General features: G+C 43.2%; 4 protein-coding genes and 1 pseudogene across 5 annotated transcripts; 2 read left to right on the top strand and 3 right to left on the bottom strand.

The window, feature by feature from the left end:
* Positions 1-2,046: 2,046 nt before the first annotated feature.
* LOC110514699 (uncharacterized) lies at positions 2,047-9,331 on the bottom strand. The gene is made up of 7 exons (XM_090236756.1): positions 9,011-9,331; positions 8,694-8,812; positions 8,429-8,465; positions 7,897-8,297; positions 2,830-6,430; positions 2,589-2,676; positions 2,047-2,247 (listed from the first exon to the last, which is right to left on the bottom strand). The coding sequence occupies exons 1-7, from the start codon at positions 9,116-9,118 to the stop codon at positions 2,069-2,071; spliced, it is 4,533 nt and encodes a 1,510-aa protein (XP_090092882.1). The 5' UTR covers positions 9,119-9,331; the 3' UTR covers positions 2,047-2,068.
* An 8,247-nt stretch (positions 9,332-17,578) lies between these two features.
* Positions 17,579-21,632, top strand: LOC149985361 (protein ANKUB1-like). Its single transcript, XM_090182573.1, has 5 exons — positions 17,579-17,584; positions 18,391-18,620; positions 18,745-18,858; positions 19,403-20,326; positions 21,147-21,632. The coding sequence occupies exons 1-5, from the start codon at positions 17,579-17,581 to the stop codon at positions 21,226-21,228; spliced, it is 1,356 nt and encodes a 451-aa protein (XP_090038699.1). The 3' UTR covers positions 21,229-21,632.
* Positions 21,633-25,461: 3,829 nt separating this feature from the next.
* Positions 25,462-32,609, bottom strand: LOC118937339 (uncharacterized). Its single transcript, XM_090236837.1, has 7 exons — positions 32,502-32,609; positions 32,134-32,252; positions 31,869-31,905; positions 31,331-31,737; positions 26,237-29,867; positions 25,996-26,083; positions 25,462-25,657 (listed from the first exon to the last, which is right to left on the bottom strand). Exons 1-7 carry the CDS (start codon positions 32,607-32,609, stop codon positions 25,479-25,481), a joined length of 4,569 nt encoding a protein of 1,522 aa, XP_090092963.1. The 3' UTR covers positions 25,462-25,478.
* Positions 32,610-38,494: 5,885 nt separating this feature from the next.
* LOC110510920 (uncharacterized) lies at positions 38,495-49,764 on the bottom strand. Its single transcript, XM_021592072.3, has 6 exons — positions 49,652-49,764; positions 49,387-49,423; positions 48,855-49,255; positions 47,274-47,389; positions 38,823-38,905; positions 38,495-38,704 (listed from the first exon to the last, which is right to left on the bottom strand). Exons 1-6 carry the CDS (start codon positions 49,729-49,731, stop codon positions 38,495-38,497), a joined length of 927 nt encoding a protein of 308 aa, XP_021447747.3. The 5' UTR covers positions 49,732-49,764.
* A 2,121-nt stretch (positions 49,765-51,885) lies between these two features.
* Positions 51,886-59,196, top strand: LOC118937727 (protein ANKUB1-like; annotated as a pseudogene). The gene is made up of 6 exons (XR_016482600.1): positions 51,886-51,903; positions 53,256-53,399; positions 56,331-56,541; positions 56,685-56,799; positions 57,341-58,264; positions 59,085-59,196. The product of XR_016482600.1 is annotated as a protein ANKUB1-like (transcript).
* Positions 59,197-71,412: the final 12,216 nt, after the last annotated feature.

The raw sequence follows: 71,412 nt of genomic DNA on the forward strand, positions 1-71,412 counted from the left end.
GTGGATCGTGGACCCATGCATAAATGATAACTTTACTGTAACTCAGTGGGGCAAGTAGAACATCCGGGTTAGTGTATGTGCATTATCTGGACAGTTGATTGTCTTTGTCTCAAAGCCTTTCCATTTCTGGGGTATTGAAGAAGCTTCTGATCTCAACCTTCTTGACAGGTAAGAAACACTTGGTTAGTGTATGTGTCTTATCCAATGGGATGTCAGGTGAACGTTGAAGATGCTTCTTGGAGGTGATCTAATGATGTCATTGAATCGATGTCATTGAGTTGCTCACTGGACAAGACAATTATTCACTGAAAATTAAATATGTCTTTCATTACACTTATGTTGATACTTGATTGGCTATTTGCTGTCTTTTGAAAATACAAAAATAAATATAACTGTTTTATGAAGCACTTGTAGACATTCATAGTTTTCAAAATCATATTTTCAGCAAAACAGATACATACGTTTACAATATGACATCAAATCAAATAAAAATAAAGCAAGTGGTATGTAAATGATTGGCAAAAGGCTCCAACCACCCAAGTCATAGACTGTTCACTCTGCTACCACACGGCAAGCGATACGAGAGCACCAAGTCTGGGACAAAAGGCTCCTTAACAGCTTCTACCCCCAAGTCATTAGACTGCTGAACAGCTTCTACCCCCAAGTCATTAGACTGCTGAACAGCTTCTACCCCCAAGTCATTAGACTGCTGAACAGCTTCTACCTCCAAGTCATTAGACTGCTGAACAGCTTCCACCCTCAAGTCATTAGACTGCTGAACAGCTTCTACCCCCAAGTCATTAGACTGCTGAACAGCTTCTACCCCCAAGTCATTAGACTGCTGAACAGCTTCTACCCCCAAGTCATTAGACTGCTGAACAGCTTCTACCTCCAAGTCATTAGACTGCTGAACAGCTTCCACCCTCAAGTCATTAGACTGCTGAACAGCTTCTACCCCCAAGTCATTAGACTGCTGAACAGCTTCTACCCCCAAGTCATTAGACTGCTGAACAGCTTCCACCCCAACTCATTAGACTGCTGAACAGCTTCTATCCCCAAGTCATTAGACTGCTGAACAGCTTCTACCCCCAAGTCATTAGACTGCTGAACAGCTTCTACCCTCAAGTCATTAGACTGCTGAACAGCTTCTACCCCCAAGTCATTAGACTGCTGAACAGCTTCCACCCTCAAGTCATTAGACTGCTGAACAGCTTCTACCCCCAAGTCATTAGACTGCTGAACAGCTTCTACCCCCAAGTCATTAGACTGCTGAACAGCTTCCACCCCCAACTCATTAGACTGCTGAACAGCTTCTACCCCCAAGTCATTAGACTGTTGAACAGCTTCTACCCCCAAGTCATTAGACTGCTGAACAGCTTCTACCCTCAAGTCATTAGACTGCTGAACAGCTTCTACCCCCAAGTCATTAGACTGCTGAACAGCTTCTACCCCCAAGTCATTAGACTGCTGAACAGCTTCTACCCCCAAGTCATTAGACTGCTGAACAACTTCTACCCCCAAGCCATAAGACTGCTGAACAGCTTCTACCCCCAAGCCATTAGACTGCTGAACAGCTTCTACCCCCAAGTCATTAGACTGCTGAACGTTAATTAAATGGCCACCTGCACTATTTGCATTGACCCCCTTTGTTATTGATGTATTTTTCTAATTGTTTTCCACTGACTCTCTTGAATTGGCTCGATGCACACTCACTACACTCTACCCACACATTCACTGTGACACTGACCGACTTTCACACTAGCTGCTGCTACTGTGTTTATTATCTATCCTGATTGCCTAGTCACTTTTACCCTTACCTACATGTACATACTGTATTACCTCAACTACCTCGCACCCATGCACATTGACTCGGTACTGGTACTCCTTGTATATAGCCTTGTTATTGTTATTGTGTTACTATTTAGAAAATATTTTCTTACTTTTTAACTCTGCATTGTTGGGAATGGGCTCGTAATAAAGCATCTCACAGTTGTTTTCGGCGTATGTGACCAATACGATTAGATTCTCATCTGAACAAATGAATGCTCTTGTTGTTATAATGAGGAATTTATTTAAATAATTTGGTTTTCCTTGAAGATTTGAATGTGCTGAGAAAGCCTTTCGTGATGGATCTAGACAATCTGGTGAAAAGGGAGGGTTTGCGACTCTTCTCTTCAAGTGGGAAGGACGATGCGATATCATAAATTCCCTCTGGAGAAAAGGAGCCATGAGATGTTGTCATCGTCTCTGCAACGAAAGACCATCCAGCATGCCATCAATTTACATTTTTACTCATTTATCAGACACTCTTATCCAGAGAGACTTACACGGAGCAATTAGGATGAAGTGCCTTGCTCAAGAGCACATTGACAGATTTTGCCTCGTGAACTCAGGGATTCTGAACCAGCAACCTATCGGTTACTGGCCCAACCTCTTAACCCACTAGGCTACCACCCAGCCCACAGTACAGTATGTCATAGGTAACAACTCAGAGGAGTACAATGTCTTTCCAAATGAATTAGTGGAATGGTAAAGGGATAATGTCTCAGTCTTGACTGAGCAGCAGCCTAAACAGCAGCAGGGCTTACCTGTAAAGTACACAGTAGGGGAAATGTTCTGAGGCTGGTACTCCAGAGACTCTTGAGGACAGAGGTTCTTACTAACATTCTTGGAACCCTGGTTGGTGGGAAAAGGCACATTAAAACAAACTGAAATGTTTTCGATATCTTAAAGTACAGCATATCAACTGCAAAGAACCAGTGCAATGCCATGACACAAAGAATCATATAAAAGGTCAACAGCAGTGTTATTCATGAAAGTGTACTATACCTTTGTATTGAAGGTGAGGACCTGCTCTCCAGTACTGCTGATGGTATCCCTTTCCAAATCAAACACGCCTTCTACAATGTCACTGGTGGCCACGCTGGTAGCGGACTCAAAATAACATTTAGCAGTGGCTTTGGTGATCATTTGAAGAATGACCATGCAAGTAGAAGTCTTTGGATCGTTCTGGACTGAAACATCAAAGTTTATGTTTTCATACTCATCTGACCACTGTCTCAGGAAGCACTTCACTGTCTCTTCAGCAAATATCTGGAGAAGCTGAGAGGAGAGCTCCTTGGATATGGCACATTGTTCCTTTCCCCATTTCAGCCTTGAAAGAATGGAGTCTGAAGCACTTTTGGCTGCTTCCAATGTTAAGACCTGTGGAGTGCTGTGGCTGTCCTGAAGGGCTATCACTTTATCCACCAATTCATGGCTGAAAATGTGGATGGTCCAAGTGGAAATGATTTTTCTCAATTTCCTAACAGCAGATCGGAGGTTGTCAGGATGAGAAGCACCCTGTCCATTTTCCTGTGTGTTCTCAACACTTTCCACCATAATGTCCACTACCACCCCAGCAGCTTGCCTGACTTTGTCCACAAAGGTTACAGGAAGTAAGTCCTCTGTGTGAAAGAAGTCCTCAATGATTGTGTTTCTAACAATGGGAAAGTCAATCTGAGCAGGAAACTCAGTGGGGATGGGAGTCCCGGGTAAAGCAAAGTGCCATTTCGACTGCCTTAATTTTGAAGTAGGTGTTAGAGAGATGGAGGAGCGTGAAGAAGAGGTATTTCTTGTATTTTGGCTGTCAGCACTCCTACAACGGATCGTGTCAATATCCTCCAGCATGGATCCTGAGAGCTCAGTGGTTTTAGGTAGTAATTTGTGCGGAATGTCCACACAGGCATCGTTTCCACCAGGTGTAACACTGCTCTGGTCGACCTCAAGATGGCAGAGACTTGCTCTTTGTGATGCAGGACTGCTTTGATATGTAAAGATTTGGATTGAACCAAGTGTTGTGTCTGATCTTTGAAGATCTTTTCTGAGAAACTCCGTAATCTTACTTTGCAGACTATAGTAGATGTTACGAGCAACAGACCAGATTCTTTTCTCAGAAACCTGTCCAGTGGTGAGCAGGGAGGTTCCAAATACCATGTCAGATGATTGGGTGGTCTGGGTGAGCTCCTGCTGGTCTTTCACCATGGTTTGTATAATATCAGTAGATGTGGTGGATGTAGATACAGGCTGGAGGTACTTATCTGTTGTACCTTCCTCCACAATGTTAAATGATCTAGAGAGGACCTCACTCACTCCTTTCTCAGCTTTGGTTTGGAACTCATGACTAGAACGTTTTTGGAGGCTCTTTGTTGAAAGACTGTGGGAAGATGCAATGCCTTTGGAGGCAGCCGTGCTGCAATCTAGACTTACTGGAGAGGTTCGCTCAGGAGAACCTTGGAGACGTTCAAACATGTCTTCACATGGTGTTGGGGACCTTGACAAGGAGATGTCCTTCAGCTGAGACAGAACACCACCTACCAACATGTTGACCTCAAGGGACATATCAGATATTTTCTTTCCTACTGTGGAGAAGCAAGGTGCATTTGATGTCTGATCCTCGCATGAGGTCAAGATTGTTGAAATTACCTCTTTGGTACTATTGGTCAGTAGAGCCTCGTCTGTTTCAGTCCAGAGAAGTTTTGAACTCTCGCTGACACCCCTGTGTAGAGCCACTTCAAGGTTCAAACTGTGCAAGTGAGGCACACTCTTACTAGCTTGCCTCAAGTCCTGGCTTGCCAAACCAAGGTACTCCTTAGTCCCAAGATTTCCAGAGTCCTCTGTGGGTATATGACTAGACATTCTTCTCTGCATGTCTGACCTCCGCTGGTGAATGATGAAGTCCTTTAATGTCTTCTGAATATTGTTATATAAACTAGTGGTAGCAGACCAGATCCTACTCTGTAGCTTTTGTGCATTTTCCTGGACGTCAGGTTCTCTCTCCTCTACTTCTGCAGGTTGCGCCAAGCTCTGCAGGTCTTCCACAAATGTGTCAATGATGCCAAAGGCAGCAGAATCCGCACAAATATCCTTTGACCATGTGTACTGGTTTTGAATGGAACAAGACCTGGAATAAGCAGGCTGTGCACTAGTTAAGCTACTGGAGGACTTTTTAACTAGGAACTCACTCACTGCTTGAGTGGCATTTCTCTTAAATTCCTCACTTGAGAGTTTTCTAATACAATCTAACAGACTGGTCAAAGAAGCTGTGGCCTTACTTCTGCTGTCCTCAATTTGACAGGGGAACTCACATACTATTGGTGATGAGGACCTGGAATGGGAGATATCCCCAAGCTGAGCCAGAACACCCTCTACAATTGTCTCTCTCTCAATAGAGAAGCCTGATCCTTTTTCTCCAACAGTGTTGTACAAGACCAGAAGCTCTGAGATGACTTCTTTGGTGCAAGTTGTCAGAAGGAGCTTGCTTTCTTCTGACTCAGTTTTTGCCCAAAGAAGTTTTGAGCTCTCACTTAGGCCTCTTTGTAAAGTAACTGCACCAGTGGACTCTGGCAACTGAGGCTCACTCTTACTGGGCCTATATTTCATGTTTAAGCAAGGAAGTGGAACTGTCTCCTTAAACTCAGCATTTGTGATGTTGTCATCAGATGTGACAATGCTCTTTAGGGCAAATCTCTGAAGCTTGCCGAAATAATCTTTCAAGTTGTTTTGGATGCTGTGGTAAATGTGAACAGCAGCAGACCAGGCACTCTTCTGTTGGGGACTCTCTTCAGATTCAGCCAAGGACTTCATATCTGACACGAAAGTCTTAACAACTACTGACGCTGCTGAGCCCACTGGGTGAATTGACTCTGTCTTTACAATGCCAGACAATGTTTGACCTGATACAGCACCTGTTAACTCAGACTGAATGACTGAACTAGGAAAGCTCAAACTACTGACTTTTTTGTCAAGAACTCCACTCACTGCTTGTATTGCTGATGTTTGAAACTCCCGGCTGGAGAGTTTTTGGATGCTCTTAGATGTGAGCGTGCAGGAGGAACCAGATTCACCAATATTGTAGCTGGTCTCGTATTTCCTTATCAGGGCATCAAGATCCTCAATGAAGCCAACATGCGATGCCAAAAACGTGATTTTGTCCTTCAGATCTTCCAGCAAATTCTGTTCGTTCTCGTCAACAAAAGCCACCATTGTGTCAGAGATCATGGTCATGACTTGCCCTGTTAGACTTTTGCTCTCTTGGTCAACTTTTTCAAGTTTAGCGGCCAGCTCTCTCACCATGCTCTCAGTCACCTTGGTCTGTGAGTCTCCCCTTACCGGTGTCACTACAGAGGTTTGGCTAGCGGAGGCACTCTTAACGACCACTGATAAGGCCGACTTGACATCTTTAGCCAACTCTGCCATTACAGCAGGGGTTAGCATCATAGAGCCTGCACTTCCAGATGGAGAATTGGACATGCATGCAAGTTTGGAGAGAGAACATTGCAGGCTGTCCTGCACACAGGTGACAAGGGTGTCCTCTGAGACACCTAAGAGGACTTGTAGCGTCTCAGAGTTGGTTGTTTTCTTCTGCACATCAGACAGAGAGGTTAGAGTCCTTGGGAAAAAAAACCCGCAGAAATCATCAAAGTCAAACAAATAATATGTAAGGCTGTGATGCACATTCAGTGTGTCAAATACATCTGCACCATTGAAAACAATGAGGAAAACGCTGCTGTTTCTCTGAGAAAAAACCTTAGTGTGATGTCAGCCTAACTGCTTAATTTCTAAAGCCCAATAAAATGTATTTTGTATAAGTCATTTGTATTGAAACTGGCCTGTGGATATCTATCTATCCTGGCAACATCTATCCTCTACAAAAATCCAAATTGCTATGAACTTCAAATACTGTAACTTCTAATAACTTCAAGGACAATCATAAATACAAGGCAGTTTGAAGAAATGTTAAAGGGAAATTTCTAAATGTTTCAACTTCATATTCATCATCTCCAGCACCACCCCTACATCAGCATATGTGAAAAACGGTCATTTCTATGTTTTGTAGTAAAAAAAGAAAGAGGAAGATAAGTGTTTTCTATGACATCATCAACCAATTAGTAGGAAATGCCTACTCATAATTGGTTAAAATCACACGATGCACACTGATGATGTCATTAGAATCTAGAGCTGAGCATTTAACCAACATTTTTGTTATTTTTAGGTTTTTAAACAATTAATTGACCGACGTCGGCTCAATTATTTGAATTCCATATAGTTAATTTTTTTCTTCTTCTGTGAGCTCGATGCTCAGTTTCTGTAGAGATAAATCAGATCAAGCACGAACTATGCAATGTAGTAGGGAGTTGTAGTTTCCAACAGGCCAATATTCTACATAGTTTAGCACAGAAAATATGGCAATTAATTCCCATAATCCATTGCACGCCCACTTGCTTGTCCACTCTGTGTGGAGCAGATACGGAAACCTCATTGACTGAGACGGAGAGACGAGAGAATGCATGAGAGAGATAAAAAGCAGTTGCGTTGCGAGGATTCTCTACCTGGAAATACATGATCTAAGTGATTGACAGTTGGTGTTCAGCGGTCATAAAAGTAGGTCTTATTTACTTAGAAGAACTACTAAAATAGTGATTTTGTCAGACAGGATAAGCAGCAGCTCCATAGAGATGAGTTGATGACTTGGAATGAAATAATAAAGTCATCAAATAAATATTTTATATGAGAAAGTAAATGATGGTTGATAAGTCATAAACAGTAATGGACAGTCACTACCATCATGGGACTTTTATTCATTGTTTTATTATGTGTTGTTACAGAATTCAACACACATAATCCATAGTGCATTCAATGTCTAAAAAAAGTATTGAAATCCAAAACCGTGATTATTTTTTAAATATTTGAATGGAAACCAAACCAACCTCAAAAAGCACTAATTTCTCAGCACTATTGGAAACAGTTACGACCCTCTATATTTTTTTTACTACAAAGCATGGAAATGTGTAATTTTCACATATGGTGATGCTGGAGATGAATATGAAGTTGTTAAATTTCCCTTTAAGAACATACCTCATGGCCCCCTTGGGCAGGTAGCTTCCACTGCCCAGACTGCCCTTAGTCAGGTAAATCTCCTTGAACTTAAGTTGTGATTCCTGCTCTTCTTCCTCTTCCTGCTCCATACAGTTGGAGGAAGGGTAGGGAGTCGGGATGCGAAAGCTATTGTAAGACTTTCGACTGCCTGGCCTCTTAGGTACACCAGCCTCAGTAAATCTCACGCGGGACTTGGTGTTAGTCTTATCGTCTAACAGACTGGTGAGTGACGCTGTGAGAGATCTCTGTGACAATGGAGAAGAGGCAGCATCTTGGATGCCCAGTAGTTCGTAAAGACCTGGGATGATGATCTGCATCAGCTTGTCCGATAAAAACTGGACAATCCTCAGACACAAGCCGGCAAGCTGTTGTTTTGTCAGCTGTATTCCAGAAACAGAAGAAGTGTTTTAAAATGTTGCATAGTGCGTCTTTCAAAAGCTTATGAACAAGGTTAAACATTAGGCAGAGTTTTCATGGTAATCTGATTAAATTGTCAGTAACATGATCTTACCGGGTCAAACATGCCCTCACGAATCCCCCTCCATTGCCTGAAAACAATATTGTTATAAATGTTGTCATATCAGGATGCGTGGCAGAATAGTTTTTATTTAATTATTTGCCTGATCGTGAAGTTATACTTGCTTTGTGTCAGTTGTTTTGGCAAAATTGCAATGTGACAACTTTTCTAGCACTGAACATTTTTTTCAGATTGATCAGTTTCTAATTTGATCCTATTTCCTTGAAGGTGTGATAGTACCAAAGAAAACAGAACATACTTCTCAGTTAGGTTTTGAAGGAAGTCCATAAGTGTCAGATGTTCCACATTGTTGAGCTTTCCCTCTTCTGTGGTTTCCATCACTGAGGTTGCTCTGCTCCTGGTAGAATTGCTCTGCTCCTGGTAGAAATGTAATTATATTGCAAATAATCAAACTTAATAAACAACAAATATCATACTGAAATAATTATTAACTGTTAAAGAGGGGAGGAGCATTGGCAACGTTGGGCCAATTAAACAACTGCAACACAACAGAGATGGTTGTGGTACGTCAACATTGCCAATGATAGCATCACTGAAATGAAAAGGTCAATTTACCATCTCATTGACAGCTTCAGAGGTCAGGTGGTCATCCATCACACAGACAGGCAGGTCTAGAGACTGGGACAAGGCTCTATGGTCATAACCAGGAGAGAATGGAAACATCAGAGCAGTCCCAATGGCAGAATCTAACCACTGTCTTCATGTCAAAGACTCACTCACTCATTTGCTTTGTCAAACCTACCCCTTAGAATGACTTCGATATTAAAAACCCAGGCTTTCCTAAAATGTTTACCTCAGCCAGTCTAGAACCCAGGTGTGTCTACAAAACACATGTACTCCTCCATAAGGTTCATGGCTTGCCTATTGTTTTATCCCAGTACAAGAGGGGCAACTGGATTCAGGATTAAACACAAGCAGTCTTTAAGGTATATCTTATTACAGTTTAGGCCTACCTTATTATTTTCTTCCATCTGGCAATATCATTTTAAGGAATGAAATCTGTTTTGTTGCTAGTATTATTAGTAACTGTAGGAAAATACAGCTGTAAAGTACAAGAATCAGCTACTTTCTGAAGGGAAGCCAAGCTTCACAAGGCGTCACAAACGCCTTGTGGTCACATGTTATTTTAGGGCGTGGCTCCGCATTCGTGACCGGTTCTCATATTTCTTTTTCCCCGGTATCTGTTAGTGCTGGAATTTGCGATTAATACTTTTCTCATGCCGAAACCGGATTAAATAAATACCGGTAGTTAAATGACAAAAAATATGATATTCGCAATGTCATTAAGCAACAACAACAACATAAATAGCTACTACAATTTCTAAACATAATTTTGTCATCAGTTCAGTACCATTTGTTTGATTTTGTGGACCCACGACTAGACTTTATCCATGTTAGCTAGTTGCTAGCGATGCTAGTCAGCATAGGCTGCTACGTGATAAACAGTTCGCGTTAGCGAATTAGCTACCTAGCTAGCCAGCCTAACAAGCTGTCAAATCCAATGGAAACCGATGCAACCCTGCTGCCAAATAAGGGCTAGCTCGATGACCCGTGGTAACAGTGGGGTCCCCATGAGTTTCAAGGCTTTAATAAGTGCTATCGTGCAGAAAAGGAGAATAAAATACTGGTTGATGAGCTAGCTAAGTTAGCAAGACGGGTATGACCGTTAACAGCGTGCATGCACAAATGCATGACGACACATTGTATCTCAGTGAAGCAGGCATGCAGAACGAGATCGCCCCACCAAGCCAGATAGTAGAGGGGTACAACAACGCCGGGACACAGAGGCATAGCTCATACAATTATATTTTGTTCCAGTCAATGACAATACATGTTGAAAAATAAATACCTGCGTCAAATATATGGCATCGCATGCTAGTGCAAAGATACCTTGCATGATTTTTTTTTTTTAAATCGGTGACCACTAGATGTCCTCGTATATCCACATTTAGATCAACTGTACTTGATTTTTCATCAGTACTGTGAATGACAAGCCCACTGAATCTAGTTTAATAATCTTTATACTCAGCAGGTAGAGGCCTAGGTACTTCAAATCAGTGCTTAATTTGAGCAGGATCATGCCAGAACAGGATCCGGCACCGTTCCGTTCTGGACTGTTTTGTTCCGGAACCTACTTGGCCGAATCCGGTACCTCTCGTGCCATGAAAAATAATGTTCACTTTTTGCTATGTAACAATTATAATAAAAGCGATCAAAGTTCATTCGAGTTGCCTCTTCGTCAATTATCCTGCCCCCTCATCTCTCCAGAGTTGCACTTCATCATTTGTTTCCTTATAGAATCATAGCTGCATGAAGGGTTCTGGTGGAATTTTCTAAAGTTACGGAATTACTGCTGTCTGTTCAGAAATAAATTAAATCATTCAGAATAGCCTAATACGTCATGAGAAACCCTATAATTTAGCTACAAAGGACCAATGGCCCCTTTTTAAATAGCCTAGCTGCGGATTGTAGCCCAATAACAAAGAATAGCCTACAGTCGGGAACGCGAGGCAAATCTGTCAGTGAAAAAACAGCACGCAGACAAAACAGGCCTTTTGCAATATTTCAAATACAGTCAAGGGAAAACACAGATTGAAAAGCAATGACTCTTGCTGAAAAGATAAGACTATGCTGTAGACTACCAAAATATTTGATCAAAACCCAAACATTGTTTTACAAAACAGAGAGAGGGAGAGATAGGCTTTTGACACGAGCGCATCGACAATCTCCAGCGAGTGAGCTGCGCATCATTGGGTGAGTCAGTGAAACTGGAAAGCATTTTTAGGACTAATTTCCTCCTCATATTGTAGCCTACTATATGTTTCTCCACAAACCTAGGCCTATAGGCTATTGATGGATTCAAGACAAGGTCGTTTTTATTGATCTCAGATACTAAGTTTGTCAGTGTCAAAGTAGCCTGCCATTTCGATCATTTGTGCGGATTAAAAAAAGATAATGCCAAAGTCTCCAGTCATGTAAAAGGATGTAGAATTGCACGAAATGCGGTTTTAAAAAGGCCAACACTTTCCCGGACCCTAGGCTACTAAAAATGTTCCCCATGTGTTCACCTACTGTAAATGGCTCTACTCTACTGCTCTACCCAAATGTGATGATATGCGTTCAATGCTCTATTATAATAGGTGATCTTTTTTCTCATGAGTTCTGGTACCACAGAGCCCCCCCTCTGGCACCTCCCAATTTACAAATTAAGCTCTGCTTCAAATTTTTATTTTACAAGGCAAGTCAGTTAAAAACAAATTCTTATTTTCATTAAAGGCCTAAGAACAGTGGGTTAACTGCCTGTTCAGGGGCAGAATGACAGATTTGTACCTTGTCAGTTCAGGGATTTGAACTTGCAACCTTTCGGTTACCAGTCCAACACTCTAACCACTAGGCTACTTGTCTTCATGAAGGGTTTATGTGAGCCTGTTTGCATCCCTCCCAGCTGCCCACTGCATTGAGGCTAGGTAACATAGTCGCCACAGATAAATCCATGATAACCAAAAACTTCAACAAGCATTTCTCAACGGCTGGCCATGCCTTCCTCCTGGCTTCTCCAACCTCAGCCAACAGCTCCATGGGAAAGGAAGATGATTCTAAGAAGCAATTTGTTCATTTGGCTGGTGTCAAGTAAAGTATGTGACTAGTACTTACAATAGGAGACATGGTTATGTGATGGGGTGATAGTACTTACAGTAGGAGACGTGATGGGGCGATCGTACTTACAGTAGGAGACGTGATGGGGCGATGGTACTTACAGTAGGAGACATGTGATGGGGTGATAGTACCTACAGTAGGAGATATGGTTATGTGATGGGGCGATAGTACTTACAGTAGGAGACGTGATGGGGCGATAGTACTTACAGTAGGAGACATGGTTATGTGATGGGGCGATAGTACTTACAGTAGGAGACGTGTGATGGGGCGATAGTACTTACAGTAGGAGACATGTGATGGGGCGATAGTACTTACAGTAGGAGACATGTGATAGGGCGATAGTACTTACAGTAGGAGACAGCCACGCCAGCAGTGCTTTGTCAACATTGTCCCATCACGCACTAGTGACTCCTGTGGCGGGCCAGGCGCAGTGCACGCAGCAGTGCCCGCTGACACGGTCGACACGGCTGGCTTCCAGGTTAAGCGGGCATGGTGTCATGAAGCAGTGTGGCTTGGCTGGGTTGTGTTTTGGAGGACGCACGGCTCTTGGCTCTCGCCTCTCCCAAGTCCAAATGGGAGTTGTAGCAATGGGACAAGACTGTAACTACCAATTGGATACCACTAAATTGGAGAAGAAAAAAAAAGAAGTCACCTTGGGGGTTTGTGGTATATGGCCAATATACCTCCACGTTGCGTTGTGCCTAAGAACAGCCCTTGGCCGTGGTATATTGGCCATATACCACACCTCCTTGGGCCTTATTTCTTAATTGTACACATTTGGACACTTTTACAATTATTGTATGGTAAACATTGACATCTGCCTGGGTGGAACACCCTCCATAATGGGTGTCTGTGTGGGACACCCTCCATTACGGCTCCATCAGTGCTGAGCCCTCTCACTCTGATTGTATGGGACACTCAATTACGGCTCCTTGTGCTTCCAATCTTCTTCCTCTGGCAGGATTACTTCCACGTGCAACTGTCAGACGACAAGCAGGTGAGGTACTTCCTGGAGCTGAGCTATGCTGGTGCCATCCTTCGGGACAGCTGGGTCCTGACAGACGTTGGCATCACCCCTAGCAGTGCCATCTGCTGCCTGCTGAAGGTACCAGCCGAACACCTAGCTGTTTCTACCCGATCTTGAAAATGCATATCAAAGTGAGCTGGCTATTGCTTGAAACAGCTTCATACTATCATTAGCATAAAGTGTTTCAGATATAGTGTGGTAATATATAGTATTGGTTATATAGTATGGTTAAATAGTATGGTTATATAGTATGATTATATATATTATGGTGATATAGAGTGTGGTAATATATAGTATGGTTATATAGTATGATTATATAGTATGATTATATAGTATGATTAGGTATGATTAGGTGATTTAGTTCATTCAAACAGGTGCCATTAATACAGGTAACGAGTGGAGGACAGAGGAGCCTCTTAAAGAAGAAGTTACAGGTCTGTGAGAGCCAGAAATGTTGCTTGTTTGTAGGTGACCAAATACTTATTTTCCACCATAATTTGCAAATAAATTCATTAAAAATCCTACAATGTGATTTTTCTGGATTTTTTTTCTTTCTCATTTTGTCTGTCATAGTTGAAGTGTACCTATGATGAAAATTACAGGCCTCTCTCATCTTTTTAAGTGGGAGAACTTGCACAATTGGTGGCTGACTAAATACTTTTTTGCCCCACTGTATAGTGTGGTGGTATATAGTATGGCGATATATAGTATGTTGAGGTCACCCTGCTTGAGACTTAAAGTAATATTGCCCTTGCTCAACCAAGACCATGGTTATGGTAGAGTATTTGGTTAGTAAGGACACTGCTTTATACCGAGACCATGGTTATGGTAGAGTGATTGATTAGTAAGAACACTGCTTCGTGAGTGTGAAGTGTTGTTGTACAGAGGTCCCTGGGTACATGTCCAGAGCCAGACAGGGACAGAACTCACTCTGTTCCACAAAGTTCTGTGGAAGATTTGCTAACAGAGGAGAGTGGTTATGTATCTAAGTACAAATTTAACCATCAGAATAATGTTTATTTGTGTTCCTTACTCCTTACTTACACATCCCATCATTGACATAGTCAAAGCCAGACCTTCTGTCTGTCTCTCCTTCTTGCTGGTTGACTAGAGTGGAAATCTATAGTATTGTATGGTTGACCTGGGATAGAGCTGAAATGTGGCCCGATGTAGTGTTGCCTTTGTACCAAACACCCTTACAGTCATAAACCTTTTCCCCATGTAATCGCCTCGACCTCAGTCTGGTGTTCGCTAACAGTATCTGAAGAGTCTGTATACCCAGTGGTGTATAGTACAGTAGAGCACAGCAGACTACAGTAAAGTACAGTAGAGCACAGCAGAGTACAGTAGAGTACAGTAGAGCACAGCAGAGTACAGCAGAGTACAGCAGACAGAGTACAGCAGAGTACAGTAGAGCACAGCAGAGTACAGCAGACAGAGTACAGTAGAGTACAGTAGAGCACAGCAGAGTACAGCAGACAGAGTGCAGTAGAGTACAGTAGAGCACAGCAGAGTTCAGCAGACAGAGCACAGCAGAGTACAGTAGAGTACAGCAGAGTACAGCAGAGTACAGTAGAGCACAGCAGGCCGTATAGTAGGAGAAGAAGAGGCCCTTTGGGTTCATTGAAATACATATTCATATATTTATATATTCTTGACCCAGAAAATATAAAAAACTATCGGCCTATATCGAATCTTCCATTCCTCTCAAACATTTTAGAAAAGTCTGTTGCGCATCAACTCACTGCCTTCCTGAAGACAAACAATGTATACGAAATGCTTCAGTCTGGTTTTAGACCCCATCATAGCACTGAGACGGCACTTGTGAAGGTGGTAAATGACATTTTAATGGCATCGGACCGAGGCTCTGCATCTGTCCTCGTGCTCCTAGACCTTAGTGCTGCTTTTGATACCATCGATCACCACATTCTTTTGGAGAGATTGGAAACCCAAATTGGTCTACACGGACAAGTTCTGGCCTGGTTTAGATCTTATCTGTTGGAAAGATATCAGTTTGTCTCTGTGAATGGTTTGTCCTCTGACAAATCAACTGTACATTTCGGTGTTCCTCAAGGTTCCGTTTTAGGACCACTATTGTTTTCACTATATATTTTACCTCTTGGGGATGTTATTCGAAAACATAATGTTAACTTTCACTGCTATGCAGATGACACACAGCTGTACATTTCAATTAAACATGGTGAAGCCCCAAAATTGCCCTTGCTAGAAGAATGTGTTTCAGACATAAGGAAGTGGATGGCTGCAAACTTTCTACTTTTAAACTCGGACAAAACAGAGATGCTTGTTCTAGGTCCCAAGAGACAAAGAGATCTTCTGTTGAATCTGACAATTAATCTTAATGGTTGTACAGTCGTCTCAAATAAAACTGTGAAGGACCTCGGCGTTACTCTGGACCCTGATCTCTCTTTTGAAGAACATATCAAGACCATTTCAAGGACAGCTTTTTTCCATCTACGTAACATTGCAAAAATCAGAAACTTTCTGTCCAAAAATGATGCAGAAAAATTAATCCATGCTTTTGTCACTTCTAGGTTAGACTACTGCAATGCTCTACTTTCCGGCTACCCGGATAAAGCACTAAATAAACTTCAGTTAGTGCTAAATACGGCTGCTAGAATCCTGACTAGAACCAAAAAAAAATAAAAATGTGATCATATTACTCCAGTGCTAGCCTCTCTACACTGGCTTCCTGTCAAAGCAAGGGCTGATTTCAAGGTTTTACTGCTAACCTACAAAGCATTACATGGGCTTGCTCCTACCTATCTCTCTGATTTGGTCCTGCCGTACATACCTACACGTACGCTACGGTCACAAGACGCAGGCCTCCTAATTGTCCCTAGAATTTTTAAGCAAACAGCTGGAGGCAGGGCTTTCTCCTATAGAGCTCCATTTTTATGGAACGGTCTGCCTACCCATGTCAGAGACGCAAACTCGGTCTCAACCTTTAAGTCTCTACTGAAGACTCATCTCTTCAGTGGGTCATATGATTGAGTGTAGTCTGGCCCAGGAGTGGGAGGGTGAACGGAAAGGCTCTGGAGCAACGAACCGCCCTTGCTGTCTCTGCCTGGCCGGTTCCCCTCTTTCCACTGGGATTCTCTGCCTCTAACCCTATTACAGGGGCTGAGTCACTGGCTTAACTGGGGCTCTCTCATGCCGTCCCTGGAGGGGGTGCGTCACCTGAGTGGGTTGAGTCACTGATGTGGTCATCCTGTCTGGGTTGGCGCCCCCCCCCCCCCCCCCCCTTGGGTTGTGCCGTGGCGGAGGTCTTTGTGGGCTATACTCAGCCTTGTCTCAGGATGGTAAGTTGGTGGTTGAAGATATCCCTCTAGTGGTGTGGGGGCTGTGCTTTGGCAAAGTGGGTGGGGTTATATCCTTCCTGTTTGGCCCTGTCCGGGGGTGTCCTCGGAATGGGCCACAGTGTCTCCTGACCCCTCCTGTCTCAGCCTCCAGTATTTATGCTGCAGTAGTTTATGTGTCGGGGGGCTAGGGTCAGTTTGTTATATCTGGAGTACTTCTCCTGTCCTATTCGGTGTCCTGTGTGAATCTAAGTGTGCGTTCTCTAATTCTCTCCTTCTCTCTTTCTCTCTCTCGGAGGACCTGAGCCCTAGGACCATGCCCCAGGACTACCTGACATGATGACTCCTTGCTGTCCCCAGTCCACCTGGCTGTGCTGCTGCTCCAGTTTCAACTGTTCTGCCTTATTATTATTCGACCATGCTGGTCATTTATGAACATTTGAACATCTTGGCCATGTTCTGTTATAATCTCCACCCGGCACAGCCAGAAGAGGACTGGCCATCCCACATATGCTCTCTCTAATTCTCTCTTTCTTTCTCTCTCTCGGAGGACCTGAGCCCTAGGACCATGCCCCAGGAATACCTGACATGATGACTCCTTGCTGTCCCCAGTCCACCTGACTGTGCTGCTGCTCCAGTTTCAACTATTCTGCCTTATTATTATTCGACCATGCTGGTCATTTATGAACATTTGAACATCTTGACCATGTTTTGTTATAATCTCCACCCGGCACAGCCAGAAGAGGACTGGCCACCCCACATAGCCTGGTTCCTCTCTAGGTTTCTTCCTAGGTTTTGGCCTTTCTAGGGAGTTTTTCCTAGCCACCGTGCTTCTACACCTGCATTGCTTGCTGTTTGGGGTTTTAGGCTGGGTTTCTGTACAGCACTTTGAGATATCAGCTGATGTACGAAGGGCTATATAAATACATTTGATTTGATTTGATTTGATATTCATAATATTTCAGTTAACAATTTAATCTGCACCCAGATTAGTCTTCAATTTAATCTGCACCCAGATTAGTCTTCAATTTAATCTGCACCCAGATTAGTGTTCAATGTGATAGAACAAAACTCAGTACAGCACATGAATTAGAAAATGTTGTTACAAATTTGTGCCACGAGATGGTGGTATATTATAAGTTTAAATAGCATGGACCTTTGATTTGTCTCTGGATAGAAATTGCCCTTGGGCACAGATCTAGGATCAGTTTACTCTCACCAAATCCTAACCTTTACCATTAGCAGTAAAAACACAAACCAGACCTAAGATTAGTGCAAAGGAGCCACTTCATCTTACCCCTGTAATTATATGACTCCTAACTTATATATACTGAGTGTACCAAACATTAGAAACACCTTCCTAATATTGAGTTGCACCCCACCTTTTGCCATCAGAACAGCCTCAATTTGTTGGGGCATGGACTCTACAAGGTGTTTGAAAGCGTTCCCCAGGGATGCTGGCCCATGTTGACTCCAATGCTTCCAACAGTTGTGCCAAGTTGGCTGGATGTTCTTTGGGTGGTGGACCATTCATGATACACACAGGAAACTGTTGAGTGTGAAAAACCCCAGCAGCATTGCAGGTCTTGACACAAACCGGTGCACCTGGCAACTACTACCCCGTTCAAAGGCACTTAAATATTTTGTCTTGCCCATTCACCCTCTGAATGGCACACATACACAATCTATGCCTCAATTGTCTCAAGGCTTAAAAATCCTTCTTTAACCTGTCTGCTCCCCTTCATCTACACTGAAGTGGATTTAACAAGTGACATCATTAAGGGATCATAGCTTTCACCTGGATTCACCTGGTCAGTCTTTGTCATGGAAAGAACAGGTGTTCATAATGTTTTGTTTACTCGGTGTATAAACACAACATAGGTATTTATGTAAAACAAGTGAATTTACTGTATGTCCATGGTCTTATACTTCAGCGGGAGCTGGTGGTGCGTGTGTTCAGTGCCGTGACGGGGGAGACCCTCTCAGTCTTGGGCACTGTGTTTCTCCTGAGTACGTCTGTGGCCAGGCTCATGACCCTGGTGTCCCAGCAGTGTGGGCTTCCCGTCAGCTCCTTCAGACTGAGCTCTCCCACCGGCCTGCAACTCTACGACTGCAACCGGCTGCACGACTACGCCATTGACCTGGGTATGGCCTTCCTTGTGCAGTAGATCAATGGTCCTCTGGCTCAACACCTTATGGATGTAACATAGAGACAAATGGACTGTATGGAACACATTCTTGGTTCATGGAAACCAGGAGGACAACCTGCATGTGTCTCTGTCTCCCAGGGGCTACTCTACGGTTGGACACCTGGAATGGGTGGCGGAGTTCCTCAGAGGCTGCTTCCTGGGACACAGACTGACCGTCCAACGACACCTGTCTAGGGAGAGACCTGTGATGAGGTCAGAATACACATCTACACACTGAACTGTATGATAGACTTACTATCAACAGTGATGGTACTGAACCTTTATATAGCTTACAATGATAGTACTGACCCTGTATATAGCTTACAATGATAGTACTGACCCTGTATATAGCTTACAATGATAGTACTGACCCTGTATATAGCTTACAATAATGGTACTGACCCTGTATTTAGCTTACAATGATAGTATGATAGCTTATAATGATAGTACTGACCCTGTATATAGCTTACAATAATGGTACTGACCCTGTATTTAGCTTACAATGATAGTATGATAGCTTACAATGATAGTACTGACCCTGTATATAGCTTATAATGATAGTACTGACCCAGTTTATATTCTCTTGTTTTTTTCCTTCATATGTTTGTTCTCTTACCCTGATATTTAATACTGCATTGTGGGAAAGAGCTTGCAAGTAAGCATTTTACTGTACTGTTTTATAACCCACTGTATCTTGTGAACTTGACAAAAAAAACTTGAAACGTGTTATAAATACATTGATTCTGTATTATTCCAGGTTCCAGCTCCGGGTGGCACTCTACATCGCTGCTTCTCTGGGCCACCTGGACCTGGCCGGCTGGCTGCTGGAGAGGGGGGTCCGTGTCATTGAGCCGGTGGGGGTTCACCCTTACCGTGAGTGGTGCCACCAGACGGCCCACCCCGACGTCGCCAAGTGTCCCGCTGTCGCCTCCATCGAGCGAGGCCAGCTCACCATCCTCAAACTCTGTATCGCCAGCAGCGTTCTGACCCTTGCCTGTCAGGATCCCCAGGGTCATGACCCCCTGAGGATCGCCCTTCAGTACGGCCACAGGGAGCGTGTGAGTCACCTGGCCACCAAGCTGTGCTCTGTGGTGGTCCTCCCAGGTATGGCCCTGCCCATGCGGACATACCTCCAGATAAAGGGCTGGGTGAGGCTGGAGCAGAGGAGGGCAGCATCCAGGCACTGCATGGGCCTCAACAGGGCTCCGTTCAGGACCAGGGTGGGCGACACGGTCCTGGTGGACGGCTTCACCCTCCCCAAGATGTCCTCCAAGCCCAGGAGGAGTGAGGCCAAGGCAGGTATCAGGGTGATGTCCACAGCCTCTCGACGTTTGACCTCCATCAACTGCCCATCTCATGTAACCTGCCCGCTCCGCGCCCTGGCATCCCAGGATAAACCTCTTCAACTACCGAAGCAACACCCTGTGGCCACGAGGGATGAAAGAGAGAAGAAGAGGGGATGTGGAGGGAAGGGATGTGAGGAGGATGAGAGTGGGGATCAGAACAGCAACCAATGGAGGAGCAGAGTCCCGCTCCCGCCCATTTCCAGAGACACCAATCTCAGACCTGTGTTTGCCTCACCAAACTCCGCCCAGATCCTCACCACCTCACTGGAGGCCTTTTCTCTCCACTGCGACCTCACACCCAGAGAAAACGCCATATACTGTTTGGCCTTGGCCAGGTTAGTCAAAGTTTAAATGACAGCTACGGTGAATATGAATATTTCTCTGGAGGTTTCTTATGAAAGGTGTGAATACTGTCAGAAGAAGCCTCCTATAATCAGTGGTGGTGGGGGGGGGGGACACATGTAAAAGCTGTTTACACACTTTTTATTTTATTTTGTTCAAGCATTTACCCACCTTTTGTGGAAGATGCATTGAAAGTAGAGGGAGCGTTACTTCTTTAATCCTGAACGGCAATCAGCATTTACCAGTCAATGGTTTTACCACTACATCACTGCCTATGATATACCCTTATCCTCCCTGAATAGATTTCAGTACAAACAAATCATGAGCCAACCATCATGCTTAGAAGGTACATAATCAAATCAACTCAAACTTTATTTGTCACATGCACTGAATACAACAAGTGTAGATCTTTCCGTGAAATACTTTACTTACAGGCCCTTAACAAACAGTGCAGTTCAAGAAGAGTTAAGAGAATATTTACCCAATAAACTAAAGTAACAAATAATAAAACAGTTGAACTTGTCCAGTGGCCATTTGATTAATTGTTCAGCAGTGTTATGACTTGGGGTTAGAAGCTGTTATAGGTTTACCCTAACAAGTCCTGAAACAAATCATGAGCCAACTATCATGCTTAGAAGGTATATAGTGTCAGTCTTATTGGTTCACCCTAACAAGTTGTTTCAGTATGGGGAGAGGATAGAATGTAAGGGCGCTTCATTAATGTATTGAAGCCATTACATATACAGTATTTCACAATGCTAGGACACAGATTTGGTCTCGTAACCTTGTTCTGGTTGATTGACTCTCTAACAGTGCCTTCACACAGAGACCATGGTTGCAGCAGCTGAATGTAGCGCGGACTCTGTCCAGGAGGAGTGCTCAGCACATTGGGTAGACACCAGGATCCTGGTCATTAGGCAGATTAAACATACTGAAACAAGGAGGGACAACCTGGAATTGTCCAAAAAGGAACTCTTATTTGAGTTTTTATTTTTATTTTTTACAGTGAACAAGATGAGACTTTGGAACGGATGATGCCTGAAACAATGCGGACAACTTAGAATTTCGTTCCTTTGGATGAGGCTTATAGATATAGTCAGTACTGTGTTTGATTTGTGTGCAGAAAGTTTACAACGGCAGGCAGTGGATTCTCAGTCATTCCTCTCAAGTAACAAAAAACGTATCATATTTCACTGGCTATTTGTAGTAGCCAAATGTGAATGGAATTATTATTATTCTAGAATCATTCAGTTGACTGAATGTGACTGTGGTTGTGCTGTATGTGACTATGTGGTTGTACTGAATGTGACTATGTGATTGTACTGAATGTGGTTGTGCTGTATGTGACTGTGGTTGTACTGAATGTGACTATGTGATTGTACTGAATGTGACTATGTGGTTGTACTGTATGTGATTGTACTGAATGTGACTATGTGATTGTACTGAATGTGACTATGTGGTTGTGCTGTATGTGATTGTACTGTACGTAATTGTAAGTGTTTGACATGGGTCTAATTGAGGCTCCAACCCCCTGCCTTAAAACTCTTTTATTAAGATGTGGATCATTATTGCTCATATGAGTCTGTGCTGTGTCAAAATAACAAATTCTTATTTACAATGATGGCCAAACGCGGACGACGCTGGGCCAATTATGCAGCACCCTATGGGACTCCCAATCACTTGGGAGTGGGAAGGATACCAAATCCAATATCACACACTTCTTCCTTAGTATTCTGAGAACTGTCAGATAGCTGTGAGAGCTATGAGTGGATCGTGGACCCATGCATAAATGATAACTTTACTGTAACTCAGTGGGGCAAGTAGAACATCCGGGTTAGTGTATGTGCATTATCTGGACAGTTGATTGTCTTTGTCTCAAAGCCTTTCCATTTCTGGGGTATTGAAGAAGCTTCTGATCTCAACCTTCTTGACAGGTAAGAAACACTTGGTTAGTGTATGTGTCTTATCCAATGGGTTGTCAGGTGAACGTTGAAGATGCTTCTTGGAGGTGATCTAATGATGTCATTGAATCGATGTCATTGAGTTGCTCACTGGACAACACAATTCACTGAAAATTAAATCTGTCTTTCATTTCACTTATGTTGATACTTGATTGGCTATTTGCTGTCTTTTGAAAATCCAAAAATAAATATAACTGTTTTATGAAGCACTTGTAGACATTCATTGTTTTCAAAATAATATTTTCAGCAAAACAGATACATACTTTTACAATATGACATCAAATCAAATAAAAATAAAATAAGTGATATGTAAATGATTGGCAAAAGGCTCCAACCACCCAAGTCATAGACTGTTCACTCTGCTACCACACGGCAAGCGATACGAGAGCACCAAGTCTGGGACAAAAGGCTCCTTAACAGCTTCCACCCCCAAGCCATTAGACTGCTGAACAGCTTCTACCCCCAAGTCATTAGACTGCTGAACAGCTTCTACCCCCAAGTCATTAGACTGCTGAACAGCTTCCACCCCCAAGCCATAAGACTGCTGAACAGCTTCCACCCCCAAGCCATAAGACTGCTGAACAGCTTCTACCCCCAAGCCATAAGACTGCTGAACAGCTTCTACCCCCAAGTCATTAGACTGCTGAACAGCTTCTATCCCCAAGTCATTAGACTGCTGAACAGCTTCTACCCCCAAGCCATAAGACTGCTGAACAGCTTCTACCCCCAAGCCATAAGACTGCTGAACAGCTTCTACCCCCAAGTCATAGACTGTTCACTCTGCTACCACACGGCAAGCGATACGAGAGCACCAAGTCTGGGACAAAAGGCTCCTTAACAGCTTCCACCCCCAAGCCATTAGACTGCTGAACAGCTTCTACCCCCAAGTCATTAGACTGCTGAACAGCTTCTACCCCCAAGTCATTAGACTGCTGAACAGCTTCTACCCCCAAGTCATTAGACTGCTGAACAGCTTCTACCCCCAAGCCATAAGACTGCTGAACAGCTTCTACCCCCAAGTCATAGACTGTTCACTCTGCTACCACACGGCAAGCGATACGAGAGCACCAAGTCTGGGACAAAAGGCTCCTTAACAGCTTCTACCCCCAAGTCATTAGACTGCTGAACAGCTTCTACCTCCAAGTCATTAGACTGCTGAACAGCTTCTACCCCCAAGTCATTAGACTGCTAAACAGCTTCTACCCCCAAGTCATTAGACTGCTGAACAGCTTCTACCCCCAAGCCATTAGACTGATGAACGTTAATTAAATGGCCACCTGCACTATTTGCATTGACCCCCTTTGTTATTGATGTATTTTTCTAATTGTTTTCCACTGACTCTCTTGAATTGGCTCGATGCACACTCACTACACTCTACCCACACATTCACTGTGACACTGACCGACTTTCACACTAGCTGCTGCTACTGTGTTTATTATCTATCCTGATTGACTAGTCACTTTTACCCTTACCTACATGTACAGTGCCTTGCGAAAGTATTCGGCCCCCTTGAACTTTGCGACCTTTTGCCACATTTCAGGCTTCAAACATAAAGATATAAAACTGTATTTTTTTGTGAAGAATCAACAACAAGTGGGACACAATCATTAAGTGGAACGACATTTATTGGATATTTCAAACTTTTTTAACAAATCAAAAACTGAAAAATTGGGCGTCCAAATTATTCAGCCTCCTTAAGTTAATACTTTGTAGCGCCACCTTTTGCTGCGATTACAGCTGTAAGTCGCTTGGGGTATGTCTCTATCAGTTTTGCACATCGAGAGACTGAAATGTTCCATTGTAGATTTTGCTTTATGTTTTGGATCATTGTCTTGTTGGAAGACAAATCTCCGTCCCAGTCTCAGGTCTTTTGCAGACTCCGTCAGGTTTTCTTCCAGAATGGTCCTGTATTTGGCTCCATCCATCTTCCCATCAATTTTAACCATCTTCCCTGTCCCTGCTGAAGAAAAGCAGGCCCAAACCATGATGCTGCCACCACCATGTTTGATAGTGGGGATGGTGTGTTCAGCTGTGTTGCTTTTACGCCAAACATAACGTTTTGCATTGTTGCCAAAAAGTTCAATTTTGGTTTCATCTGACCAGAGCACCTTCTTCCACATGTTTGGTGTGTCTCCCAGGTGGCTTGTGGCAAACTTTAACCAACACTTTTTATGGATATCTTTAAGAAATGGCTTTCTTCTTGCCACTCTTCCATAAAGGCCAGATTTGTGCAATATACGACTGATTGTTGTCCTATGGACAGAGTCTCCCACCTCAGCTGTAGATCTCTGCAGTTCATCCAGAGTGATCATGGGCCTCTTGGCTGCATCTCTGACCAGTCTTGTCCTTGTATGAGCTGAAAGTTTAGAGGGACGGCCAGGTCTTGGTAGATTTGCAGTGGTCTGATACTCCTTCCATTTCAATATTATCGCTTGCACAGTGCTCCTTGGGATGTTTAAAGCTTGGGAAATCTTTTTGTATCCAAATCCGGCTTTAAACTTCTTCACAACAGTATCTCGGACCTGCCTGGTGTGTTCCTTGTTCTTCATGATGCTCTCTGCGCTTTTAACGGACCTCTGAGACTATCACAGTGCAGGTGCATTTATACGGAGACTTGATTACACACAAGTGGATTGTATTTATCATCATTAGTCATTTAGGTCAACATTGGATCATTCAGAGATCCTCACTGAATTTCTGGAGAGAGTTCGCTGCACTGAAATTAAAGGGGCTGAATAATTTTGCAAGCCCAATTTTTCAGTTTTTGATTTGTTAAAAAAGTTTGAAATATCCAATAAATGTCGTTCCACTTCATGATTGTGTCCCACTTGTTGTTGATTCTTCACAAAAAAATACAGTTTTATATCTTTATGTTTGAAGCCTGAAATGTGGCAAAAGGTCGCAAAGTTCAAGGGGGCCGAATACTTTCGCAAGGCACTGTACATACTGTATTACCTCAACTACCTCGCACCCATGCACATTGACTCGGTACTGGTACTCCTTGTATATAGCCTTGTTATTGTTATTGTGTTACTATTTAGAAAATATTTTCTTACTTTTTAACTCTGCATTGTTGGGAATGGGCTCGTAATAAAGCATCTCACAGTTGTTTTCGGCGTATGTGACCAATACGATTAGATTCTCATCTGAACAAATGAATGCTCTCGTTGTTATAATGAGGAATTTATTTAAATAATTTGGTTTTCCTTGAAGATTTGAATGTGCTGAGAAAGCCTTTCGTGATGGATCTAGACAATCTGGTGAAAAGGGAGGGTTTGCGACTCTTCTCTTCAAGTGGGAAGGACGATGCGATATCATAAATTCCCTCTGGAGAAAAGGAGCCATGAGATGTTGTCATCGTCTCTGCAACGAAAGACCATCCAGCATGCCATCAATTTACATTTTTACTCATTTATCAGACACTCTTATCCAGAGAGACTTACAAGGAGCAATTAGGATGAAGTGCCTTGCTCAAGAGCACATTGACAGATTTTGCCTCGTGAACTCAGGGATTCTGAACCAGCAACCTATCGGTTACTGGCCCAACCTCTTAACCCACTAGGCTACCACCCAGCCCACAGTACAGTATGTCATAGGTAACAACTCAGAGTACAATGTCTTTCCAAATGAATTAGTGGAATGGTAAAGGGATAATGTCTCAGTCTTGACTGAGCAGCAGCCTAAACAGCAGCAGGGCTTACCTGTAAAGTACACAGTAGGGGAAATGTTCTGAGGCTGGTACTCCAGAGACTCTTGAGGACAGAGGTTCTTACTAACATTCTTGGAACCCTGGTTGGTGGCAAAAGGCACATTAAAACAAACTGAAATGTTTTCGATATCTTAAAGTACAGCATATCAACTGCAAAGAACCAGTGCAATGCCATGACACAAAGAATCATATAAAAGGTCAACAGCAGTGTTATTCATGAAAGTGTACTATACCTTTGTATTGACCTGCTCTCCAGTACTGCTGATGGTATCCCTTTCCAAATCAAACACGCCTTCTACAATGTCACTGGTGGCCACGCTGGTAGCGGACTCAAAATAACATTTAGCAGTGGCTTTGGTGATCATTTGAAGAATGACCATGCAAGTAGAAGTCTTTGGATCGTTCTGGACTGAAACATCAAAGTTTATGTTTTCATACTCATCTGACCACTGTCTCAGGAAGCACTTCACTGTCTCTTCAGCAAATATCTGGAGAAGCTGAGAGGAGAGCTCCTTGGATATGGCACATTGTTCCTTTCCCCATTTCAGCCTTGAAAGAATGGAGTCTGAAGCACTTTTGGCTGCTTCCAATGTTAAGACCTGTGGAGTGCTGTGGCTGTCCTGAATGGCTATCACTTTATCCACCAATTCATGGCTGAAAATGTGGATGGTCCAAGTAGAAATGATTTTTCTCAATTTCCTAACAGCAGATCGGAGGTCGTCAAGATGAGAAGCACCCTGTCCATTTTCCTGTGTGTTCTCAACACTTTCCACCATAATGTCCACTACCACCCCAGCAGCTTGCCTGACTTTGTCCACAAAGGTTACAGGAAGTAAGTCCTCTGTGTGAAAGAAGTCCTCAATGATTGTGTTTCTAACAATGGGAAAGTCAATCTGAGCAGGAAACTCAGTGGGGATGGGAGTCCCGGGTAAAGCAAAGTGCCATTTCGACTGCCTTAATTTTGAAGTAGGTGTTAGAGAGATGGAGGAGCGTGAAGAAGAGGTATTTCTTGTATTTTGGCTGTCAGCACTCCTACAGCGGATCGTGTCAATATCCTCCAGCATGGATCCTGAGAGCTCAGTGGTTTTAGGTAGTAATTTGTGCGGAATGTCCACACAGGCATCGTTTCCACCAGGTGTAACACTGCTCTGGTTGACCTCAAGATGGCCGAGACTTGCTCTTTGTGATGCAGGACTGCTTTGATACGTAAAGATTTGGATTGAACCAAGTGTTGTGTCTGATCTTTGAAGATCATTTCTGAGAAACTCCGTAATCTTACTTTGCAGACTGTAGTAGATGTTACGAGCAACAGACCAGATCCTTTTCTCAGAAACCTGTCCAGTGGTGAGCAGGGAGGTTCCAGATACCATGTCAGATGATTGGGTGGTCTGGGTGAGCTCCTGCTGGTCTTTCACCATGGTTTGTATAATATCAGTAGATGTGGTGGATGTAGATACAGACTGAAGGTACTGTTCTGTTGTACCTTCCTCCACAATGTTAAATGATCTAGAGAGGACCTCACTCACTCCTTTCTCAGCTTTAGTTTGGAACTCATGACTAGAGAGTTTTTGGAGGCTCTTTGTAGAAAGACTGTGGGAAGATGCAATGCCTTTGGAGGCAGCCGTGCTGCAATCTAGACTTACTGGAGAGGTTCGCTCAGGAGAACCTTGGAGACGTTCAAACATGTCTTCACATGGTGTTGGGGACCTTGACAAGGAGATGTCCTTCAGCTGAGACAGAACACCACCTACCAACATGTTGACCTCAAGGGACATATCAGATATTTTCTTTCCTACTGTGGAGAAGCAAGGTGCATTTGATGCCTGATCCTCGCATGAGGTCAAGATTGTTGAAATGACCTCTTTGGTACTATTGGTCAGTAGAGCCTCGTCTGTTTCAGTCCAGAGAAGTTTTGAACTCTCGCTGACACCCCTGTGTAGAGCCACTTCAAGGTTCAAACTGTGCAAGTGAGGCACACTCTTACTAGCTTGCCTCAAGTCCTGGCTTGCCAAACAAATGTGCTCCTTAGTCCCAAGATGTCCAGAGTCCTCTGTGGGTATATGACTAGACGTTCTGCTCAGCATGTCTGACCTCCGCTGATGAATGATGAAGTCCTTTAATGTCTTCTGAATATTGTTATATAAACTAGTGGTAGCAGACCAGATCCTGCTCTGTAGCTTTTGTGCATTTTCCTGGAGGTCAGGTTCTCTCTCCTCTACTTCTGCAGGTTGCGCCAAGCTCTGCAGGTCTTCCACAAATGTTTCAATGATGCCAAAGGCAGCAGAATCCGCACAAATATCCTTTGACCATGTGTACTGGTTTTGAATGGAACAAGACCTGGATGCTACAGAATAAGCAGGCTGTGCACTAGTTAAGCTACTGGTGGACTTTTTAACTAGGAACTCACTCACTGCTTGAGTGGCATTTCTCTTAAATTTCTCACTTGAGAGTTTTCTAATACAATCTAACAGACTGGTCAAAGAAGCTGTGGCCTTACTTCTGCTGTCCTCAATTTGACAGGGGAACTCACATACTATTGGTGATGAGGCCCTGGAATGGGCAATATCCCCAAGCTGAGCCAGAACACCCTCTACAAATTTCTCTCTCTCAATAGAGAAGCCTGATCCTTTTTCTCCAACAGTGTACAGGGCGTCCTCCTTTGACATTGCAGTCTTGTACAAGACCAGAAGCTCTGAGATGACTTCTTTGGTGCAAGTTGTCAGAAGGAGCTTGCTTTCTTCTGACTCAGTTTTTGCCCAAAGAAGTTTTGAGCACTCACTTAGGCCTCTTTGTAAAGTAACTTCACCAGTGGACTCTGGCAACTGAGGCTCACTCTTACTGGGCCTATATTTCATGTTTAAGCAAGGAAGTGGAACTGTCTCCTTAAACTCAGCATTTGTGATGTTATCATCAGATGTGACAATGCTCTTTAAGGCACATCGCTGAAGCTTGCCGAAATAATCTTTCAAGTTGTTTTGGATGCTGTGGTAAATGTGAACAGCAGCAGACCAGGCACTCTTCTGTTGGGGACTCTCTTCAGATTCAGCCAAGGACTTCATATCTGACACGAAAGTCTTAACAACTACTGACGCTGCTGAGCCCACTGGGTGAATTGACTCTGTCTTTACAATGCCAGACAATGTTTGACCTGATACAGCACCTGTTAACTCAGACTGAATGACTGAACTAGGAAAGCTCAAACTACTGACTTTTTTGTCAAGAACTCCACTCACTGCTTGTATTGCTGATGTTTGAAACTCCCGGCTAGAGAGTTTTTGGATGCTCTTAGATGTGAGCGTGCAGGAGGAACCAGATTCACTAATATTGTAGCTGCTCTCGTATTTGCTTATCAGGGCATCAAGATCCTCAATGAAGCCAACATGCGATGCCAAAAACGTGATCTTGTCCTTCAGATCTTCCAGCAAATTCTGTTTGTTCTCGTCAACAAAAGCCACCATTGTGTCAGAGATCATGGTCATGACTTGCCCTGTTAGACTCTTGCTCTCTTGGTCAACTTTTTCAAGTTTAGCAGCCAGCTCTCTCACCATGCTCTCAGTCACCTTGGTCTGTGAGTCTCCCCTTACCGGTGTCACTACAGAGGTTTGGCTAGCGGAGGCACTCTTAACGACCACTGATAAGGCCGACTTGACATCTTTAGCCAACTCTGCCATTACAGCAGGGGTTAGCATCATAGAGCCTGCACTTCCAGATGGAGAATTGGACATGCATGCAAGTTTGGAGAGAGAACCTTGCAGGCTGTCCTGTACACAGGTGACAAGGGTGTCCTCTGAGACACCTAAGAGGACTTGTAGCGTCTCAGAGTTGGTTGTTTTCTTCTGCACATCAGACAGAGAGGTTAGAGTCCTTGGGAAAAAAAACGCAGAAATTATCAAAGTCAAACAAATAATATGTAAGGCTGTGATGCACATTCAGTGTGTCAAATACATCTGCACCATTGAAAACAATGAGGAAAACGCTGCTGTTTCTCTGAGAAAAAACCTTAGTGTGATGTCAGCCTAACTGCTTAATTTCTAAAGCCCAATAAAGTGTATTTTGTATAAGTCATTTGTATTGAAACTGGCCTGTAGATATCTATCTATCCTGGCAATATCTATCCTCTACAAAAATCAAAATTGCTATAAACTTCAAATACTGTAACTTCTAATAACTTCAAGGACAATCATAAATACAAGGCAGTTTGAAGAAATGTTAAAGGGAAATTTCTAAATGTTTCAACTTCATATTCATCATCTCCAGCACCACCCCAACATCAGCATATGTGAAAAACGGGCATTTCTATGTTTTGTAGTAAAAAAGAAAGAGGAAGTTAAGTGTTTTCTATGACATCATCAACCAATTAGTAGGCAATGCCTACTCATAATTGGTTAAAATCACACGATGCACACTGATGATGTCATTAGAATCTAGAGCTGAGCATTTAATCAACATTTTTGTTATTTTTCGGTTTTTAAACAACTAATTGACTGACGTCGGCTCAATTATTTGAATTCCATATAGTTAATTTTTTTCTTCTTCTGTGAGCTCGATGCTCAGTTTCTGTAGAGATAAATCAGATCAAGCACGAACTATGCAATGTAGTAGGGAGTTGTAGTTTCCAACAGGCCAATAATCTACATAGTTTAGCACAGAAAATACGGCAATTAATTCCCATAATCCATTGCACGCCCACTTGCTTGTCCACTCTGTGTGGAGCACATACGGAAACCTCATTAACTGAGACGGAGAGACGAGAGAATGCATGAGAGAGATAAAAAGCAGTTGCGTTGCGAGGATTCTCTACCTGGAAATACATGATCTAAGTGATTGACAGTTGGTGTTCAGCGGTCATAAAAGTAGGTCTTATTTACTTAGAAGAACTACTAAAATAGTGATTTTGTCAGACAGAATAAGCAGCAGCTCTATAGAGATGAGTTGATGACTTGGAATGAAATAATAAAGTCATCAAATAAATATTTTATATGAGAAAGTAAATGATGGTTGATAAGTCATAAACACTAATGGACAGTCACTACCATCATGGGACTTTTATTCATTGTTTTATTATGTGTTGTTACAGCATTCAACACACATAATCCATAGTGCATTCAATGTCTAAAAAAAGTATTGAAATCCAAAACCGTGATTATTTTTTAAATATTTGAATGGAAACCAAACCAACCTCAAAAAGCACTAATTTCTCAGCACTATTGGAAACAGTTACGTCCCTCTATATTTTTTTTACTACAAAGCATGGAAATGTGTAATTTTCACATATGGTGATGCTGGAGATGAATATGAAGTTGTTAAATTTCCCTTTAAGAACATACCTCATGGCCCCCTTGGGCAGGTAGCTTCCACTGCCCAGACTGCCCTTAGTCAGGTAAATCTCCTTGAATTTAAGTTGTGATTCCTGCACTTCTTCCTCTTCCTCTTCCTGCTCCATACAGTTGGAGGAAGGGTAGGGAGTCGGGATGCGAAAGCTATTGTAAGACTTTCGACTGCCTGGCCTCTTAGGTACACCAGCCTCAGTAAATCTCACGCGGGACTTGGTGTTAACCTTATCGTCTAACAGACTGGTGAGTGACGCTGTGAGAGATCTCTGTGACAATGGAGAGGAGGCAGCATCTTGGATGCCCAGTAGTTCGTAAAGACCTGGGATGATGATCTGCATCAGCTTGTCCGATAAAAACTGGACAATCCTCAGACACAAGCCGGCAAGCTGATGTTTTGTCAGCTGTATTCCAGAAACAGAAGAAGTGTTTTAAAATGTTGCATAGTGCGTCTTTCAAAAGCTTATGAACAAGGTTAAACATTAGGCAGAGTTTTCATGGTAATCTGATTAAATTGTCAGTAACATGATCTTACCGGGTCAAACATACCCTCACGAATCCCCCTCCATTGCCTGAAAACAATATTGTTATAAATGTTGTCATATCAGGATGCGTGGCAGAATTGTTTTTATTTAATTATTTGCCTGATCGTGAAGTTATACTTGCTTTGTGTCAGTTGTTTTGGCAAAATTGCAATGTGACAACTTTTCTAGCAATGACATTTTTTTTCCGATTGATCAGTTTCTAATTTGATCCTATTTCCTTGAAGGTGTGATAGTACCAAAGAAAACAGAACATACTTCTCAGTTAGGTTTTGAAGGAAGTCCAGAAGTGTCAGATGTTCCACATTGTTGAGCTTCCCCTCTTCTGTGTTTTCCATCACTGAGGTTGCTCTGCTCCTGGTAGAATTGCTCTGCTCCTGGTAGAATTGCTCTGCTCCTGGTAGAAATGTAATTATATTGCAAATAATCAAACTTAATAAACAACAAATATCATACTGAAATAATTATTAACTGTTAAAGAGTGGAGGAGCATTGGCAACGTTGGGCCAATTAAACAACTGCAACACAACAGAGATGGTTGTGGTACGTCAACATTGCCAATGATAGCATCACTATAACATTTTATTGGATTAATGTTGTAATATGAAATGACAAGGTCAATTTACCATCTCACTGACAGCTTCAGAGGTCAGGTGGTCATCCATCACACAGACAGGCAGGTCTAGAGACTGGGACAAGGCTCTATGGTCATAACCAGGAGAGAATGGAAACATCAGAGCAGTCCCAATGGCAGAATCTAACCACTGTCTTCATGTCAAAGACTCACTCACTCATTTGCTTTGTCAAACCTACCCCTTAGAATGACTTCGATATTAACACGGAATATATTTTGTTATTAAGAGATCTCTCAATAATAATTCTCACAATAGCATATTGGTAGTAGTCAGTGACATATTAAAGCTAAGCAGGGCTGGGTGTAGTTAAAACCCTGGATGGGGTTCGATCCCGGGCTGAGGTGCTGCCTATAGTTTTTTTCTGAAAGTGTATATAATGTTGAAAATCTGACATGGTTTCAAAGGTACAAATTCAACCTATTTTATACAAGGTTTGGCTATGCTGAATTTAGTTTACAATGACATCGTCCTGTGGTTGAAATTTCACCCTCAAAACAACAGTTAGGCCTATACCCCATTATATCCACTACACCCCCCCCCCCCACACACACACACACACACACACTTTATATTTTACCAATATATATGGAGCCACCAGCCCTAAAGCATGAACATGTTTTTTTGCTAGAAAATGTGGATTAAGAGAAGCAAAATGATCATTTTCGCTAGTTTCAACTAAATAGAAGGGCAACAAGACATTGACAAACTTTGACATATCTGCTTTCACCGGGATTTAAAAACCAAGGCTTTCCGAAAATGTTTACCTCAGCCAGTTTAGAACCCAGGTGTGTCTACAAAACACATGTACTCCTCCATAAGGTTCATGGGTTCCCTATTGTTTTATCCCAGTACAAGAGGGGCAACTGGATTCAGGATTAAACACAAGCAGTCTTTAAGGTATATCTTATTACAGTTTAGGCCTACCTTATTATTTTCTTCCATCTGGCAAAATCATTTTAAGGAATGAAATCTGTTTTGTTGCTAGTATTATTAGTAACTGTAGGAAAATACAGCTGTAGAGTACAAGAATCAGCTACTTTCTGAAGGGCAGCCAAGCTCATAAGCAATTTGGAACCTACAGACAATTATGACAAAATTGGAACGCATAAATGCGTCACAAACGCCTTGTGGTCACATGTTATTTTAGGGCGTGGCTCCGCATTCGTGACCGGTTGTCTTAATGTCATTAAGCAACAACAACAAAAAAAACATAAATAGCTACTACAATTTCGAAACATGATTTTGTCATCAGTTCAGTACCATTTGTTTGATTTTGTGGACCCACGACTAGACTTTATCCATGTTAGCTAGTTGCTAGCGATGCTAGTCAGCATAGGCTGCTACGTGATAAACAGTTCGCGTTAGCGAATTAGCTACCTAGCTAGCCAGCCTAACAAGCTGTCAAATCCAATGGAAACCGATGCAACCCTGCTGCCAAATAAGGGCTAGCTCGATGACCCGTGGTAACAGTGAGGTCCCCATGAGTTTCAAGGCTTTAATAAGTGCTATCGTGCAGAAAACGCGAATAAAATACTGGTTGATGAGCTAGCTAAGTTAGCAAGACGGTATGACCGTTAACAGCGTGCATGCACAAATGCATGACGACACATTGTATCTCAGTGAAGCAGGCATGCAGAACGAGATCGCCCCACCAAGCCAGATAGTAGAGGGGTGCAACAACGCCGGTACACAGAGGCATAGCTCATACAATTATATTTTGTTCCAGTCAATGACAATACATGTTGAAAAATAAATACCTGCGTCAAATATATGGCATCGCATGCTAGTGAAAAGATAGCTTGCATGAATTTTTTTTTTAAATCCAGTGACCACTAGATGTCCTCGTATATCCACATTTAGATCAAATATACTTTATTTTTCATCAGTACTGTGAATGACAAGCCCACTGAATCTAGTTTAATAATCTTTATACTCAGCAGGTAGAGGCCTAGGTACTTCAAATCAGTGCTTAATTTGAGCAGGATCATGCCAGAACAGGATCCGGCACCTTTCCATTCTGGACTGTTTTGTTCCGGAACATACTTGGCCGAATCCGGTACCTCTCGTGCCATGAAAAATAATTTTCACTTTTTGCTATGTAACAATTATAATAAAAGCGATCAAAGTTCGAGTTGCCTCTTCGTCAATTATCCTGCTCCCTCATCTCTCCAGAGTTGCACTTCATCATTTGTTTCCTTATAGAATCATAGCTGCATGAAGGGTTCTGGAGGAATTTTCTAAAGTTACGGAATTACTGCTGTCTGTTCAGAAATAAATTAAATCATTCAGAATAGCCTAATACGTCATGAGAAGCCCTATAATTTAGCTACAGAGGACCAATAGCTTCTTTTTTTAAATAGCCTAGCTGCGGATTGTAGCCCAATAACAAAGAATAGCCTACAGTCGGGAACGCGAGGCAAATCTGTCAGTGAAAAAACAGCACGCAGACAAAACAGGCCTTTTGCAATATTTCAAATACAATCGAGGGAAAACACAGGTTGAAAAGCAATGACTCTTGCTGAAAAGATAAGACTATGCTGTAGACTACCAAAATATTTGATCAAAACCCAAACATTGTTTTACAAAACAGAGAGAGAGAGATAGGCTTTTGACACGAGCGCATCGACAATCTCCAGCGAGTGAGCTGCGCATCATTGGGTGAGTCAGTGAAACTGGAAAGCATTTTTAGGACTAATTTCCTCCTCATATTGTAGCCTACTATATGTTTCTCCACAAACCTAGGCCTATAGGCTATTGATGGATTCAAGACAAGGTCGTTTTTATTGATCTCAGATACTAAGTTTGTCAGTGTCAAAGTATCCTGCCATTTCGCTCATTTGTGCGGATTAAAAAAAAGATAATGCCAAAGTCTCCAGTCATGTAAAAGGATGTAGAATTGCACGAAATGCGGTTTTAAAAAGGCCAACACTTTCCCAGACCCTAGGCTACTAAAAATGTTCCCCATGTGTGCACCTTCTATAAGTGGCTCTACCCAAATGTGATGATATCAAATCAAATGTATTTATATAGCTGATATCTCAAAGTGCTGTACAGAAACCCATTCTAAAACCCCAAACAGCAAGCAATGCAGGTGATGATATGCGTTCAATGCTCTATTACAAAAGGTGATCTTTTTTCTCATGAGTTCTGGTACCACAGAACCCCCCCTCTAGCACCCACTCTTTGTTCTAGCACCTCCCAATTTACAAATTAAGCTCTGCTTCAAATTTTTATTTTACAAGGCAAGTCAGTTAAGAACAAATTCTTATTTTCAATAAAGGCCTAGGAACAGTGGGTTAACTGCCCTATAGCAATAAGGCACCTCGGGCTTCCCTAGTAGCGCAGTCTAAGGTCTAAGGCACTGCGTAGTACTAGCTGTGCCACTAGAGATCCTGGTTCAAGTCCAAGCTCTGTCGCAGCCGGCTGTGACTGGGAGACCCATGGGGCGGCGTACAATTGGCCCAGCATCATCCGGTTTAGTGGAGGGTTTGGCCCGGCAGGGGTGTTCTTGTCCCATCACGCACTAGTGACTCCTATGGCGGGCCAGGCGCTGTGCACGCAGCAGTGCACGCTGACACGGTCGACACCACTTAACCTGGAAGCCAGGTTCCAGGTTAAGCGGGCATGGTGTCAAGTGTGTGGCTTGGCTTGTGTGGCTTGGCTTGGCTGGGTTGTGTTTCGGAGGACTCTCTCCTCTCCCAAGTTGTAGCAATGGGACAATTGGATACCACTAAATTGAAAAAAAAAAAAAGTCACCTTGGGGGTTTGTGGTATATGGCCAATATACCACACCTCCTTGGGCCTTATTTCTTAATTGTACACAATTGGACACTTTTACAATTATTGTGTGGCTTTTTGGCTCCTTGTGTTTCCAATCTTCTTCCTCTGGCAGGATTACTTCCACGTGCAACTGTCAGACGACAAGCAGGTGAGGTACTTCCTGGAGCTGAGCTATGCTGGTGCCATCCTTCGGGACAGCTGGGTCCTGACAGACGTTGGCATCACCCCTAGCAGTGCATCACCCCTAGCATCTGCTGCCTGCTGAAGGTACCAGCCGAACACCTAGCTGTTTCTACCCGTGCTTGAAAATGCATATCAAAGTGAGCTGGCTATTGCTTGAAACAGCTTCATACTATCATTAACATAAAGTGTTTCAGATATAGTGTGGTGATATATAGTATGGGGATATACAGTGCCTTGCGAAAGTTCAATTGGGCCGAATACTTTCGCAAGGCACTGTATATAGCATGGTGATATACAGTGTGGTGATATATAGTATGGTTAAATATTATGGTTATATAGTATGATTATATATATATTATGGTGATATAGAGTGTGGTAATATATAGTATGGTTATATAGTATGATTATATAGTATGGTTATATAGTAGGATTAGGTGATTTAGTTAATTCAAACAGGAGCCATTAATACAGGTAACGAGTGGAGGACAGAGGAGCCTCTTAAAGAAGAAGTTACAGGTCTGTGAGAGACAGAAATCTTGCTTGTTTGTAGGTGACCAAATACTTATTTTCCACCATAATTTCCACCATAATTTGCAAATAAATTCATTAAAAATCCTACAATGTGATTTTTCTGGATTTGTTTTCTCATTTTGTCTGTCATAGTTGAAGTGTACCTACGATGAAAATTACAGGCCTCTCTCATCTTTTTAAGTAGGAGAACTTGCACAATTGGTGGCTGACTAAATACTTTTTTGCCCCACTGTATAGTGTGGTGGTATATAGTATGGTGATATATAGTATGTTGAGGTCACCCTGCTTGAGACTTAAAGTAAAATTGCCCTTGCTCAACCAAGACCATGGTTATGGTAGAGTGATTGGTTAGTAAGGACACTGCTTTATACCGAGACCATGGTTATGGTAGAGTGATTGGTTAGTAAGAACACTGCTTCGTGAGTGTGAAGTGTTGTTGTACAGAGGTCCCTGGGTACATGTCCAGAGCCAGACAGGGACAGAACTCACTCTGTTCCACAAAGTTCTGTGGAAGATTTGCTAACAAAGGAGAGTGGTTATGTATCTAAGTACAAATGTAACCATCAGAATAATGTTTATTTGTGTTCCTTACTCCTTACTTACACATCCCATCATTGACATAGTCAAAGCCAGACCTTCTGTCTGTCTCTCCTTCTTGCTGGTTGACTAGAGTGGAAATCTATAGTATTGTATGGTTGACCTGGGATAGAGCTGAAATGTGGCCCGATGTAGTGTTGCCTTTGTACCAAACACCCTTACAGTCATAAACCTTTTCCCCATGTAATCGCCTCGACCTCAGTCTGGTGTTCGCTAACAGTATCTGAAGAGTCTGTATACCCAGTGGTGTATAGTACAGTAGAGCACAGCAGAGTACAGTAGAGTACAGTAGAGCACAGCAGGCCGTATAGTAGGAGAAGAAGAGGCCCTTTGGGTTCATTGAAATACATATTCATAATATTTCTGTTAACAATTTAATCTGCACCCAGATTAGTGTTCAATTTAATTTTCACCCAGATTAGTGTTCAATTTAATCTGCACCCAGATTAGTGTTCAATGTGATAGAACAAAACTCAGTACAGCACATGAATTAGAAAATGTTGTTACAAATTTGTGCCACGAGATGGTGGTATATTATAAGTTTAAATAGCATGGACCTTTGATTTGTCTCTGGATAGAAATGACCCTTGGGCACAGATCAGTTTACTCTCACCAAATCCTAACCTTTACCATTAGCAGTAAAAACACAAACCAGACCTAAGATCAGTGCAAAGGAGCCACTTCATCTTACCCCTGTAATTATATGACTCCTAACTTATATATACTGAGTGTACCAAACATTAGAAACACCTTCCTAATATTGAGTTGCACCCCGCCTTTTGCCATCAGAACAGCCTCAATTCGTTGGGGCATGGAATCTACAAGGTGTTTGAAAGCGTTCCACAGGGATGCTGGCCCATGTTGACTCAGTGCCGTGACGGGGGGAGACCCTCTCAGTCTTGGGCACTGTGTTTCTCCTGAGTACGTCTGTGGCCAGGCTCATGACCCTGGTGTCCCAGCAGTGTGGGCTTCCCGTCAGCTCCTTCAGACTGAGCTCTCCCACCGTCCTGCAACTCTACGACTGCAACCGGCTGCACGACTACGCCATTGACCTGGGTATGGCCTTCCTTGTGCAGTAGATCAATGGTCCTCTGGCTCAACACCTTATGGATGTAACACAGAGACAAATGGACTGTATGGAACACATTCTTGGTTCATGGCAACCAGGAGGACAACCTGCATGTGTCTCTGTCTCCCAGGGGCTACTCTACGGTTGGACACCTGGGATGGGTGGGCGGAGTTCCTCAGAGGCTGCTTCCTGGGACACAGACTGACCGTCCAACGACACCTGTCTAGGGAGAGACCTGTGATGAGGTCAGAATACACATCTACACACTGAACTGTATGATAGACTTACTATCAACAGTGATGGTACTGAACCTTTATATAGCTTACAATGATAGTACTGACCCTGTATATAGCTTACAATGATGGTACTGAACCTTTATATATCTGCATCTGTCCTCGTGCTCCTAGACCTTAGTGCTGCTTTTGATACCATCGATCACCACATTCTTTTGGAGAGATTGGAAACCCAAATTGGTCTACACGGACAAGTTCTGGCCTGGTTTAGATCTTATCTGTCGGAAAGATATCAGTTTGTCTCTGTGAATGGTTTGTCCTCTGACAAATCAACTGTAAATTTTGGTGTTCCTCAAGGTTCCGTTTTAGGACCACTGTTGTTTTCACTATATATTTTACCTCTTGGGGATGTTATTCGAAAACATAATGTTAACTTTCACTGCTATGCGGATGACACACAGCTGTACATTTCAATGAAACATGGTGAAGCCCCAAAATTGCCCTTGCTAGAAGAATGTGTTTCAGACATAAGGAAGTGGATGGCTGCAAACTTTCTACTTTTAAACTTGGACAAAACAGAGATGCTTGTTCTAGGTCCCAAGAAACAAAGAGATCTTCTGTTGAATCTGACAATTAATCTTAATGGTTGTACAGTCGTCTCAAATAAAACTGTGAAGGTCACTTCTAGGTTAGACTACTGCAATGCTCTACTTTCCGGCTACCCGGATAAAGCACTAAATAAACTTCAGTTAGTGCTAAATACGGCTGCTAGAATCCTGACTAGAACCAAAAAATGTGATCATATTACTCCAGTGCTAGCCTCTCTACACTGGCTTCCTGTCAAAGCAAGGGCTGATTTCAAGGTTTTACTGCTAACCTACAAAGCATCACATGGGCTTGCTCCTACCTATCTCTCTGATTTGGTCCTGTCGTACATACCTACACGTACGCTACGGTCACAAGACGCAGGCCTCCTAATTGTCCCTAGAATTTCTAAGCAAACAGCTGGAGGCAGGGCTTTCTCCTATAGAGCTCCATTTTTATGGAACGGTCTGCCTACCCATGTCAGAGTTGCAAACTCGGTCTCAACCTTTAAGTCTTTACTGAAGAATCATCTCTTCAGTGGGTCATATGATTGAGTGTAGTCTGGCCCAGGAGTGGGAGGGTGAACGGAAAGGCTCTGGAGCAACGAACCGCCCTTGCTGTCTCTGCCTGGTCGGTTCCCCTCTTTCCACTGGGATTCTCTGCCTCTAACCCTATTTCAGGGGCTGAGTCACTGGCTTACTGGGGCTCTCTCATGCCGTCCCTGGAGGGGGTGCGTCACCTGAGTGGGTTGATTCACTGATGTGGTCATCCTGTCTGGGTTGGTGCCGTGTCATGGCGGAGGTCTTTGTGGGCTATACTCAGCCTTGTCTCAGGATGGTAAGTTGGTGGTTGAAGTTATCCCTCTAGTGGTGTGGGGGCTGTGCTTTGGCAAAGTGGGTGGGGTTATATCCTTCCTGTTTGGCCCTGTCCGGGGGTGTCCTCGGATGGGGCCACAGTGTCTCCTGACCCCTCCTGTCTCAGCCTCCAGTATTTATGCTGCAGTAGTTTATGTGTCGGGGGGCTAGGGTCAGTTTGTTATATCTGGAGTACTTCTCCTGTCCTATTCGGTGTCCTGTGTGAATCTAAGTGTGCGTTCTCTAATTCTCTCCTTCTCTCTTTCTCTCTCTCGGAGGACCTGAGCCCTAGGACCATGCCCCAGGACTACCTGACATGATGACTCCTTGCTGTCCCCAGTCCACCTGACTGTGCTGCTGCTCCAGTTTAAACTATTCTGCCTTATTATTATTCGACCATGCTGGTCATTTATGAACATTTGAACATCTTGACCATGTTCTGTTATAATCTCCACCCGGCACAGCCAGAAGAGGACTGGCCACCCCACATAGCCTGGTTCCTCTCTAGGTTTCTTCCTAGGTTTTGGCCTTTCTAGGGAGTTTTTCCTAGCCACCGTGCTTCTACACCTGCATTGCTTGCTGTTTGGGGTTTTAGGCTGGATTTCTGTACAGCACTTTGAGATATCAGCTGATTTTCGAAGGGCTATATAAATACATTTGATTTGATATAGCTTACAATGATAGTATTGACCCTGTATATAGCTTACAATTATGGTACTGACCCTGTATATAGCTTACAATAATGGTACTGACCCTGTATATAGCTTACAATTATAGTACTGACCCTGTACAGTGCCTTGCGAAAGTATTCGCCCCCCTTGAACTTTGCGAACTTTTGCCACATTTCAGGCTTCAAACATAAAGATATAAAACTGTATTTTTGTTGTGAAGAATCAACAACAAGTGGGACACAATCATGAAGTGGAATGACATTTATTGGATATTTCAAACTTTTTTAACAAATCAAAAACTGAAAAATTGGGCGTGCAAAATTATTCAGCCCCTTCACTTTCAGTGCAGCAAACTCTCTCCAGAAGTTCAGTGAGGATCTCTGAATGATCCAATGTTGACCTAAATGACTAATGATGATAAATACAATCCACCTGTGTGTAATCAAGTCTCCGTATAAATGCACCTGCACTGTGATAGTCTCAGAGGTCCGTTAAAAGCGCAGAGAGCATCATGAAGAACAAGGAACACACCAGGCAGGTCCGAGATACTGTTGTGAAGAAGTTTAAAGCCGGATTTGGATACAAAAATATTTCCCAAGCTTTAAACATCCCAAGGAGCACTGTGCAAGCGATAATATTGAAATGGAAAGAGTATCAGACCACTGCAAATCTACCAAGACCTGGCCGTCCCTCTAAACTTTCAGCTCATACAAGGAGAAGACTGATCAGAGATGCAGCCAAGAGGCCCATGATCACTCTGGATGAACTGCAGAGATCTACAGCTGAGGTGGGAGACTCTGTCCATAGGACAACAATCAGTCGTATATTGCACAAATCTGGCCTTTATGGAAGAGTGGCAAGAAGAAAGCCATTTCTTAAAGATATCCATAAAAAGTGTTGTTTAAAGTTTGCCACAAGCCACCTGGGAGACACACCAAACATGTGGAAGAAGGTGCTCTGGTCAGATGAAACCAAAATGTAACTTTTTGGCAACAATGCAAAACGTTATGTTTGGCGTAAAAGCAACACAGCTGAACACACCATCCCCACTGTCAAACATGGTGGTGGCAGCATCATGGTTTGGGCCTGCTTTTCTTCAGCAGGGACAGGGAAGATGGTTAAAATTGATGGGAAGATGGATGGAGCCAAATACAGGACCATTCTGGAAGAAAACCTGATGGAGTCTGCAAAAGACCTGAGACTGGGACGGAGATTTGTCTTCCAACAAGACAATGATACAAAACATAAAGCAAAATCTACAATGGAATGGTTCAAAAATAAACATATCCAGGTGTTAGAATGGCCAAGTTAAAGTCCAGACCTGAATCCAATCGAGAATCTGTGGAAAGAACTGAAAACTGCTGTTCACAAATGCTCTCCATCCAACCTCACTGAGCTCGAGCTGTTTTGCAAGGAGGAATGGGAAAAAATGTCAGTCTCTCGATGTGCAAAACTGATAGAGACATACCTAAAGCGACTTACAGCTGTAATCGCAGCAAAAGGTGGCGCTACAAAGTATTAACTTAAGGGGGCTGAATAATTTTGCACGCTTAATTTTTCAGTTTTTTATTTTGTTAAAAAAGTTTGAAATATCCAATAAATGTCGTTCCACTTCATGATTGTGTCCCACTTGTTGTTGATTCTTCACAAAAAAATACAGTTTTATATCTTTATGTTTGAAGCCTGAAATGTGGCAAAAGGTTGCAAAGTTCAAGGGGGCCGAATACTTTCGCAAGGCACTGTACATACTGTATTACCTCAACTACCTCGCACCCATGCACATTGACTCGGTACTGGTACTCCTTGTATATAGCCTTGTTATTGTTATTGTGTTACTATTTAGAAAATATTTTCTTACTTTTTAACTCTGCATTGTTGGGAATGGGCTCGTAATAAAGCATCTCACAGTTGTTTTCGGCGTATGTGACCAATACGATTAGATTCTCATCTGAACAAATGAATGCTCTCGTTGTTATAATGAGGAATTTATTTAAATAATTTGGTTTTCCTTGAAGATTTGAATGTGCTGAGAAAGCCTTTCGTGATGGATCTAGACAATCTGGTGAAAAGGGAGGGTTTGCGACTCTTCTCTTCAAGTGGGAAGGACGATGCGATATCATAAATTCCCTCTGGAGAAAAGGAGCCATGAGATATTGTCATCGTCTCTGCAACGAAAGACCATCCAGCATGCCATCAATTTACATTTTTACTCATTTATCAGACACTCTTATCCAGAGAGACTTACAAGGAGCAATTAGGATGAAGTGCCTTGCTCAAGAGCACATTGACAGATTTTGCCTCGTGAACTCAGGGATTCTGAACCAGCAACCTATCGGTTACTGGCCCAACCTCTTAACCCACTAGGCTACCACCCAGCCCACAGTACAGTATGTCATAGGTAACAACTCAGAGGAGTACAATGTCTTTCGAAATGAATTAGTGGACTGGTAAAGGGATAATGTCTCAGTCTTGACTGAGCAGCAGCCTAAACAGCAGCAGGGCTTACCTGTAAAGTACACAGTAGGGGAAATGTTCTGAGGCTGGTACTCCAGAGACTCTTGAGGACAGAGGTTCTTACTAACATTCTTGGAACCCTGGTTGGTGGGAAAAGGCACATTAAAACAAACTGAAATGTTTTCGATATCTTAAAGTACAGCATATCAACTGCAAAGAACCAGTGCAATGCCATGACACAAAGAATCATATAAAAGGTCAACAGCAGTGTTATTCATGAAAGTGTACTATACCTTTGTATTGACCTGCTCTCCAGTACTGCTGATGGTATCCCTTTCCAAATCAAACACGCCTTCTACAATGTCACTGGTGGCCACGCTGGTAGCGGACTCAAAATAACATTTAGCAGTGGCTTTGGTGATCATTTGAAGAATGACCATGCAAGTAGAAGTCTTTGGATCGTTCTGGACTGAAACATCAAAGTTTATGTTTTCATACTCATCTGACCACTGTCTCAGGAAGCACTTCACTGTCTCTTCAGCAAATATCTGGAGAAGCTGAGAGGAGAGCTCCTTGGATATGGCACATTGTTCCTTTCCCCATTTCAGCCTTGAAAGAATGGAGTCTGAAGCACTTTTGGCTGCTTCCAATGTTAAGACCTGTGGAGTGCTGTGGCTGTCCTGAATGGCTATCACTTTATCCACCAATTCATGGCTGAAAATGTGGATGGTCCAAGTGGAAATGATTTTTCTCAATTTCCTAACAGCAGATCGGAGGTCGTCAAGATGAGAAGCACCCTGTCCATTTTCCTGTGTGTTCTCAACACTTTCCACCATAATGTCCACTACCACCCCAGCAGCTTGCCTGACTTTGTCCACAAAGGTTACAGGAAGTAAGTCCTCTGTGTGAAAGAAGTCCTCAATGATTGTGTTTCTAACAATGGGAAAGTCAATCTGAGCAGGATCTTCAGTGGGGATGGGAGTCCCGGGTAAGGCAAAGTGCCATTTCGACTGCCTTAATTTTGAAGTAGGTGTTAGAGAGATGGAGGAGCGTGAAGAAGAGGTATTTCTTGTATTTTGGCTGTCAGCACTCCTACAACGGATCGTGTCAATATCCTCCAGCATGGATCCTGAGAGCTCAGTGGTTTTAGGTAGTAATTTGTGCGGAATGTCCACACAGGCATCGTTTCCACCAGGTGTAACACTGCTCTGGTTGACCTCAAGATGGCCGAGACTTGCTCTTTGTGATGCAGGACTGCTTTGATATGTAAAGATTTGGATTGAACCAAGTGTTGTGTCTGATCTTTGAAGATCTTTTCGGAGAAACTCCGTAATCTTACTTTGCAGACTGTAGTAGATGTTACGAGCAACAGACCAGATTCTTTTCTCAGAAACCTGTCCAGTGGTGAGCAGGGAGGTTCCAGATACCATGTCAGATGATTGGGTGGTCTGGGTGAGCTCCTGCTGGTCTTTCACCATGGTTTGTATAATATCAGTAGAAGTGGTGGATGTAGATACAGACTGGAGGTACTTATCCGTTGTACCTTCCTCCGCAATGTTAAATGATCTAGAGATTACCTCACTCACTCCTTTCTCAGCTTTGGTTTGGAACTCATGACTAGAACGTTTTTGGAGGCTCTTTGTTGAAAGACTGTGGGAAGATGCAATGCCTTTGGAGGCAGCCGTGCTGCAATCTAGACTTACTGGAGAGGTTCGCTCAGGAGAACCTTGGAGATGTTCAAACATGTCTTCACATGGTGTTGGGGACCTTGACAAGGAGATGTCCTTCAGCTGAGACAGAACACCACCTACCAATATGTTGACCTCAAGGGACATATCAGATATTTTCTTTCCTACTGTGGAGAAGCAAGGTGCATTTGATGCCTGATCCTCGCATGAGGTCAAGATTGTTGAAATGACCTCTTTGGTACTATTGGTCAGTAGAGCCTCGTCTGTTTCAGTCCAGAGAAGTTTTGAACTCTCGCTGACACCCCTGTGTAGAGCCACTTCAAGGTTCAAACTGTGCAAGTGAGGCACACTCTTACTAGCTTGCCTCAAGTCCTGGCTTGCCAAACAAATGTACTCTTTAGTCCCAAGATGTCCAGAGTCCTCTGTGGGTATATGACTAGACATTCTGCTCAGCATGTCTGACCTCCGCTGATGAATGATGAAGTCCTTTAATGTCTTCTTAATATTGTTATATAAACTAGTGGTAGCAGACCAGATCCTGCTCTGAAGCTTTTGTGCATTTTCCTGGAGGTCAGGTTCTCTCTCCTCTACTTCTGCAGGTTGCGCCGAGCTCTGCAGGTCTTCCACAAATGTTTCAATGATGCCAAAGGCAGCAGAATCCGCACAAATATCCTTTGACCATGTGTACTGGTTTTGAATGGAACAAGACCTGGATGCTACAGAATAAGCAGGCTTTGCACTAGTTAAGCTACTGGCGGACTTTTTAACTAGGAACTCACTCACTGCTTGAGTGGCATTTCTCTTAAATTCCTCACTTGAGAGTTTTCTAATACAATCTAACAGACTGGTCAAAGAAGCTGTGGCCTTACTTCTGCTGTCCTCAATTTGACAGGGGAACTCACATACTATTGGTGATGAGGACCTGGAATGGGCAATATCCCCAAGCTGAGCCAGAACACCCTCTACAAATTTCTCTCTCTCAATAGAGAAGCCTGATCCTTTTTCTCCAACAGTGTACAGGGCGTCCTCCTTTGACATCTCAGTGTTGTACAAGACCAGAAGCTCTGAGATGACTTCTTTGGTGCAAGTTGTCAGAAGGAGCTTGCTTTCTTCTGACTCAGTTTTTGCCCAAAGGAGTTTTGAGCTCTCACTTAGGCCTCTTTGTAAAGTAACTGCACCAGTGGACTCTGGCAACTGAGGCTCACTCTTACTGGGCCTATATTTCATGTCTAAGCAAGGAAGTGGAACTGTCTCCTTAAACTCAGAATTTGTGATGTTGTCATCAGATGTGACAATGCTCTTTAGGGCAAATCTCTGAAGCTTGTCGAAATAATCTTTCAAGTTGTTTTGGATGCTGTGGTAAATGTGAACAGCAGCAGACCAGGCACTCTTCTGTTGGGGACTCTCTTCAGATTCAGCCAAGGACTTCATATCTGACACGAAAGTCTTAACAACTACTGACGCTGCTGAGCCCACTGGGTGAATTGACTCTGTCTTTACAATGCCAGACAATGTTTGACCTGATACAGCACCTGTTAACTCAGACTGAATGACTGAACTAAGAAAGCTCAAACTACTGACTTTTTTGTCAAGAACTCCACTCACTGCTTGTATTGCTGATGTTTGAAACTCCCGGCTAGAGAGTTTTTGGATGCTCTTAGATGTGAGCGTGCAGGAGGAACCAGATTCACTAATATTGTAGCTGCTCTCGTATTTCCTTATCAGGGCATCAAGATCCTCAATGAAGCCAACATGCGATGCCAAAAACGTGATCTTGTCCTTCAGATCTTCCAGCAAATTCTGTTCGTTCTCGTCAACAAAAGCCACCATTGTGTCAGAGATGGTGGTCATGACTTGCCCTGTTACTCTTGCTCTCTTGGTCAACTTTTTCAAGTTTAAAAGCCAGCTCTCTCACCATGCTCTCAGTCACCTTGGTCTGTGAGTCTCCCCTTACCGGTGTCACTAGAGAGGTTTGACTTGCGGAGGCACTCTTAACGACCATTGATAAGGCCGACTTGACATCTTTAGCCAACTCTGCCATTACAGCAGGGGTTAGCATCATAGAGCCTGCACTTCCAGATGGAGAATTGGACATGCATGCAAGTTTGGAGAGAGAACCTTGCAGGCTGTCCTGCACACAGGTGACAAGGGTGTCCTCTGAGACACCTAAGAGGACTTGTAGCGTCTCAGAATTGGTTGTTTTCTTCTGCACATCAGACAGAGAGGTTAGAGTCCTTGGGGAAAAAAACCGCAGAAATCATCAAAGTCAAACAAATAATATGTAAGGCTGTGATGCACATTCAGTGTGTCAAATACATCTGCACCATTGAAAACAATGAGGAAAACGCTGCTGTTTCTCTGAGAAAAAACCTTAGTGTGATGTCAGCCTAACTGCTCAATTTCTAAAGCCCAATAAAATGTATTTTGTATAAGTAATTTGTATTGAAACTGGCCTGTAGATATCTATCTATCCTGGCAACATCTATCCTCTACAAAAATCCAAATTGCTATAAACTTCAAATACTGTAACTTCTAATAACTTCAAGGACAATCATAAATACAAGGCAGTTTGAAGAAATGTTAAAGGGAAATTTCTAAATGTTTCAACTTCATATTCATCATCTCCAGCACCACCTCAACATCAGCATATGTGAAAAACAGGCATTTCTATGTTTTGTAGTAAAAAAGAAAGAGGAAGATAAGTGTTTTCTATGACATCATCAACCAATTAGCAGGCAATGCCTACTCCATAATTGGTTAAAATCACACGATGCACACTGATGATGTCATTAGAATCTAGAGCTGAGCATTTAACCAACATTTTTGTTATTTTTCGGTTTTTAAACAATTAATTGACCGACGTCGGCTCAATTATTTGAATTCCATATAGTTAATTTTTTTCTTCTTCTGTGAGCTCGACGCTCAGTTTCTGTAGAGATAAATCAGATCAAGCACGAACTATGCAATGTAGTAGGGAGTTGTAGTTTCCAACAGGCCAATATTCTACATAGTTTAGCACAGAAAATACGGCAATTAATTCCCATAATCCATTGCACGCCCACTTGCTTGTCCACTCTGTGTGGAGCAGATACGGAAACCTCATTGACTGAGACGGAGAGACGAGAGAATGCATGAGAGAGATAAAAAGCAGTTGCGTTGCGAGGATTCTCTACCTGGAAATACATGATCTAAGTGATTGACAGTTGGTGTTCAGCGGTCATAAAAGTAGGTCTTATTTACTTAGAAGAACTACTAAAATAGTGATTTTGTCAGACAGGATAAGCAGCAGCTCTATAGAGATGAGTTGATGACTTGGAATGAAATAATAAAGTCATCAAATAAATATTTTATATGAGAAAGTAAATGATGGTTGATAAGTCATAAACAGTAATGGACAGTCACTACCATCATGGGACTTTTATTAATTGTTTTATTATGTGTTGTTACAGCATTCAACACACATAATCCATAGTGCATTCAATGTCTAAAAAAAGTATTGAAATCCAAAACCGTGATTATTTTTTAAATATTTGAATGGAAACCAAACCAACCTCAAAAAGCACTAATTTCTCAGCACTATTGGAAACAGTTACGTCCCTCTATATTTTTTTTACTACAAAGCATGGAAATGTGTAATTTTCACATATGGTGATGCTGGAGATGAATATGAAGTTGTTAAATTTCCCTTTAAGAACATACCTCATGGCCCCCTTGGGCAGGTAGCTTCCACTGCCCAGACTGCCCTTAGTCAGGTAAATCTCCTTGAACTTAAGTTGTGATTCCTGTTCTTCTTCCTCTTCCTGCTCCATACAGTTGGAGGAAGGGTAGGGAGTCGGGATGCGAAAGCTATTGTAAGACTTTCGACTGCCTGGCCTCTTAGGTACACCAGCCTCAGTAAATCTCACGCGGGACTTGGTGTTAGTCTTATCGTCTAACAGACTGGTGAGTGACGCTGTGAGAGATCTCTGTGACAATGGAGAAGAGGCAGCATCTTGGATGCCCAGTAGTTCGTAAAGACCTGGGATGATGATCTGCATCAGCTTGTCCGATAAAAACTGGACAATCCTCAGACACAAGCCGGCAAGCTGTTGTTTTGTCAGCTGTATTCCAGAAACAGAAGAAGTGTTTTAAAATGTTGCATAGTGAGTCTTTCAAAAGCTTATGAACAAGGTTAAACATTAGGCAGAGTTTTCATGGTAATCTGATTAAATTGTCAGTAACATGATCTTACCGGGTCAAACATGCCCTCACGAATCCCCCTCCATTGCCTGAAAACAATATTGTTATAAATGTTGTCATATCAGGATGCGTGGCAGAATAGTTTTTATTTAATTATTTGCCTGATCGTGAAGTTATACTTGCTTTGTGTCAGTTGTTTTGGCAAAATTGCAATGTGACAACTTTTCTAGCACTGAACATTTTTTTCCGATTGATCAGTTTCTAATTTGATCCTATTTCCTTGAAGGTGTGATAGTACCAAAGAAAACAGAACATACTTCTCAGTTAGGTTTTGAAGGAAGTCCATAAGTGTCAGATGTTCCACATTGTTGAGCTTTCCCTCTTCTGTGGTTTCCATCACTGAGGTTGCTCTGCTCCTGGTAGAATTGCTCTGTTCCTGGTAGAAATGTAATTATATTGCAAATAATCAAACTTAATATACAACAAATATCATACTGAAATAATTATTAACTGTTAAAGAGTGGAGGAGCATTGGCAACGTTGGGCCAATTAAACAACTGCAACACAACAGAGATGGTTGTGGTACGTCAACATTGCCAATGATAGCATCACTATAACATTTTATTGGATTAATGTTGTAATATGAAATGACATGGTCAACTTACCATCTCATTGACAGCTTCAGAGGTCAGGTGGTCATCCACCACACAGACAGGCAGGTCTAGAGACTGGGACAAGGCTCTATGGTCATAACCAGGAGAGAATGGAAACATCAGAGCAGTCCCAATGGCAGAATCTAACCACTGTCTTCATGTCAAAGACTCACTCACTCATTTGCTTTGTCAAACCTACCCCTTAGAATGACTTCGATATTAAAAACCCAGGCTTTCCTAAAATGTTTACCTCAGCCAGTCTAGAACCCAGGTGTGTCTACAAAACACATGTACTCCTCCATAAGGTTCATGGCTTGCCTATTGTTTTATCCCAGTACAAGAGGGGCAACTGGATTCAGGATTAAACACAAGCAGTCTTTAAGGTATATCTTATTACAGTTTAGGCCTACCTTATTATTTTCTTCCATCTGGCAAAATCATTTTAAGGAATGAAATCTGTTTTGTTGCTAGTATTATTAGTAACTGTAGGAAAATACAGCTGTAGAGTACAAGAATCAGCTACTTTCTGAAGGGCAGCCAAGCTCATAAGCAATTTAGAACCTACAGACAATTATGACAAAATTGGAACGCACGAATCTGTCACAAACGCCTTGTGGTCACATGTTATTTTAGGGCGTGGCTCCGCATTCGTGACCGGTTCTCTTATTTCTTTTTCCCGGTATCCGATAGTGCTGGAATTTGCGATTAATACTTTTCTCATTCCGAAACCGGATTAAATACATACCGGTAGTTAAATGACAAAAATTATGATATTCGCAATGTCATTAAGCAACAAAAAAAAATATCTACTACAATTTCTAAACATGATTTTGTCATCAGTTCAGTACCATTTGTTTGATTTTGTGGACCCACGACTAGACTTTATCCATGTTAGCTAGTTGCTAGCGATGCTAGTCAGCATAGGCTGCTACGTGATAAACAGTTCGCGATAGTGAATTAGCTACCTAGCTAGCCAGCCTAACAAGCTGTCAAATCCAGTGGAAACCGATGCAACCCTGCTGCCAAATAAGGGCTAGCTCGATGACCCGTGGTAACAGTGGGGTCCCCATGAGTTTCAAGGCTTTAATAAGTGCTATCGTGCAGAAAAAGCGAATAAAATACTGGTTGATGAGCTAGCTACATTAGCTAGCAAGACGGGTATGACCGTTAACAGCGTGCATGCACAAATGCATGACGACACATTGAATATAAGTGAAGCAGGCATGCAGAACGAGCTCGCCCCACCAAGCCAGATAGTAGAGGGGTACAACAACGCCGGGACACAGAGGCATAGCTCATACAATTATATTTTGTTCCAGTCAATGACAATACATGTTGAAAAATAAATACCTGTGTCAAATATATGGCATCGCATGCTAGTGCAAAGATAGCTTGCATGGATTTTTTTAAAATCCGGTGACCACTAGATGTCCTCGTATATCCACATTTAGATCAACGGTACTTGATTTTTCATCAGTACTGTGAATGACAAGCCCACTGAATCTAGTTTAATAATCTTTATACTCAGCAGGTAGAGGCCTAGGTACTTCAAATCAGTGCTTAATTTGAGCAGGATCATGCCAGAACAGGATCCGGCACCGTTCCGTTCTGGACTGTTTTGTTCCGGAACCTATTTGGCCGAATCCGGTACCTCTCGTGCCATGAAAAATCATTTTCACTTTTTGCTATTTAACAATTATAATAAAAGCGATCAATGTTCATTCGAGTTGCCTCTGTAACAGGGTTATATTGGTGATTCCCCTTGCCACTTTATTGTTAAGCCAATGGGTTTTTGGTTTGAGTTTGTCTTGCCTTCACCTACTCAACGTGGCATCTTATTGGCTGGTTTGAATAGCTGCTTACGAGGGGGGATGTTCCAGTTAAAATCGTCCCAGTGAACAAGCACCAAACCAGCGGTAAGTTGTTGGTTGCAAAGCACTGTACATCAAAAGTGATTTTTATACTTTCAGGTGATGATTTAAATGTTCAATTTATATCAAATTGTTTGTAAATGTTATTCGAACATCACACATAAGATGCAGCGGTTTTTGGAGAATATTTGTTGTGCATTTTGTTGTAGAGAATTCCCGCCAGTACTAGCTAGCAATTTACTGTGTCAAGTTACGGAAATACTGCTGTCTGTTCAGAAATAAATTAAATCATTCAGAATAGCATAATACGTCATGAGAAGCCCTATAATTTAGCTACAGAGGACCAATGGCCCCTTTTTTAAATAGCCTAGCTGCGGATTGTAGCCCAATAACAAAGAATAGCCTACAGTCGGGAACGCGAGGCAAATCTGTCAGTGAAAAAACAGCAGGCAGACAAAACAGGCCTTTTGCAATATTTCAAATACAATCGAGGGAAAACACAGGTTGAAAAGCAATGACTCTTGCTGAAAAGATAAGACTATGCTGTAGACTACCAAAATATTTGATCAACTCCCAAATATTGTTTTACAAAACAGAGAGAGGGAGAGATAGGCTTTTGACACGAGCGCATCGACAATCTCCAGCGAGTGAGCTGCGCATCATTGGGTGAGTCAGTGAAACTGGAAAGCATTTTTAGGACTAATTTCCTCCTCATATTGTAGCCTACTATATGTTTCTCCACAAACCTAGGCCTATAGGCTATTGATGGATTCAAGACAAGGTCGTTTTTATTGATCTCAGATACTAAGTTTGTCAGTGTCAAAGTAGCCTGCCATTTCGATCATTTGTGCTGATTAAAAAAAAGATAGTGCCAAAGTCTCCAGTCATGTACAAGGATGTAGAATTGCATGAAATGCGGTTTTAAAAAGGCCAACACTTTCCCGGACCCTAGGCTACTAAAAATGTTCCCCATGTGTGCACCTTCTATATGTGTGCACCCAAGTCCATATGGGAGTTGTAGCAATGGGACAAGACTGTAACTACCAATTGGATACCACTAAATTGGAGAAGAAAAAAAAAGAAGACACCTTGGGGGTTTGTGGTATATGGCCAATATACCTCCGCGTTGCGTTGTGCCTAAGAACAGCCCTTGGCCGTGGTATATTGGCCATATACCACGCCTCCTTGGGCCTATTTTCTTAATTGTACACAATTGGACACTTTTACAATTATTGTATGGTAAACATTGACATCTGTCTGGGTGGAACACCTTCCATAATGGGTGTCTGTGTGGGACACCCTCCATTACGGCTCCATCAGTGTTGAGCCCTCTCATTCTGATTGTATGGGACACTCAATTACGGCTCCTTGTGTTTCCAATCTTCTTCCTCTGGCAGGATTACTTCCACGTGCAACTGTCAGACGACAAGCAGGTGAGGTACTTCCTGGAGCTGAGCTATGCTGGTGCCATCCTTCGGGACAGCTGGGTCCTGACAGACGTTTTCATCACCCCTAGCAGTGCCATCTGCTGCCTGCTGAAGGTACCAGCCGAACACCTAGCTGTTTCTACCCGTGCTTGAAAATGCATATCAAAGTGAGCTGGCTATTGCTTGAAACAGCTTCATACTATCATTAACATAAAGTGTTTCAGATATAGTGTGGTGATATATAGTATGGTGATATATATAGTATGGTGATATATAGTATGGTTATATAGTATGGTTAAATAGTATGGCTATATAGTATGATTATATAGTATCATTATATATATTATGGTGATATAGAGTGTGGTGATATATAGTATGGTGATATATAGTATGGTGATATGTAGTATGGTTAAATAGTATGGCTATATAGTATGATTATATAGTATCATTATATATATTATGGTGATATAGAGTGTGGTAATATATAGTATGGTTATATAGTATGATTATATAGTATGGTTATATAGTATGATTATATAGTATGATTATATAGTATGATTAGGTATGATTAGGTGATTTAGTTCATTCAAACAGGTGCCATTAATACAGGTAACGAGTGGAGGACAGAGGAGCCTCTTAAAGAAGAAGTTACAGGTCTGTGAGAGCCAGAAATGTTGCTTGTTTGTAGGTGACCAAATACTTATTTTCCACCATAATTTGCAAATACATTCATTAAAAATCCTACAATGTGATTTTTCTGGATTTTTTTTTCTCATTTTGTCTGTCATAGTTGAAGTGTACCTATGATGAAATTACAGGCCTCTCTCATCTTTTTAAGTGGGAGAACTTGCACAATTGGTGGCTGACTAAATACTTTTTTGCCCCACTGTATAGTGTGGTGATATATAGTATGTTGAGGTCACCCTGCTTGAGACTTAAAGTAATGTTGCCCTTGCTCAACCAAGACCATGGTTATGGTAGAGTGATTGGTTAGTAAGGACACTGCTTTATACCGGGACCATGGTTATGGTAGAGTGATTGGTTAGTAAGGACACTGCTTTATACCGAGACCATGGTTATGGTAGAGTGATTGGTTAGTAAGAACACTGCTTTGTGAGTGTGAAGTGTTGTAGTACAGAGGTCCCTGGGTACATGTCCAGAGCCAGACAGGGACAGAACTCACTCTGTTCCACAAAGTTCTGTGGAAGATTTGCTAACAGAGGAGAGTGGTTATGTATCTAAGTACAAATGTAACCATCAGAATAATGTTTATTTGTGTTCCTTACTCCTTACTTACACATCCCATCATTGACATAGTCAAAGCCAGACCTTCTGTCTGTCTCTCCTTCTTGCTGGTTGACTAGAGTGGAAATCTATAGTATTGTATGGTTGACCTGGGATAGAGCTGAAATGTGGCCCGATGTAGTGTTGTCTTTGTACCAAACACCCTTACAGTCATAAACCTTTTCCCCATGTAATCGCCTCGACCTCAGTCTGGTGTTCGCTAACAGTATCTGAAGTGTCTGTATACCCAGTGGTGTATAGTACAGTAGAGCACAGCAGACTACAGTAGACTACAGTAAAGTACAGCAGACAGCACAGCAGAGTACAGTAGAGCACAGCAGAGTACAGTAGAGTACAGTAGAGCACAGCAGAGTACAGCAGAGTACAGCAGACAGCACAGTAGAGCACAGCAGACTACAGTAGAGTACAGCAGACAGAGTACAGCAGACAGAGTACAGCAGACAGAGTACAGCAGACAGAGTACAGTAGACAGAGTACAGCAGACAGAGTACAGCAGACAGAGTACAGCAGACAGAGTACAGCAGACAGAGTACAGCAGACAGAGTACAGCAGGAGAAGAAGAGGCCCTTTGGGTTCATTGAAATACATATTCATAATATTTCTGTTAACAATTTAATCTGCACCCAGATTAGTGTTCAATTTAATTTTCACCCAGATTAGTGTTCAATTTAATCTGCACCCAGATTAGTCTTCAATTTAATCTGCACCCAGATTAGTGTTCAATTTAATTTTCACCCAGATTAGTCTTCAATTTAATTTTCACCCAGATTAGTCTTCAATTTAATTTTCACCCAGATTAGTGTTCAATTTAATTTTCACCCAGATTAGTCTTCAATTTAATTTTCACCCAGATTAGTGTTCAATGTGATAGAACAAAACTCAGTACAGCACATGAATTAGAAAATGTTGTTACAAATTTGAGCCACGAGATGGTGGTAGATTATACATTTAAATAGCATGGACCTTTGATTTGTCTCTGGATAGAAATGACCCTTGGGCACAGATCTAGGATCAGTTTACTCTCACCAAATCCTAACCTTTACCATTAGCAGTAAAAACACAAACCAGACCTAAGATCAGTGCAAAGGAGCCACTTCATCTTACCCCTGTAATTATATGACTCCTAACTTATATATACTGAGTGTACCAAACATTAGAAACACCTTCCTAATATTGAGTTGCACCCCGCCTTCTGCCATCAGAACAGCCTCAATTCGTTGGGGCATGGACTCTACAAGGTTTTGAAAGCGTTCCACAGGGATGCTGGCCCATGTTGACTCCAATGCTTCCAACAGTTGTGCCAAGTTGGCTGGATGTTCTTTGGGTGGTGGACCATTCATGATACACACAGGAAACTGTTGAGTGTGAAAAACCCCAGCAGCATTGCAGTTCTTGACACAAACCGGTGCACCTGGCACCTACTACCCCGTTCAAAGACACTTAAATATTTTGTCTTGCCCATTCACCCTCTGAATGGCACACATACACAATCTATGCCTCAATTGTCTCAAGGCTTAAAAATCCTTCTTTAACCTGTCTGCTCCCCTTCATCTACACTGAAGTGGATTTAACAAGTGACATCATTAAGGGATCATAGCTTTCACCTGGATTCACCTGGTCAGTCTTTGTCATGGAAAGAACAGGTGTTCATAATGTTTTGTTTACTCGGTGTATAAACACAACATAGGTATTTATGTAAAACAAGTGAATTTACTGAATGTCCATGGTCTTATACTTCAGCGGGAGCTGGTGGTGCGTGTGTTCAGTGCCGTGACGGGGGAGACCCTCTCAGTCTTGGGCACTGTGTTTCTCCTGAGTACGTCTGTGGCCAGGCTCATGACCCTGGTGTCCCAGCAGTGTGTGCTTCCCGTCAGCTCCTTCAGACTGAGCTCTCCCACCGGCCTGCAACTCTACGACTGCAACCGGCTGCACGACTACGCCATTGACCTGGGTATGGCCTTCCTTGTGCAGTAGATCAATGGTCCTCTGGCTCAACACCTTATGGATGTAACACAGAGACAAATGGACTGTATGGAACACATTCTTGGTTCATGGAAACCAGGAGGACAACCTGCATGTGTCTCTGTCTCTCAGGGGCTACTCTACGGTTAGACACCTGGGATGGGTGGGTGGAGTTCCTCAGAGGCTGCTTCCTGGGACACAGACTGACCGTCCAACGACACCTGTCTAGGGAGAGACCTGTGATGAGGTCAGAATACACATCTACACACTGAACTGTATGATAGACTTACTATCAACAGTGATGGTACTGAACCTTTATATAGCTTACAATGATAGTACTGACCCTGTATATAGCTTACAATGATAGTACTGACCCTGTATATAGCTTACAATGATTGTACTGACCCTGTATATAGCTTACAATGATGGTACTGACCCTGTATATAGCTTTCAATGATGGTACTGACCCTGTATATAGCTTACAATGATAGTACTGACCCTGTATATAGCTTACAATGATAGTACTGACCCTGTATATAGCTTACAATGATAGTACTGACCCTGTATATAGCTTACAATGATAGTACTGACCCTGTATATAGCTTATATTCTCGTGTTTTTTTCCTTCATACGTTTTTTTCTCTTACCCTGATATTTAATACTGCATTGTGGGAAAGAGCTTGCAAGTAAGCATTTTACTGTACTGTTTTATAACCCACTGTATCTTGTGAACTTGACAAAAAAAACTTGAAACGTGTTATAAATACATTGATTCTGTATTATTCCAGGTTCCAGCTCCGGGTGGCACTCTACATCGCTGCTTCTCTGGGCCACCTGGACCTGGCCGGCTGGCTGCTGGAGAGGGGGGTGCGTGTCATTGAGCCGGTGGGGGTTCACCCTTACCGTGAGTGGTGCCACCAGACGGCCCACCCCGACATCGCCAAGTGTCCCGCTGTCGCCTCCATCGAGCGCGGCCAGCTCACCATCCTCAAACTCTTTAACGCCAGCAGCGTTCTGACCCTTGACCCTGGGGATCCCGACAGGCGTGACCCCCTGAGGATCGCCCTCCAGTACGGCCACAGAGAGTGTGTGCGTCACCTGGCCACCAAGCTGTGCTCTGTGGTGGTCCTCCCAGGTATGGCCCTGCCCATGCGGACATACCTCCAGATAAAGGGCTGGGTGAGGCTGGGGCAGAGGAGGGCAGCATCCAGGCACTGCATGGGCCTCAACAGGGCTCCGTTCAGGACCAGGGTGGGCGACACGGTCCTGGTGGACGGCTTCACCCTCCCCAAGATGTCCTCCAAGCCCAGGAGGAGTGAGGCCAAGGCGGGTATCAGGGTGATGTCCACAGCCTCTCGACGTTTGACCCCCATCAACTGCCCATCTCATGTATCCTGCCCGTTCCGCGCCCTGGCATCCCAGGATAAACCTCTTCAACTACCGAAGCTACACCCTGTGGCCACGAGGGATGAAAGAGAGAAGAAGAGGGGATGTGGAGGGAAGGGATGTGAGGAGGATGAGAGTGGTGATCAGAACAGCAACCAATGGAGGAGCAGAGTCCCGCTCCTGCCCATTTCCAGAGACACCAATCTCAGACCTGTGTTTGCCTCGCCAAACTCCGCCCAGATACTCACCACCTCACTGGAGGCCTTTTCTCTCCACTGCGACCGCACACCCAGAGAAAACGCCATATACTGTTTGGCCTTGGCCAGGTTAGTCCAAGTTTAAATGACAGCTACGGTGAATATGAATATTTCTCTGGAGGTTTCTTATGAAAGGTGTGAATACTGTCAGAAGAAGCCTCCTATAATCAGTGGTGGTGGGGGGGGGACACATGTAAAAGCTGTTTACACACTTTTTATTTTATTTTGTTCAAGCATTTACCTTTTGTGGAAGATGCATTGAAAGTAGAGGGAGCGTTACTTCTTTAATCCTGAACGGCAATCAGCATTTACCAGTCAATGGTTTTACCACTACATCACTGCCTATGATATACCCTTATCCTCCCTGAATAGATTTCAGTACAAACAAATCATGAGCCAACCATCATGCTTAGAAGGTACATAGTCAAATCAAATCAAATCAAACTTTATTTGTCACATGCGCTGAATACAACAAGTGTAGATCTTTTCGTGAAATACTTTACTTACAAGCCCTTAACAAACAGTGCAGTTCAAGAAGAGTTGAAGAGAATATTTACCTAATAAACTAAAGTAACAAATAATAAAACATTTGAACTTGTCCAGTGGCCATTTGATTAATTGTTCAGCAGTCTTATGACTTGGGGTTAGAAGCTGTTATAGGTTTACCCTAACAAGTCCTGAAACAAATCATGAGCCAACTATCATGCTTAGAAGGTATATAGTGTCAGTCTTATTGGTTCACCCTAACAAGTTGTTTCAGTATGGGGAGAGGATAGGATGTAAGGGCACTTCATTAATGTATTGAGGCCATTACATATACAGTATTTCACAATGCTAGGACACAGATTTGGTCTCCTAACCTTGTTCTGGTTGATTGACTCTCTAACAGTGCCTTCACACAGAGACCATGGTTGCAGCAGCTGAATGTAGCGCGGACTCTGTCCAGGAGGAGTGCTCAGCACATTGGGTAGACACCAGGATCCTGGTCATTAGACTGCTGAATAGCTTCTACCCTCAAGTCATTAGACTGCTGAACAGCTTCCACCCCCAAGTCATTAGACTGCTGAACAGCTTCTACCCCCAAGTCATTAGACTGCTGAACAGCTTCTACACCCAAGTCATTAGACTTCTGAACTTCTTCTACCCCCAAGTCATTAGACTGCTGAACAGCTTCTACACCCAAGTCATTAGACTGCTGAACAGCTTCTACCCCCAAGTCATTAGACTGCTGAACAGCTTCTACCCCCAAGTCATAAGACTGCTGAACAGCTTCTACCCCCAAGCCATAAGACTGCTGAACAGCTTCTACCCCCAAGTCATTAGACTGCTGAACAGCTTCTACCCCCAAGTCATTAGACTGCTGAACAGCTTCTACCCCCAAGTCATTAGACTGCTGAACAGCTTCTACCCCCAAGTCATTAGACTGCTGAACAGCTTCTACACCCAAGTCATTAGACTTCTGAACTTCTTCTACCCCCAAGTCATTAGACTGCTGAACAGCTTCTACACCCAAGTCATTAGACTGCTGAACAGCTTCTACCCCCAAGTCATTAGACTGCTGAACAGCTTCTACCCCCAAGTCATAAGACTGCTGAACAGCTTCTACCCCCAAGCCATAAGACTGCTGAACAGCTTCTACCCCCAAGTCATTAGACTGCTGAACAGCTTCTACCCCCAAGTCATTAGACTGCTGAACAGCTTCTACCCCCAAGTCATAAGACTGCTGAACAGCTTCTACCCCCAAGCCATTAGACTGCTGAACACCTTCTACCCCCAAGTCATTAGACTGCTGAACAGCTTCTACCCCCAAGTCATTAGACTGCTGAACAGCTTCTACCCCCAAGTCATTAGACTGCTGAACAGCTTCCACCCCCAAGTCATTAGACTGCTGAACGTTAATTAAATGGCCACCTGCACTATTTGCATTGACCCCCTTTGTTATTGATGTATTTTTCTAATTGTTTTCCACTGACTCTCTTGAATTGGCTCGATGCACACTCACTACACTCTACCCACACATTCACTGTGACACTGACCGACTTTCACACTAGCTGCTGCTACTGTGTTTATTATCTATCCTGATTGACTAGTCACTTTTACCCTTACCTACATGTACATACTGTATTACCTCAACTACCTCGCACCCATGCACATTGACTCGGTACTGGTACTCCTTGTATATAGCCTTGTTATTGTTATTGTGTTACTATTTAGAAAATATTTTCTTACTTTTTAACTCTGCATTGTTGGGAATGGGCTCGTAATAAAGCATCTCACAGTTGTTTTCGGCGTATGTGACTAATACGATTAGATTTTCATCTGAACAAATGAATGCTCTCGTTGTTATAATGAGGAATTTAATTAAACGATTTGGTTTTCCTTGAAAATTTGAATGGGCTGAGAAAGCCTTTTGTGATGGATCTAGACAATCTGGTGAAAAGGGCTCTTGCAACTCTTTTCTTCAAGTGGGAAGGACGATGCGATATCATAAATTCCCTCTGGAGAAAAGGAGCTATGAGATGTTGTCATCGTCTCTGCAACGAAAGACCATCCAGCATGCCATCAATTTACATTTTAACTCATTTATCAGACACTCTTATCCAGAGAGACTTACAAGGAGCAATTAGGATTAAGTGCCTTGCTCAAGAGCACATTGACAGATTTTGCCTCGTGAACTCAGGGATTCTGAACCAGCAACCTATCGGTTACTGGCCCAACCTCTTAACCCACTAGGCTACCACCCAGCCCACAGTACAGTATGTCATAGGTAACAACTCAGAGGAGTACAATGTCTTTCCAAATGAATTAGTGGAATGGTAAAGGGATAATGTCTCAGTCTTGACTGAGCAGCAGCCTAAACAGCAGCAGGGCTTACCTGTAAAGTACACAGTAGGGGAAATGTTCTGAGGCTGGTACTCCAGAGACTCTTGAGGACAGAGGTTCTTACTAACTTTCTTGGAACCCTGGTTGGTGGGAAAAGGCACATGTAAACAAACGGAAAATATCGATATCTTAAAGTACAGCATATCAATTGCAAAGAAGCAGTGCAATGCCATGACACAAAGAATCATATAAAAGGTCAACAGCAGTGTTATTTATGAAAGATGTATGTGTACTATACCTTTGTATTGAAGGTGAGGACCTGCTCTCCAGTACTGCTGATGGTATCCCTTTCCAAATCAAACACGCCTTCTACAATGTCACTGGTGGCTGTAGCTCCCTTCAGTAACCACGAGCACAACCGTTCCTTGATTTTAACTGGCGGCTTTATTCTGTAGTTTTAGTCAGAATTATCACCTTCCGTGAGAACTATAAAGTAAATAAAAAATACAGTTAAGCACACTCTTACAACCTTATCTTACGAGTGACTTATTAGCTTGGTATAACTCTGAAGTGCTTACATACATAACACTTTAACCGGTGTTATAAAGGGTTCAGATTAAACACATGAATAAAGGAAAAAATACCTCATTGGCTGCTTATTACAGAAAGGAGGAAATCAAACTTCACACTTATTATTCCTGGCGTGAATTCACACTTCATCCTAACATACACTCTTCAACCTTTATGAACTACACCCGATGACATGAAAACTTAGCTAGGGGATTGCCTTCCCTCCAAAAGTGTGTTGCTACAATAAGGATCCCCGTTACAACAGTATTAGCTACGTAGTTCCGCTTGTATTATAATTTTCCCCCGCACAGCGGACACGTAAACAATTCAAACGAAAGACAACGACATAACCTGTAAGTCTAACTGTCAGTTACACTCCCACCAATCACCGGTGATTTCTGTGAAAGGGGTCTGCAGGTTTCATGATCGGCTTCCAGGAGGGTGACTGTCTTATGGATGGGCCTCTCCAGATAGGTGGGTTTTGGTGATGCGTTTACCTCTCATCTAGGGTTGAGTCGCTGATCAGTAACTTGAATCTTCTCACCCGGCCATCCTGTCCCGGGTACACTTCTGTAACCTTTGCCAATTTCCACTGGTTGCGTAGTGCAGTATCATCTTGCAAGATGACAATGTCATTAATCCTTGCGTTTCTTCTGTCTTTACTCCATTTCTGTCTGTGTTGGAGGTTTAGGAGGTACTCTTTCTTCCACCTTGTCCAGAATTCATTGGCTAAGAATTGTACTCTGCGCCATCTCTTGCGGAGATAAAGATCTTCCTTGATGAACTGTCCAGGTGGCGGTAAGATAACTGTGGACTTCATTGTTAAGATGTGATTTGGCGTGAGAGGTTCTGGACCTAATGGATCATTCAGATATTCCGTAGTTAGGGGCCTACTATTTAGAGAAGAGAAGCGGTGTCGAGTCTTCCGTCTGACTGATCAAGAGTGGATGTTAAGACACTTCGTATCGTGGGGATTTGCCTTTCCCAAACACCACCCATGTGACTTGAAGACGGGGTGTTCATGATAAACTCGCATCCAAGTTCCTTCAGTCGTGTTTGATCCATTTCTTTCAGGGCGTCCACAAACTCGCGTCTTGCGCCAATGAAGTTGCTGCCTTGATCACATCTGATTTGACAAACATTACCACGTATGGCAATGAATGAACGCAGGGAATTGATTAAAGCGTCGGTGGTTAAGTCGTCAAGCATTTCAATGTGAACTGCTCGGGAGCCCATGCAAGTGAGTAGGAGCCCATAACGCTTTAACTCTCTTCTTCCGTCCTTGGCATAGAAGGGTCCAAAGCAGTCCATCCCGCAGTATGTGAAGGGAGGCGCGGTCTCCATGCGTTCCTTCGGAAGATCTGCCATCCTTTGCCCTTCTGTACATCTTCTGAATTTCCTGCATTTCACACATTTGTAGATGTGAGAGGAAACTGCATTGCTGCATCCTAGGATCCATATACCGTTGGATCGCAGCTCATTGATTGTCATTCCACGTCCTTGGTGTCGTACTCTTTCATGATAGTGCTTGACGAGCAGCACTGACAAGTGGCTATCTCTTGGCAGGATTGCGGGATGCTTCACATGGGAATGAAGAGTTGCATGAGCCAAGCGACCTCCCACCCTGAGGATACCTTGCTCATCCAGAAATGGACTCAATTTATGCAACTTGCTTGCTTTATCTTTGTTCTTGATGTCTTTCTGGTGCCTAAGGTTGTGTATCTCATGGGATAAGGCTGCTTCTTGAACCATCTTTATAATGGTGAGCTCTGCCTCTCTCCTTTCTTCTATGCTTGTAGCTTCACTGGACCTCAATTTTAAGCCTATGGCTTCCTTGACACGTCGTTTGAGCCTGGCAATAGCTTTTACCACTCTTGCCCAGTCTGAGAACTTATGAAGGTGATCTAGTAATGATCTTTCTTCCTTTGCTTGGGTATCATGGACCAGGGATTTCAGCTCTGGATCATTGTCTGAGAACTCTTCCCCCTTGACTTGTCCTTTGGGAAGTTCTTCATGCCAAAGAAAGTCTGGACCTGTGAACCAGTTGGAAGCCATGAGCTGTTCTGATGTGAGACCTCTGGAAGCATGATCCGCAGGATTCTCTTCAGAGGTCACATATCTCCATTGTTCGGGATCTGTGCTTTGCTTAATGCGTTGAATACGGTTAGCTACAAAGACGTGGAATCTTCTGTCTTCATTGTTGATGTAGCCAAGAACTACCTTAGAGTCTGTCCAGAAGTATTCCTGTAGACCTTGTATCTCTAGCTCCTTTTTGAGCATGTCACTTGTTCGAACAGCTACCACCGCTGCTGAAAGTTCCAGTCGTGGTATGGTCGTAACCTTGGAGGGGGCGACTCTCGACTTCCCCATAACTAGGGAGCAATGAACTTCTCCTGCGGTGCTGATTGTTCTGAGGTATGAGCACTCTCCATAACCTGAGGGACTAGCGTCGGAGAAGTGATGGAGCTCATAACTCTGCACCTCCTTGAAACTTGATGGCAAGTAGCTTTGTTGGATCCTTACTTCAGACAAGTTTTGTAGACCTTGGAGCCAGAATTCCCACTGGGAACGTAGGTCATCTGGAAGGGGGTCATCCCAGTCGATTTTGTCACGACACATCCGCTGCAAGATCTGCTTCCCCGCCAGGACAAAGGGTGCCACAAACCCAAGCGGATCATATACAGAGGCTACTGTAGACAACACTCCTCTTTTTGTGAGTGGGCGTTCCTTGACAACTACTCTAAACTGGAACTCGTCTGATGCGACACACCATAGTACACCAAGCGCTCTCTCTATGTGTGGTTCACCCAGTGCCATATCCAGGTCTTTGGCACCCTTGGCACGTTCTTCCTTGGGAATTGGGGCTATAACTTCCTTGCTGTTAGAGATAAACTTGTGCAACCGAAGTTTGCCGATACTGCAAAGCTCTCTTGCTTCTTTCACCAGCTGGGCCGCTTCAGCTTCAGACGATACGCTCGTCAACCCATCATCAACATAAAAGTTCCTTTCTATGAACTGGATAGACTTCTCGCTGAAGCTTCCTCGTCCTTCGGCAGCAAGATGTTTGAGACCATAGTTGGCGCAACCAGGAGATGAAGCTGCGCCAAACAAGTGGACCTTCATACGATACACTGAGGGTTGAGACTCTAGATCTCCGTTCTCCCACCAAAGGAACTGTAGATAATCTTGGTCTTCTGCTTTCACATGAAACTGGTGGAACATGCGCTCTACGTCACACATGATTGCAACTGGACCCTTACGAAAACGACAAAGGACGCCCAGCAATGTGTTTGTCAACTCTGGACCGGTAAGGAGATGATTATTCAAGGACGTCTCTCGAAACTTAGCTGAGCAGTCAAAGACTATCTTCCCAGGCTTTTGTGGGTGATAAACCCCATGGTGCGGGATGTACCATGCTGGGTGCTTGTTAATTTCCTCTTTAGAGACCTTCTCAGCATATCCACAAGCTATAGTCTCTTCCATGAATGCTGTTTAGTCCTTGTAGTACTGCTTGTCTCTCCTTAGCCTCCTTTCCAGGCACCTGAGTCGGTGAACTGCACATGTTTTATTGTTCGGCAGATTGGGTCTTTCTTCCTTAAACGGCAGCGGCATCTCATAATGTCCATTGTCCTTACGTCTGATGCCCTCTTTCATTTTCTTCAGGAACCAGATATCCTCTTGAGATATGAGGTCCTCTTCTGCAGCTCTCTCGTTGAAGTCAGATTCAAGCGTCTTGATAATGTCCAGTGTTGTGATTACTTCTCTTACACGTGTTCTACAAACATAGTGTACTTGATTTGTGAGGTTGGAAGAAGATTGAAGGCTTGGCATCACCTGTCTAACGATAACCCGATGACTCACTCCAATAGGGTCGCCATAGTCGATACATGGATTTCCATAGCCGACTATGCTCCAGCCAAGATCTGTTCTCTGAGCAAAAGGCTGATTTCCCTTACCAGACACAATTTCTCTTGGAAGGAGAGCCTGGGAGCAGTTGTAGCCAATTAAGAGACCGGCATCACAGCTCTGTTGAGGAGCAATCTCCTCTGCAATGTGTTCAAGATGAGACCATGCTCAAACCAGACAGCTTCTGGCAGGGCACAATGGTATTCATTGAAGCCAGAGTTTCAGTTGGACTGGCTCCTTCCTTGTATTGAGAGCCTTTGTTGTCTCTTCAAGGATAAAAGTGGTGTCGCTCTGGGTGTCAAGAAGTGCATACACAAGAACTTCACGATCTGGCTCACTTGTGGTTGACACCCATACTGTAATAATTGTGGAGGTGTGAGTGTTGTTAATGTCCCTTACGACTCTTTTAGATATGGCCTCACTTGACGCTCTTGTCCCCTTATCTTGTGGGGTCTTCCTATCCCTTAACCTTTCCTTAGTACGATCTTCGTGCAGGCAGGATGGATGCCTCCTCTGACACGTGTCGCAGGTGTTCCTGTTATCGCAATCTTTTGAGCGATGCCCAGGCCTTAAACAGCCAAAGCACAATTTATTCTCTTGAACAAACTTCTGTCGCTCTGCGGTGGGCTTGTCCATGAACTTCCAGCATTTGTGGAGACTGTGACCTATCTTTCTCATCAGAGTTAGTTGCTAATACCCTTGCTCCGGGGCTTTGAATCCTTGGCGTCTTAGGTTTTCCATCTTCGCTTGGTTTCAAAGCATGAAGGGATGTCACAGGATTGCAAGCGATCTTTGCTTCTCTCGTGAGAAACTTCACAAACTGACTGAAGCTTGGAAAGATCTCAGTTTCTTCTAAGATGTCTATGACCTTTCTATTCCATCTTGAAGTTAGCCAATCTGGAAGTTTAGCGAGGATCTTTTGGTTTTCATTACAGTCATTAAGCACCTCCAGGCCCTTATTCTGAGACATAGCAGCCTCACAGCTGCGAAGAAAGTCTACAAGGTCTCTAAGTTCAAGACTGTCCTTGGATCCTATCTTAGGCCATGCATTGAGCTTATCTCTGAAGGACTTGGCGATGAGGAATTTGTTTCCGTACCTTTCTTCAAGAATGGTCCATGCAGCATAGTAGGCTGACTCTGTTCCTAACATAAAGTAACTTTCGATGGCTTTCTTGGCAGGCCCACCAAATTATTTTCTCAAGTAATATATCTTCTCAGTTGCTGGTATGTTCTTCCTGTCTATCAGACTCTGAAAAGAGACCTTCCAGTCAGTGAACGAGAGTGGTTCTCCATTGAATGTTACTGGTTCTGGTATGGGGAGGCGGCTTTCACTGATTGATTCCGCTAGTAACCTGAACATGGTCTTGGTGCCATCTTCTTGCTGTGTGCTTGTCACAACATGTTGTGGTGAGAGACTGTGAAATGAGCCACTTCTGTGCATGACTTCTTTCACATATTTGCAGTTAGAGAGTAGTTCTCTCTTCTCGTCCTCTGAGTTTTCATCTTGCTCATACACTTGCATTCGCGCCTTGGCAGCATTTCGTTTCTTGAGCACTTCTAGGCGCTCTAACTCTCTACGCTTGTCTTCTAGCGTCCTTCGTCTGGCAGCATTTTCTACCTCTAACTTGACTCGCAGCCTAGCTTCTTCTAAGCTGCGTTTCACAGCCTCAGCTTCTTGCTCCGCTGTCCTCTTCTTATCTTCATCTTCGAGTCTCTGAAGCTCTTCTAGTTGGCGTTCTTGCTTAACCATTACTTCTAAAGCTGCTTGGTTAGCAGCAACTTCCGCTGCAGCCTCTTGTCTCTTGACAGATGACACGCTTGAGCGTCTGGAGTTGACCTTTGAGTTGCTTTGAGACTGGGAGGAAGCACTTGAGGGCTGATAGTTGAGACTTGACTTATGTGAGAGTTCGGACATGCACAAGGAATTGCTGTCCTTCCAGTGCAACTCTATCTGGTTACTTTGACCTTCTTCCCTGCCTTTTAAATGACACCTTACAGTCTTGATAATAGACATTGTAACTGCTTCACAAGTATCAACTCTGCGTCGTATATCGTTGTCGGGAATGTCGATTTGACGCAAATTTACATAGACAAGGTTTTTGCTCTGCAGAGGTATGGCTAATCTTGTTTAAGAGGTCTTCTAGTAGGTCTTCAGAGCAACAGCCTGTCAGTGACAGTTTTGCTTCCTTTACCAGAGCCTTCCACTTCTCATAGCTGACCCTGAAACGATGTTCGAGCTGTCTCCACCTTTCGTCGCGCAATTCTCTGCCCTTTTCAGTTAACCTGCGGACCCTCTCACCTTTTCGTGGCTCTTGTTGTGCTATCTCATTAGCAGCCTCTGTATCATCATTCACTGGCCGAAGTGACTCCACACCAGTCTGGGCCTCTTCCTGCTGTTCTGTTTGTTCTGATGAAGGCTCGAAGTTTGCGAGGTGTTGCTGCAGCTGCTCAACTTGACCCACCCCATCTCTATCACCTTTAGTGAAACTACCTCTTTCTGACATTCTAAATCAAGGACCTGCTCTCCAGTACTGCTGATGGTATCCCTTTCCAAATCAAACACGCCTTCTACAATGTCACTGGTGGCCACGCTGGTAGCGGACTCAAAATAACATTTAGCAGTGGCTTTGGTGATCATTTGAAGAATGACCATGCAAGTAGAAGTCTTTGGATCGTTCTGGACTGAAACATCAAAGTTTATGTTTTCATACTCATCTGACCACTGTCTCAGGAAGCACTTCACTGTCTCGTCAGCAAATATCTGGAGAAGCTGAGAGGAGAGCTCCTTGGATATGGCACATTGTTCATTTCCCCATTTCAGCCTTGAAAGAATGGAGTCTGAAGCACTTTTGGCTGCTTCCAATGTTAAGACCTGTGGAGTGCTGTGGCTGTCCTGAAGGGCTATCACTTTATCCACCAATTCATGACTGAAAATGTGGATGGTCCAAGTGGAAATTATTTTTCTCAATTTCCTAACAGCAGATCGGAGGTCTTCAAGATGAGAACCAACTTTTCCATCTTCCTGTGTGTTCTCAACACTTTCCACCATAATGTCCACTACCACCCCAGCAGCTTGCCTGACTTTGTCCACAAAGGTTACAGGAAGTAAGTCATCAGTGTGAAAGAAGTCCTCAATGATTGTGTTTCTAACAATGGGAAAGTCAATCTGAGCAGGAAACTCAGTGGGGATGGGAGTCCCGGGTAAAGCAAAGTGCCATTTCGACTGCCTTAATTTTGAAGTAGGTGTTAGAGAGATGGAGGAGCGTGAAGAAGAGGTATTTCTTGTATTTTGGCTGTCAGCACTTCTACAACGGATCGTGTCAATATCCTCCAGCATGGATCCTGAGAGCTTAGTGGTTTTAGGTAGTAATTTGTGCGGAATGTCCACACAGGCATCGTTTCCACCAGGTGTAACACTGCTCTGGTTGACCTCAAGATGGCCGAGACTTGCTCTTTGTGATGCAGGACTGCTTTGATACGTAAAGATTTGGATTGAACCAAGTGTTGTGTCTGATCTTTGAAGATCTTTTCTGAGAAACTCCGTAATCTTACTTTGCAGACTGTAGTAGATGTTACGAGCAACAGACCAGATTCTTTTCTCAGAAACCTGTCCAGTGGTGAGCAGGGAGGTTCCAGATACCATGTCAGATGATTGGGTGGTCTGGGTGACCTCCTGCTGGTCTTTCACCATGGTTTGTATAATATCAGTAGATGTGGTGGATGTAGATACAGACTGAAGGTACCTTCCTCCACAATGTTAAATGATCTAGAGAGGACCTCACTCACTCCTTTCTCAGCTTTGGTTTGGAACTCATGACTAGAGAGTTTTTGGAGGCTCTTTGTTAAAAGACTGTGGGAAGATGCAATGCCTTTGGAGGCAGCCGTGCTACAATCTAGACTTACTGGAGATGTTCGCTCAGGAGAACCTTGGAGACGTTCAAACATGTCTTCACATGGTGTTGGGGACCTTGACAAGGAGATGTCCTTCAGCTAAGACAGAACACCACCTACCAACATGTTGACCTCAAGGGACATATCAGATATTTTCTTTCCTACTGTGGAGAAGCAAGGTGCATTTGATGTCTGATCCTCGCATGAGGTCAACATTGTTGAAATTACCTCTTTGGTACTATTGGTCAGTAGAGCCTCGTCTGTTTCAGTCCAGAGAAGTTTTGAACTCTCGCTGACACCCCTGTGTAGAGCCACTTCAAGGTTCAAACTGGGCAAGTGAGGCACACTCTTACTAGCTTGCCTCAAGTCCTGGCTTGCCAAACCAAGGTACTCCTTAGTCCCAAGATGTCCAGAGTCCTCTGTGGGTATATGACTAGACATTCTGCTCAGCATGTCTGACCTCCGCTGGTGAATGATGAAGTCCTTTAATGTCTTCTTAATATTGTTATATAAACTAGTGGTAGCAGACCAGATCCTGCTCTGTAGCTTTTGTGCATTTTCCTGGAGGTCAGGTTCTCTCTCCTCTACTTCTGCAGGTTGCGCCGAGCTCTGCAGGTCTTCCACAAATGTTTCAATGATGCCAAAGGCAGCAGAATCCGCACAAATATCCTTTGACCATGTGTACTGGTTTTGAATGGAACAAGACCTGGATGCTACAGAATAAGCAGGCTTTGCACTAGTTAAGCTACTGGTGGACTTTTTAACTAGGAACTCACTCACTGCTTGAGTGGCATTTCTCTTAAATTCCTCACTTGAGAGTTTTCTAATACAATCTAACTACTGGTCAAAGAAGCTGTGGCCTTACTTCTGCTGTCCTCAATTTGACAGGGGAACTCACATACTATTGGTGATGAGGCCCTGGAATGGGAGATATCCCCAAGCTGAGCCAGAACAACCTCTACAAATTTCTCTCTCTCAATAGAGAAGTCTGATCCTTTTTCTCCAACAGTGTACAGGGCATCCTCCTTTGACAGTTCAGTGTTGTACAAGACCAGAAGCTCTGAGATGACTTCTTTGGTGCAAGTTGTCAGAAGGAGCTTGCTTTCTTCTGACTCAGTTTGTGCCCAAAGGAGTTTTGAGCTCTCACTTAGGCCTCTTTGTAGAGTAACTGCACCAGTGGACTCTGGCAACTGAGGCTCACTCTTACTGGGCCTATATTTCATGTTTAAGCAAGGAAGTTGAACTGTCTCCTTAAACTCAGCATTTGTGATGTTGTCATCAGATGTGACAATGCTCTTTAAGGCACATCGCTGAAGCTTGCCGAAATAATCTTTCAAGTTGTTTTGGACGCTGTGGTAAATGTGAACAGCAGCAGACCAGGCACTCTTCTGTTGGGGACTCTCTTCAGATTCAGCCAAGGACTTCATATCTGACACGAAAGTCTTAACAACTACTGACGCTGCTGAGCCCACTGGGTGAATTGACTCTGTCTTTACAATGCCAGACAATGTTTGACCTGACACAGCACCTGTTAACTCAGACTGAATGACTGAACTAGGAAAGCTCAAACTACTGACTTTTTTTGTCAAGAACTCCACTCACTGCTTCTATTGCTGATGTTTGAAACTCCCGGCTAGAGAGTTTTTGGATGCTCTTAGATGTGAGCGTGCAGGAGGAACCAGATTCACTAATATTGTAGCTGGTCTCGTATTTCCTTATCAGGGCATCAAGATCCTCAATGAAGCCAACATGCGATGCCAAAAACGTGATCTTGTCCTTCAGATCTTCCAGCAAATTCTGTTGGTTCTCGTCAACAAAAGCCACCATTGTGTCAGAGATGGTGGTCATGACTTGCCCTGTTAGACTCTTGCTCTCTTGGTCAACTTTTTCAAGTTTAGCAGCCAGCTCTCTCACCATGCTCTCAGTCACCTTGGTCTGTGAGTCTCCCCTTACCGGTGTCACTAGAGAGGTTTGACTTGCGGAGGCACTCTTAACGACCACTGATAAGGTCGACTTGACATCTTTAG

The sequence above is a fragment of the Oncorhynchus mykiss genome, chromosome 1 (genome assembly GCF_057628025.1).
Source record: "Oncorhynchus mykiss isolate SJ-2025 chromosome 1, ASM5762802v1, whole genome shotgun sequence".
Lineage (NCBI taxonomy): Eukaryota > Metazoa > Chordata > Actinopteri > Salmoniformes > Salmonidae > Oncorhynchus > Oncorhynchus mykiss.

Bases quoted from the DNA above. Each gene is read 5' to 3' on its own strand.
- LOC110514699 (XM_090236756.1), bottom strand. From the start codon at position 9,118: ATGTTTCCATTCTCTCCTGGTTATGACCATAGAGCCTTGTCCCAGTCT. The intron at 8,298-8,428 runs GTAAGATCATGT...TCTGGAATACAG, and splicing joins GTGAGGGCATGTTTGACCCG to CTGACAAAACAACAGCTTGC. The intron at 2,248-2,588 runs GTAAGCCCTGCT...CTTTCGTTGCAG, and splicing joins CCCTACTGTGTACTTTACAG to AGACGATGACAACATCTCAT.
- LOC118937339 (XM_090236837.1), bottom strand. From the start codon at position 32,609: ATGTTTCCATTCTCTCCTGGTTATGACCATAGAGCCTTGTCCCAGTCT. The intron at 31,906-32,133 runs GTATGTTCTGTT...TATTGTTTTCAG, and splicing joins CTTCAAAACCTAACTGAGAA to GCAATGGAGGGGGATTCGTG. The intron at 31,738-31,868 runs GTAAGATCATGT...TCTGGAATACAG, and splicing joins GTGAGGGTATGTTTGACCCG to CTGACAAAACATCAGCTTGC.
- LOC110510920 (XM_021592072.3), bottom strand. From the start codon at position 49,731: ATGGAAACCACAGAAGAGGGAAAGCTCAACAATGTGGAACATCTGACA. The intron at 49,256-49,386 runs GTAAGATCATGT...TCTGGAATACAG, and splicing joins GTGAGGGCATGTTTGACCCG to CTGACAAAACAACAGCTTGC. The intron at 38,906-47,273 runs GTTCTCTCTCCA...ACCTCATCACAG, and splicing joins TGTGCAGGACAGCCTGCAAG to GTCTCTCCCTAGACAGGTGT.
- LOC149985361 (XM_090182573.1), top strand. The intron at 18,621-18,744 runs GTAGATCAATGG...TCTGTCTCCCAG, and splicing joins GGTATGGCCTTCCTTGTGCA to GGGCTACTCTACGGTTGGAC. The intron at 20,327-21,146 runs GTTAGTCAAAGT...ACTCTCTAACAG, and splicing joins TACTGTTTGGCCTTGGCCAG to TGCCTTCACACAGAGACCAT.